We start from the raw sequence: 53,065 nt of genomic DNA on the forward strand, positions 1-53,065 counted from the left end.
CACTGAATACATAATAAATAAATAAATAAATAAATCCTTTTTAAAAGGGAATCTTTTAGGCTAGGCAGAGGTGGCACACACCTTTAATCCTAGCCCTTGGAGGCAGAGGCATCTCTGTGAGTTTGAGAATAACCTGGTCTACAGAGCGAGTTCCAGGATAGTCCAGGCTACACAGGAAAACCCTATCTTAAGCAACCAAAAAAAAAAAAAAAGAATTCTTTATGCCTAAATCTAATGGATTAACTTAATTCCTTTTTAGTTTTGTGTCATAAAGTTTTAACTTAAAGGTCTTAACATTCAAAACTATAAAACAAAGTTTGGTTTTTAAAAGGTCTGACAGGAGACTAGAGAACACAACTTTTGAGAATGCTGCCTGCAAGTATATTGAACAGATTCGGAGAGAGTGGGCAGCCTTGTCTTATTCCTGATTTTAGTGAAATTGCTGTGAGTTTCTCTCCATTTAATTTGATGTCAGCTGTTGGCTTGCTATATATTGCCTTTATTATGTTTAGGAATGTTCCTTGTATCCCTGCTCTCTCCAAGACTTTTATCATGAAGGGGTGTTGGATTTTTGATAAAGGCTTTGAGATGTGGGGATCATATGGTTCAGTTTGTTTTTATGGTGGGATTATATTGATGGATTTTTATGTGTTGACCCTTCCCTGTATCTCTGGGGTGTTCATGATCATGGCAGATGATTTTTTTTTTGATGTGTTCTTTAGATTCGTTTTACAAGTATTTTATTGATTATTTTTTCATTAATATTCATGAGGGAGATTGGTCTGTAATTCTCTTTCTTTGTTGCACCTTCGTGTGGTTGGACATCAGGGTATCTGTAGCCTCAAAAGGAGTTTGGCAGTGTTCCTTCTGTTTCTATTGTGTGGAACAGTTTGAGGAGTTTTTGGTATTTGAAAATCTGGTAGAATTCCGCACTGAAACCATCTGCTTCTGTTTTTGTTTGGGAGGCTTTTAATGACTGCTTCTATTTCCGTAGAGGTTATAGGTCTATTTAAATTGTTTATCTGGTCTTGACTTAATTTTGATATATGGTACCTATGTAGAAAATTGTATATTTCTTTTAGATTTTCCAGTTTTATGGAATATAAGGTTTTGAAGTATGACTTCATGATTCTCTAGATTTCTTCAGTGTCTGTTGTTATGCCCCCCTTTTCATTTTTGATTTTGTTAATTTATATAGTCTTTCTCTGTTGTTTGGTTAGTTTCGATAAGGATCTGTTTATCTTGTTTTTTCTCAAATAACCAGCTCTTTGCCTCATTGATTCTTTGTATTCTCTTTGTTTCTATTTTACTGATTTCAGTCCTCAATTTTATTATTTCCTGTTGTCTACTCCTAGGTGAGTTTGCTTTTTGTTCTAGAGCTTTCAGGTGTTCTGTTAATTAGCTAGTGTTTCTTCCACTTTCTTATGTAGGCACTTAGTGCTATGAACTTTCCTCTTAGCACTGCTTTCATAGTGTCCAAATAGGTTTGGGTATGTTGTGCCTTCATTTTTATTGAATTCTAGGAAATCTTTACTTTCTTCCTTCAGTTTTTGCTTGACCCAGGGGGTGATTCAGTTGAACATTTGTCAGTTTCCATGAGTCTGTAGGCTTTCTGCAATTAGTGTTGTTAAATTCTAACTTTAAACCGTGGTGATCTGATAAGATACAGGGGGATATTTTATTGTTTTTGTATCACTTGAGGTTTGCTTTGTGACCGGGTATGTGGTCAGTTTTTGAGAAGGTTCCTTGAAGTGCTGAGAAGAAGGTACGTTCTTTTGTGCTGTAGATGTCTGTTAATAAGTCCATTAGATTCATGACATCTGCTAGTTTCCTGTTTCTCTGTTAGGTTTCTGTCTGGATGACCTGTCCAGTGGTGAGAGTGGGGTGTTGAAGTCTCCCACTATGAGTGTGTGGGGTTTGATGTGTGATTTCAACTTTAGTAATGTTTCTTTTACAAATGTGGGTGCTCTTCTGTTTGCTGCATAGATGTTCAGAACTGAGACTTCATCTTGGATTTTTCCTGTGATGAATATGAAGTGTCCTTTTACATCTCTTAATTTTAGTTTGCAGTCTGTTTCGTTAGATATTAAGATAGCGACACCAGATTGTTTCTTAGGTCTGTTTGATTGGAAGGTCTTTTCCCAAACCATTATCCTGAGGTAATGTCTGTCTTTGAGGTTGAGGTGTGTTTCTTGTGGGCAGCAGAAGGGCTGCTCCTATTTTCGTATCCATTCTGTTAGTTAGCCTGAGTATTTTTACAGGTGAATTGAGTCCATTTATATTAAGGTGTATTAATGACCAGTGATTGTTTGTTCCTGTTGTTTTTGGTTTTGGTGGTGATGTTGGTAGTTGTGTGTGTGTGTGTGTGTGTGTGTGTGTGTGTGTTTCACTTTTTTGAATTTGATGATGTGGGATTATCTATTGTCTGTCCTTTTGTGGGCGTGGCTAACTTCTTAGATTGCAATTTTCCTTCTAGTACTTTGTGTTGGGCTGGGTTTTTGGATAGGTATTGGTTACATCTGGTTTTGTCATGGAATATCTTGTTTTCTTCTGTGGTGATTGAAAGTTTTGCTGAGTCTAGTCGTCTGGGCTGGTGTTCGTGGTTTCTTAGTTTCTGTAGCACATCTGCCCAGAACATTCTGGCTTTCATTGTCTCCATTGAGAAGTTGGGTGTTATTCTTGATAGATAGGTCTGCCTTTATATGTTACTTGGCCGTTTTTCTTTGCAGCTATTAATATTCTTTCTTTATTCTGTATATTCAGTGTTTTGATTATTATGTGGTGAGGGAACTTTTTTCTTTTTTTCTATTTTTTTTGTTGTTGTTGTTCAGTATTTTTGGTGTTCTGTAAGCCTCTTGTATCTTCATACGCATGTCCTTCTTTAGGTTGGGAAAGTTTTTTTCTATGATTTTGTTGAATATATTTTCTGTGCCTTTGAGCTAGTATTTGTCTCCTTCTATCTCTATTAGTCTTAGGTTTGGTCTTTCCATGGTGTCTCAAATTTTTTTTTGTGTTAAGATTTTGTTGGATTTAATGTTTTCTTTGATGAATCTATTTCCTCTGATGTATCTTCACCGCCTAAGATTCTGTCTTCCATCTCTTGTATTCTGTTGTTTATGCTTGTATCTGTGGTTCCCAAATTTTTTCATTTTCAGATTTCCCTTGGTTTGTGTTTTCTTTATTGTCTATATTTCAATTTTCTTGAACTGTTTTCTTTATTTATTTGATTGCTTTTTCTTGGTTTTCTTGACTTTCTTTAAGGGATTTATTAATTTCTTCCAGTTTTTTGTCTTTTCCTTGATTTCTTTAAGGGAATTTTTAATTTTCTCTTTAAGGGCTTCTGTTATCTTCATAAAGTTATTTTTAAGGTCATTTTCTCCTGCTTCATCTGTGTTGGGATAGTCAGGTGTTGCTATTGTAGAACCCCTTGGTTCTGGTGGTGCCACATTGCCCTTTATGTTGTTGAATGTATTTTTATACTACTGTCTACTCATCTGGGTTTGGGATTAATTATAGGTACAAGTATTGATTCTTCCTCCAATTGGTACAGGTGGTGTCTGTGCCTTCAGGGGCTGCTGATGCTGCAGGGGGTAGTTGGCCTGGAGGGAGGGTGATGGGTTCTGTGGGCTTGGGAGGCGGAGTGGGACTTGAAGGTTCCAGCGTCTAGTAGGTGGCAGGGGTGGTGGAGAGGCCTGCCTGCAGGAGTCTTACCTGTTGACCAGCTGCTGGGGCTCTTCCTCCAATCCCTTAGCGGTTGTTGAGTCTAAAGATACCCTGTACTTCAGAAGACATTCAGGGGTTAGTGAGTCTAAAGCAGAGATATCTAACCCACAGCCTGCAGGTCACATGTGACCCAGGTTAGGTATGAGTGTAGTCCAACACAAAATCTTAAAATATAATGAGGTATTTTTGTGATATTCTTCACTGCTTTTGATAATTTGATTGCATGTTTCTCTGATATTAACTTTGTAGATGACAGTATACTGTCACAATGTTTCAAAAGATAAACATGTATATGCTCTAATAACCCTTTGGTCACAGTTTAGGCACCACTAGATTTAACATTCGGTTCCAAACAATTCTTGCTTATCAAGTATAGCCTGGACATTTTTCAGAAGAATCTGTAAAAATGTATTATCCTGAAAATAATTAAATTTTTATGTGGTTAAAATAACGAAGGGGTAGTAGTTTATGAGGCAAAATGTACCTGATGAGAAATTAGAGCTTAGTTAGAATAAATGTCTCCGATTCAGTGTCCTCTCCCTTTCCTGACATCAGCGAGAGAGGACTTTACACTTGGCGGTGTCGAGAGTGCAGTGAGTAAGATTCTGAAGCACAGGGCAAAGTCCTCTTTCTGCCTCGAGTGTATTCTGAGTTTACACCTGCTCTGACTGCCGAAAGTAGAATTATACCATCTCTTAAACATTTACTTCCTAAGGGCAGATAGTCTCCAGGACGAGTAAGCTCTGAAATACAACAGTTATCATAAATCATAATCCTGAAGCTTTGTATAGCATAGGAAATTCTATTCACTAGAATTGTTTGTTTGCTTAAGTTATGAACTTTACTCATCATGGGAAATTGAATTTTCTCTCCTGTTTTTGTATAATTAAACTGATTATCACCATATGTGTTATCGTTGATGTTTCCAGTATTTTCCATGTGAATTTCCTACATATTTTCTCCTTATAGTTGTGAAAATGAAATATGAAACTTGTAAAATATTCATGTCTAAAATTTGATGGGAAAACCATTCTTATACAACCTCTAGAGGTTTGTAAATCCCAACACATGGGGTTCCACCAAGTCAGTGTAAGAAAGCCCCAGCCATTAGACAGTCCCTGACCTCTCCTGTTTTAAGATCTGTTGGAAGGTTTGCTGGTGAACTAGCAGGAGTATATGGGAAACCAAAGAAATGGGAACATCAGACAGCTGCAGAAAACATGGTGTTGTATAGGAAAGGAACTGTTAGCATAGCATCGTATATAGTTGAACAGCAATATTGTTCATGTACACAAACATCCCTTTTATGTGCGCCTTACTTAAGCCAATTAACATTCATTGCAGGTGGGATGATTATTATGGGGATTTTTTACAAAACAAGGCAGCTTTTCTGTAGTTCTGCAGGGAAAAAAATTGAAGTTTATGTATGCAAAGAGCAGAAACACACTTGGAGAATGAGTTAAAAAACAACCCCTAAGTTATACACACAGAATACCACACCAGAACCTCTGACTGAGGGAAGTGGATCATCATTAGGACACATCCTTCTCCATTGCTCTCTCTCCCTTTCTAGGTGGGGGTGTCTGATCTCTTATTTTAGTATTTCTTTTCTCCTCTCCATATAGGCAGTTTCCATATCAATTTCACCAAACTGGATAGAAACCAAAGGAGAAATAGGCAATAACAGAAGAAATAAATTAGTATGCAGTGATGAACAAGAATGGATTATTGATACATGTCATTACACAAAATGCATTATTGCTAGTGAAATAAGCAAGATTCAAAAGGTTATCCATTGTATTATTTCACCCCCTAACATTCCAGAAAAGGCAAAACTCTGAGTGGCTGGGTAGTGGGAGGCTGTATTATATAGTATAAAGTATAGTAGCATAGAGAATTCTGGGATGACAGAGGTGTCTTCTCTCTTGGTTCTGGTCATGGTTACACAATACTACATCTATGTCCAAACTCAGAACTCTAAACTGAAAAAAGTAAGTTTGACTCTATGTTAAGTTTAAAAAAAGCAAAACCCCAAAGTTGGCAGGGGGGAAGCAAAATTAAAGATATGTTAAGTTAGGGGTCGTGAGATGCTCAGTCAAGAAGGGCATGCTGTGTAAGCAAACACAAGATTCTGAGTCTGGTCCACAGAACCTATGTGCAGAAAAAACTGGGTATGGTGGTAAATGCCAATAATTAAAAAGGGAGGACCAAGGCAATCCCTGGGGCTCGGTGGTGAGCCAGCCTAGCCATTTCGAGAGCTCCAGACGATAAAAGACCCTGTTTGCCTTTAAAAAGAAATAAAGTTGACTAGCACTGGAAGCTGTCCTCTGGCTTCCATGCCCGTGTGCATCCCAACACGTGCACACACTCGTGAAGTTACAGGGTCTGGGGGACATAAAAACACCGTAGAAATCTTGCCCGGTGTGTTTAAGTTTATATGTTTTTAAAAAAATGTAAAGTATAAGGCAAAAATCATGGGTTAATTTTATTAAATACTCTTTGTTTTAATATTTATTTGTGGGCGTGTGGGACCACCTTCATTGTCAACTTGACAGACTGGACAGAGGAGCCTTTATTGAAGAATTGCATCCATCCTATTGGCCTGTAGACATGTCTATGGGGGAATTTCTTGACTAACGGTTGATACAGGAGAGCCCAGCCCACTGTGAGTGTGCCATTCCTGGGTGGGGAAGCATGGGCTGGCTGTTTAAGAAAGGTAGCTGAATAAGAGCAAGAATACCAGTGACAAGCTGCACTCCTCCATGGGCTGTGCCAGTTTCTGCCCTGAGTTCCTGCCCCGAATTCCCTTGGGGATTGTGACACGAGAATTGTAAGATGAAATAAATCCTTTCTTTAATTTGCTTTTGATCAGAGTGTTTAATCACAGCAATATAAAAGCAAACTAGAATATCATGTGTTGAAGGAATGTGTGTGTGTGTGTGTGTGTGTGTGTGTGTGTGTGTGTGTGAATATGGAAACACATCCTACAGCTTGCTTGTGCTGCCCAATTTTAAATCAACTTGACACAAGCTAAAGTCATCAGAGAGAAGAGAGCCTCAACTGAAAAAAAAATGCCTCCATAAGATCAAGTGATAAGCAAGCCTTTAAGGCATTTTTCTAATTATTGGTTGATATGGGAGGGTCCAGCCCATTGTGGGTGGGGCCACCCCTGAGATGGTGGTTCTGTTCTCTGTAAGAGAGGAGGCTGAGCAAGCTGTGGAGCGTGAGCCAGTAAGCAGCACCCTCCATGGCCTCTGCATCAACACCCAAAACAAATGCAGGATTTAGTGCCTAATGATAAATGGACGTCTCACAATCAACAGGCAGATTAAACAAATTTCTGGTTCCTCAGAGGCCCCTCAGGTACCCCACCCAAAGGCATTGTTCTCTCCCCCACCAGTAGTAACAGCTACACCGAGTCATATCTGTTTTTATTGTCACCCAGGTATACATCCCCAGTCACTTATTCTTTTTTTTTTTTTTTAAGATTTATTATGTATGTAGTGTTCTGCTGCCTATATTCTGCCTGCAGGCCAGAAGAGGGCACCAGGTCTCATTACAGATGATGGTGAGCCATCATGTGGTTGCTGGGAATTGAACTCAGGACCTCTGGAATAACAGCCAGTGCTCTTAACCTCTGAGCCATCTCTCCAGCCCCCCAGTCACTTATTCTTAAAGGTTATTGTTTTTGATGACATAATTCCCAGAACCCACATTTTCCTTCTTGTCTCTAATTCTCCTTGACAGTTTATCTGTGGTATGGGAGAACTCTTAACTCTTTGGCATGTAGTTCTTCATGGTTTGGGTTTTCTGACTGCATGCTCATGATGAAGCCAAATATGTCTATCATGTGTCCTGAGCACTGGCAGCTGGATGTAGGCTAGGGATCACATGGCTGGTATAACTCAAGTCCATTTCCCCAACAAGGGTACAGGCTAGGTGCTCTGTTGTTTTACGAGAAGACCCTGTAACTGCAGTTGGTGAATGTATTCAAAATTCACAAGGCTAAGTATGAAATATATTTAAATATTTAAACATTTAATTGACTTGTATCATTTGTTCTTTAGCAATATTAAAGACTTACAATGTTTTTACATTTGAGGGTATTCTATATATAAAGAAGATAAAATATGTCATGTGTTCATATTGATCCTTGGAGTTCAAAGCAAGGACTTTGAATTTTAAATTCTTGGTGGTTCTCAGGGACACAAGTAATAATAGAATCTCAATATTAATATTTTTAGTTCTTAGGCATAACATGCATATAGTAGCAGAGACAATGCAAAATATAAACAATCTGTGTGCTATGTCTAATGAAATTATTGTGCTGTAAAATAATGTAAGATTGTACATGTGGAAATAAGTTAGTATACACATCAATGTCTTTGATTCATCCCTGATTAAAATCAGAATCAGCATCCATCCCTTTAAAAAAAAAAAGTCTAGGGGGCTGGAGAGATGGCTCAGTGGTTAAGAGCATTGCCTGCTCTTCCAAAGGTCCTGAGTTCAATTCCCGGCAACCACATGGTGGCTCACAACCATCTGGAATGAGGTCTGGTGCCCTCTTCTGGCCTGCAGACGTACAGACAGAATATTGTATACATAATAAATAAATAAAATAAAAAAGTCTATTAATTGGGTTTGGTGAAACAAACCAAAAAAAAAATGCTTAGTTACTTAGTCCACAACAGAACAGAAGCACAGAAATATTCAGATAGAAGCCCGGCGGTGGTGGTGCACACCTTTAATCCCAGCACTCGGGAGGCAGAGGCAGGCGGATCTCTGTGAGTTCGAGGCCAGCATGGTCTACAAGAGCTAGTTCCAGGACAGGAACCAAAAAGCTACGGAGAAACCCTGTCTCGAAAAATCAAAAAAAAAATATATTCAGATAGGAACAATATCAAAACCCAGCTGTTATTAGTCTGAAAAAATCAGTAAGGACAGAGACCACATGATCATCTTATTAGAGGCAAAAAAAGGACAACTCCACCTGGTTGATATGATGTCATGATACTGATAGCGCTACTACAAGACCTGTTTTGGGTACCAGGTGCACAAGCCAGTTCTAACTTGGTTAGCTAAAATGGTGCACATCTTTTACAATGTTCTGGCCAGACCTCCACAAAATACTCAGAGACTATTTGCAGTCTTACCAGACATTAATCTTGAAATTTAACCATTATTTTACTTTCACAGGATCCCCTAGAAAGAACGTCTCCCCCATGACAGCTGGAAGTAATTCTAGAGGATGATGTCCCCTATCCCAGAAAAGTTAGTCCTCAGGCTTAGGGACAGCATTTAGGAGTTGATTATAATTGGTATACAGTTGAAGGTTGGGGGAGGAATTTTTTAAGCTCAGGAATCTTTTTGAAAAAAAAAAAGAGGGAAAATTGGATGATGGGATAATAGATTGGTATTTGTGAGTTATTATTTATAGACAATTACATTGGTATAAATTCTTGTATATTGATACCAAGTTAAATTATATTGAATATTGTATGCATGCATGCTTCTACCTCTGTTTAAAACATTTTTTATGTATTGATTATATATTTACCATCTTGCAGTGCACATTTCTACCTCTGATCAAGATACTTATATATTATTTACATTTGGAGGTCATTGTCCTCATTTATTGCACATTTGTTTATTGTCTTAGTTTTTAAGTTATATAGGTATTAAGAATTATAGATCAATAGTCATCTATGTTTGTCATACTTATAGTTAGACTAGTCAGGTTCTTTAGATACATAGAGATTATATTCTGCATAGATAGATAATCTTCAACCACTTCAAAGAGCTGTAGAAAATGGCGTTTAAATAACTTAGAGTTCTGTTGAAGTGAGACACAATTGCTCCTGGCAGCACTGATCTATTCCTGAGAGAATGTTGAGCACCAAAGACACTCCACTTGGAGCTTGTATTTTTCTTGGCAAAAACTGGCCTGTGGGCAAAGAAATGCCCATGCCTCAACCAATGACAAAATACATAGTGTCTGGAAATGGATAAGTAGGACTGTCAACTCTTGTCAAAACAGGGTGAGACGGTTTTGAAAAGTTTCTCTCCTTTGAAAATAGTCTGTCAGTTATTCTAGGCCTTAGCCAAAGTTGGTTACTTCAACATTGCAAATGAGAATTTGGGTGACTGCCCAGGCAGCCAGTTGTCTCTGTCATGTGTTGCACGTTTTGGAAGTTTCTTGATGGCATTTCCTGCTTACTCAAGTGATATTATCTCCCTTCTCGGGTCTTCGATGGGGTTGAAGACTAGATAATTGTAGTTACTTTCCTCTTATGACTTGGACAAGTTACTTATTATGCGAGACTTAAGCTAGTTAGGATAGGTTATTTGTTCTTATCATATATAATTTTGTATAAGCACCAGGAGGTCTCAGTGTATAGATGCCAGGCTGTGACATCCACTGCCCTGGGTAGTCCAGGCACAGCCTGAATTCTCTTGAGATGCTGAAAAATGAGCAGAAGCCCATGATGTCGGACCTGCAGAAATGGCCCATGGAGGTCAGTGATGCCTTGAACGAGTTCAAGCGACTGGGAGAGGAGGACGAATCCTACAAGTAAGGGCCTGCTTTAGCTTTGGAGAGATTGTCACTTCCCTCTGTCTTTGAAGCAATATGAGGTCTCTGGTTCTGGTCTGTCTGTCTCTTAGAAGGAACCTGTCTTGTGACCCTTGGAATTGTGCCTCTTTAATTCAGTTTTGCTGAGTGTGAAAAGATACTGTGCCCCTCCCAGTGATGTCCTGCCAGCCTCAGGAACCCTTAGATAGAAAAATGGTTTGCACTGTGAAGTGGGTGTTAGGTAGCTCTAGGGGCTCTGGGACTCTGGCAGGGGCTTTACAGAGCTGATATCCATGGGATCCGTAGACAGAATATTCTATTTGGGACTTCTGTCCTCATTCAGGAGTGTCTGCCCTCCATCTGCGGATGCTTTCCCAATTCCATGACCCATTAAGCACAGGTGGGGCTGCATCCTGTTCTCAGGGTCGCAGTATAACTTTGGGTGCCCAGGTTTTCAGAAGTAGTTTGACTCTTTCTGGAATTTGTTTATTCTCTGGATTTGGTCTGCTTCTGAGTGATACTGGCTTGACTACTGTGAGCTCTAGTCTTTGATGTCTGGGGTCTTGGAACTTTTCAGGGCTGGTGGTACTTGGAGGTAGGGATGGCAGGTGCAGACTGGATGGGGCTCACCAATTTTGTATGGTGGTTCAGTTATCTCCACAGCCTGGTCCTGCAAGATTTGACTCAGCTGAAAGAAAATGTGCATGTGTTGAGGCTGAAGAACTGATTGCTGCAGAAGGAGAAGATTGAACTGCAAGAGTCCTGTGAGAAGTTAAGAGGCTCATTAAGGAGGCCATTGAGAAGATCTGTGGGCATCAGGTTGGCCGAGGCAGTGGGGGCCTGCTCACCTGTCCACCCATAAACATTGAGACACCCACATATCCATCCACCCAGCCATCCAGACTCTGACCTACATACCTTCCAATTGCTCATTTCTGTGATATCATAAGTCTCTCTGGGGACTTAGTCTCTTGCAAGAAGCTGGATGATTGTCCAGCAAACCCTCCTCCTCTGCTATAAACCGCAGTGCCTTCAGAGAGATGGGTCAATCACATTACACACCTACATGTCACTATGGATGGAGGGCTGCTCTGCAGAGAGCTACTTTAGAAATAGCACAGAGCTTTCATTGATGAGATCAGAGGCTGGGGCTCATTTGCACTGCAGGGGTCCTGTGAGATATCAGGTAGGAAGTAGCTTGCTGGGACTAGAACCCAGTGCCATTGCCAAGTGAGTGGTTCTCAGTGTCAACTTTTATGGTTTGCATATGGTCTTTCTTCTTGCATCCCAGTGTGTTCTCTTCCCCTTGCTCAACTCTTGGTTCACACTGGCGGAAGTGTGCGTATCAGCTTGTCTGCCCTGTTTTCTGTAGGTGGTGCTGGGAAGTTCTCTCATGCTGATGCTTCCAGTCTGAAGCTGACTGGATGACCCTAGATGTGGGCAGTCTTTGCTGAGGGTTGGGGTAACAGATTTGAGGTTTCAAGAGAGAACATTTTATCCAATCACCTCAGCGTCGTCCGGCTAATCTATGTGCTCCTCTAGGCATTTTTAGTCTCCATGGGATGGATTGCAGAGGTGGGGTCTCAGTTGAAACACCGTATGTGCATAGTCTTAATTCAACTGTTCATTCAACCTGGTGTGCATAGTCTAAACTCAACTGTTCATTCAACCTGGTGTGCATAGTCTTAACTCAACTGTTCATTCAACCTGGTGTGCATAGTCCAAACTCAACTGTTCATTCAACCTGGTGTGCATAGTCCAAACTCAACTGTTCATTCAACCTGGTGTGCATAGTCTTAACTCAACTGTTCATTCAACCTGGTGTGCATAGTCCAAACTCAACTGTTCATTCAACCTGGTGTGCATAGTCTTAACTCAACTGTTCATTCAACCTGGTGTGCATAGTCCAAACTCAACTGTTCATTCAACCTGGTGTGCATAGTCTTAACTCAACTGTTCATTCAACCTGGTGTGCATAGTCCAAACTCAACTGTTCATTCAACCTGGTGTGCATAGTCTTAACTCAACTGTTCATTCAACCTGGTGTGCATAGTCTTAACTCAACTGTTCATTCAACCTGGTGTGCATAGTCTTAACTCAACTGTTCATTCAACCTGGTGTGCATAGTCTAAACTCAACTGTTCATTCACCATGATGTCATCCTCTTTTTTCTGCTCACTTCTGATTTCTGTGCTTTGTGTGTATTGATGCAGGTGTGTAAAGGTGTACATTGGTGGGTGTGTTTGCAGGCTACATAATAAACTCCGGTGTTGTGCTCTGTTGTTCATTCCGTTATTCCCTTGACCCTAGGTCTCTTACTGAACCTAACATTTTCTGTTCTGGCTATTCTGGCTGGCCAGCCCTTTCCGGATCTCCTGTCTTCCAAGGTGGACCTTCTGTCTTGTTTTGTCTCATCTAATTGTTACGAGTTTCTACAGTTCAGAAAAAGGAAGGATGTAGTAGCGCTCTCTTCTTTTACACAAATTTGTTATTTTGGAATTAATGTGTTCTGTGGTAAATAAGAAAAAATCAAACAAGACAGCTATTTTAAAAATGAAAAGTAGAGAGCCGGGCGGTGGTGGCGCACGCCTTTAATCCCAGCACTTGGGAGGCAGAGGCAGGTGGATCTCTGTGAGTTCGAGGCCAGCCTGGTCTACAAGAGCTAGTTCCAGGACAGGCTCCAAAACCACAGAGAAACCCTGTCTCGAAAAACCAAAAAAAAAAAAAAAATTAAAAGTAGACTTCTTTCCTTTCATTGCACACAGCTTACAGCAAAGGAAATGTCTCAGTGGCTTCACAACAAGGAATCCCACAGTGCATCCCCTTGCTGACATTGAGTTGTTGGCTCTATCCTGTGCATGGCTGTGTCTTAGAACAGATCCCTCTCATAGCTGTGCAGAATGCTGTTTTCCTGAAAAGGATACAGGTGATGTTACTAGCCTCCTTCTGATTGATATTGGGGCTGAGTTGTAGTAATAAGGGCGGCGGGGCTGCGTCCCCAGAACCCCGGCTGCCTGGCTAGCTTATGCCCGAAATAACACACAAACTGTATTCATTTAATCACTGCTTGGCCCATTTCTATCTAGCCTCTTCTAGGCTAATTCTCACATATTAATTTAGCCCATTTCTAATCATCTGTGTAGCGCCCCTAGGTGCGCTTACCGGGAAGATTCTAGCCTATGTCCATCCTGGGTCGGAGCTTCATCGCGTGCGTCTGCCTGGGAGCTGGGAGCATGGCGTCTCTCTGAGGCGTCTGCTCCCGAGAGGAGAGCTGTGAAGTCTGAGCTCACTTCCTCTTCCTCCCAGCGTTCTGTTCTTTTTACTCCTCCCACCTATCTTCTAACCAATGAGGGCCAAGCAGTTTCTTTTTATTTAACCAATGACCTTCCTCCATCACGGAGTTCATATTATACACCCTGTAATCTATTGAAAACTCCCTGGTGTTGACCACGGGTCACTTTCCTTCGCTTGAGCTCTCCAGGCCTTCTGTGGAGGAGCCAGGGCAGGTTGAGTGAGGGATGTGAAGGATCAACCCGGAACCTGTGGGATCGGTGAGTCTCGGGATGGATAAAGTTCATGGAAGAAAAGCAAGTGCAGGACAGAGTGGCAGAACCTGGCTGAGTCTGAGAGCCTTGTAGACAGCAGGGAGGACCCACTACCTCCCCCTGCAGCAGAAAAGGTTATGAAAAGCAGTAATCTTCTCAAGTTTCCTGCTGGTGTCCTCTTCCAGGAGTCTTCACAGCATTGTCTACAAGACCCTTCCAACCTGCCATTGTGTGGTAGAAGAACTCAGTAGGCATTAAGCAAGAATAAAACCTATTGACCACAAAGTCTCTGATAGCAGGGAGCTAAAGGGAGATAGGAAAAAAGAATAGCAATCAAGGTCCAAGATCCAAAATTCTAAAATCCATCCACATAAGAATATGTCCCCAGGAGACTACACACATACCCAGTCAGTGACTCAAGAACTGGCAGGTACCCTGTGCTTGCCTAGAGGAGAAATAATTTAGACACACCATCTTTGCTAGAGTGCTGGTGCAGGTTAGAGGCTAGGAAGAGGAGAACGTTGAGTTGGAGCTGCTATTCCAGAAGTGCCAAGGACCTCAGAGGGCACCCAACCCATTCCCTGGGAAGCCATTGTCTTCAAGACTTCCTTATTGTGGGCAGGCCCCACCCACCTCCAAACCAGAACCTCCTGTAGCTAGAGGTGCTTAAAATGTAAAAAAAAAAAAAAAAAAAGAATTCTTGAAATAGAAGAAACATGCTGCTATGAAAAATCTAATAGCAATCTGGAACTAAACTAATAAAAAAATTAGAAAATCCTAAAAAAAAAAAAATGTAAAATAGACCACAGCGAGGGCAGTGCAGCTCTGACGCCAGCAGTCAGTGGGGCCAGGCTGACGTGCAGTGCAACTCAATGCCACAGCAACCCGTTCTATGTAAACACCAAGTGAAAATAATCAGAGGCTTTAGATCCTGATGAGTCTCTGTTCCTCAGAGGACGACCCAGACAAAGAGTCTGTCAAATTTCTCAAAGTGTAGCAAAGGTCTGTTTTGTTTTTTTTTTTTTTTTTTTTTTTTTTTTTAAAGATTTATTTGTTTATTATGTATACAATGTTCTGTCTGTGTATATGCCTGCAGGCCAGAAGAGGGCACCAAATCTTGTTACAGATGGTTGTGAGCCACCATGTGGTTGCTGGGAATTGAACTCAGGACCTTTGGAAGAGCAAGCAGTGCTCTTAACCACTGAGCCATCTCTCCAGCCCGCAAAGGTCTGTTTTGAAAGTCATCTAGAACCCAGAGACAATGAAGGCTTGCTGTCCCACACATGCGATCATCTGTGATATGTTAATGAAGGAACCTGGGAACGGGTCAGAAATGGAAAACTGTACTGGAAACAATAACAGAAGCCAAGCAGAACAGGGGCATAAACTAGAACGTGACACAGCAGGCCTGTCCAAGGTTACTGAAGGACAGAATGACGGTAACAGCTGGAACAAGGACAGGGCTCAGGGGCGTGCGCGTGTGTGGGGTGGAGGCAAGGTCCACTGGAGTCACTCAGATGCTGTCAGATTGGCCTCTGGACATGGGGTTTGCACACAGAGGAGGAAGGGGAGAAGGAGAAGGAGTGTGGATGTGAGTGAGAGAGACGCGAAGATAGAGGAGGGGGACCCTAGCTGAATGCCAGGAGCAGGAAGCAGAGCAATGGGCAAAGCGCATTCACGTTAGAGATCTGGAATTTTATTTCATGGTGAATAAAAACCCACAGCAATAGAAGCCCTGAGGTTCTGAGTTTGAGCAGAGTGGAGAGCACCACACTCAGCCTGCGGCCCCCCCCCCCCCCCGCTCCCCGGGGATTCCCTAGTTCAGTTTTCTCTGCTAATGGATCATCACACTTTTGCTAGCATCCTCATGTGGACATTCCTTACGTGTTAAGGAATCCCAGGGCAATTTTCTAAAGCTAAGCACATGGCTTCCATGACTGTACCCTTAACCTAAATCCCACACGGTAACCAGCTCTGCAGGTTCTTCATGAATGTGCTTTCTAACATTTGTTCTTGAGGAAGGTGACCTTTCCTTGGTTATGTTCATAGTAACATAGACTCTCAGTAAGAGTTGATTGCTCATATTGATGAACAGAGTGATTTTGAGGAAGGAATGAGACATTTTCAGCATCTTTTGAAGGAAAAGCTCAGTTCTCAACTATGGCCTCCAATCAAGCTAAGGGAACTCTGGGTTTGGAAGGAAGGGGTGCTGAGTGGTTTACTCTGTGTTCCCAGAGAGGCTCCTGAATGGGGAAGCTGGGTTTCTGGTCAGTTCAGGACAGCTAGTTAGCAGGAGGACAAATGCAGGTCCCCATGACATCAGCAGTCCCTTCCCCCAGACAATTCTACTGTATCCCGGAGAGCTCTTGGCATTCCATGTGATGTCACCAGTGTTGTAGCAACACCAACTGCCCTTAGGACATTCCTCAGTGCCCACAGGGTAGAGCAGGAGTCATGTTCTCAAGACTGAGGGGTCTTATTAGGAGAGCGGATGGAGAAGGTCCAAAGAACAGAGAGAGGCGGGAGGAAGCTGACGCTCAGTTTGGGCACAAAGCAGGAAGGAACAAATGGTTCTGGCGAAGACGCAGTGAGTCATGGGCAGGAGGTGGGCAGCTTGCTGGAAGAGGGGGATTTGAGGTGGGCCTTCCAGTAATGGGACAGAGGACCAGGAGCCTCTCAGTAGCTAATGGACATCCCTGCTTATCATAATTCATCAAGGTCAAGGGTTCCAGAGTTTGTCCATCTCCTAAGCCAGAGGCTGACCAGGCCAAGGATGTTGTGCTGGGATGACCGCTTAGCTGTGACCTTCACTGTGGTTTGGGTTAATATGTGGGGACAGAAGGAGACCACAGAAGGAAGGGAGGGGCTGATGTGTCCCCGTCTTAGGGAGGCATCACTGCCTCTCACCCTCTGTAGTTCCTGTGGGTCCAGTCTCTCTCTGACACTAGCCACAAGGGAAGAAAAGTTCTCTGGACAAGACATTGTGTCCTCAGACTGTACTGCAGAATTCCTCTGAGCACCTCTCCCTGACAGTGGCCCCCTGTTCTATGTCAGCAGTTGAGGATGGCAGGCAGTTCTCTAGTGTAGCCAAACAACTGCCTGAGGTATGGGAGCAGAGCAGAGACTGGCTGCCTCCTGCCAGCTTCAGTGATCTGGATAGTCAGTGGGTGACTTGGGGAGCCCGTTGACCATGTTGTGCCCCCGCATGGCTTTTCAGTTGACAGCCGTGGGCCTGGATTGGCCAGGAAGGAGAGCTGAGCTCCTCACAGCAGCCGAGTGCTCATGCACTGTGCCGTTATTTTCTGGCTTCTGAAACCCACGCAGGCTTCAGGGCTCCGGACCACGCTGCATTCTGTGCTGCTGTGAATACAGTGTCTGAAGAGGTTGTGTCTGTTCCCCTGAGCATGTGTAGGAGACAGAGGAAAGCCCCGGCTGCTTATGTAGCCACATCTCTAGAGCGATGGGAGAGCTGAGGTCCGCAGAGGGAGCATCTCAGCCTGGGTTGTCACCAGGTTCCAGACATGGTATTTCTGTTTGGGCCACAGAATGACCTGTCCATTGTCTATGCCTTGTTGCTATGCAGTCTCACTTGTGTTCCATCTACCCACAGATGATGCTACGGTGCCATCATCCAAACCAAGGCCCCGTACCCAGAAACAGATGCAGAAGGAAATGGAGAGGCTGACCAGGGAGCTGCAGCTGATGACCAGCCAAAGAAATGAGCTGCGAGATCACGTGATCTTTATCACGGAAGGAAAGGTGGATGATAGGTATCCATTGTTCCAGACTTCATGGCACTGTCAGCAATGTCCCCCTCACCTGCTTTTTTTAAAGGTCTTGGGCTCCACAGTGCCATCTCACCTGAGCTTGTGGGAGCTCATGGACTCTGGACCAACAGATGGGAGCCTCCATGGGATGACCTAGGCCCTCTGCTTGTGTGTGACAGTGTGTAGCTTGATCTCTTAGTAGGGCTCCGATCAGTGAAATCAGGACCCTTCCCTGGAGCTTATCTGCCTTTTGGGAACCTCTTCCCAGGCTGGATTTCCTTGCCTACACTAGATATGACATGAGGCAGGGAGCTCAGCCTGTATTGCCATGTTTTCCTCAAGTCCACAGGAGGCCTGCCTGTTTCTGATGGAGACAGAGGAGGAGTGGAACGGGAGGGAGGTATAGATGGGAAAGGGGGCAACAACGAGGAGAGGAGGGAGGGGCATATGTGATCAGTATGTAAAAGAAGTGTCAATAATTCTATTTAAATAAAAAATAAAAAAAATCTGATAAAAAAAAAAGCTGTTGGGTTCTAGGAGGCTGCACTTCCTGAGTGACTAACCTCAAGTCCTAAGTTCCTCTCAGAGGAGAGGCGGCCCCGAAGCTGAGATGGGGACTGTGACAATTCTGCTTCCTGCAAATGAAAACCAGAGCCTGTGGTCTGAGTCACACAGTTCAGGGATTGGGGCAGTAATGTGTATTTCCCAGCATGCATTATCAAGATAAGACAGATGGTGGCTGTGTGAGATACGAGCTGCTGTTAGCTTGTGGTGAGTCTTCGGACTTGCTTGGCAGGAGATTGGGTGCAGAAAAGTGCTGGTAGCAGCTGGAGGGGCCTCTTCCCACTTGGTCCATCTCAGCGGAACTGGAAGTTCTGGTGCTCATCACTGTTTCCCTCTAGTTTTGTGCATTGTACTCATTGACAATACTGCTCCACACATTTCTTTGGCATCTGATTGTGGGTGTTCTTCCTCTCTGTGTCTCTATATCCCTCCTTCTCTCTCTATTGCGTGTGAGTCTGCATATACACATTTGCATGTTTTTCTGTCCCTGCAGACGACAGCAGCCAGGGATCTGTGGTAGAAGCTAAGGATTTGCCTGACCCAGTTTCTAGGAGATGCCACTGCTGAGGGTGGGATCCCCACTTTAAGCATTACTAATGTTGTCGTATGTGCTCACTTTGATGGCACCTAGGAATCCCTTATGGAGTTTGTTTATATTGCTGTCCTGCTGTAGGGTCTCAAACCCAGAGTTGTGTTCTCTGTCTTACTGCTCAATGACAGTCATCCCGGGTCTAGAATCGCTTTCTGAAACAGAAGAGATTTTATTGCAATATCTGGTGTGGCAAGACCTGTGGTATAGACTCCTGGTAACACAGAGAGCTAGACTGACCATCTAGGCCTACTGCGTGAGCTCATGCAGGCCTCTGCTGACCTAGGGTCAGGATAACAAGAAATAAGCACCACGAGGTTCCAGAACATAGTATCCAGAATGTGGCAACCCCTGGGCTGTGGTAGACCAGGATACAACTTGAGTTTCCATGATCCTTGAGGCCTGTGTTCATGGGAGTCTTTCCTCCTGTTTTAGGCCCTACCACCCGCCAAATCCCCTGAATGAGAAAGTGAAGCTACAGCACAAACAGGCCTTGTCAGCACTAAAGCGCCTGGAGGACGAGAACACCGAGGCCTCAGAAAAGTTGAGTGAGCTGACCATGGAGACAGTCTTGTATCGGTAAGGGCACATCTTGACGTGGGCCCTGAAAGTTGTGGAACGGCCATCTCTGCCTTTCTTTTTCTGCACGGAGAGCTCCTACCTCTGCTTCTAGACTTTCTGCTTCTTAGCAAGCAGCTCTGGGACTTGTGTCTCTCGGACTCATTATTGGGAGTGTGAAAGAGACTATTAGCCCTACCACCATTGTCCTAGAGCCTCTGGAGCCTCTAGATAGAAAAGGGCTTTGCACCATGAGGGAAATGCCAGACAGCCCTGGGTGTCTGGAGCACAGGCCCAGGCTTTAGATCTGGGGGCTGTGGAACTTGTAGGTAGAATACGCTCACCTTTGGTCACCTGTCCCCTCTTGGAGGGTATTCGCCCTCTACTTGTGATGTTTTTCCATTACTGTGGACAGTTAAGGACAATTGGGGGGGGGCTCCTCTTCCTGTTGAAGGGCCGTGGATCCTCTTTCGTGTTGGGTTTCCCACAGTAGTTTGATACTTTCTGGTATTAGCTGTCTCACTTTGGCATTCTGAGTGTAGCTGTCAAGGCTGTGTCAGACTGTTAGCTACATCTTCCAGGAAACATAAAGCCTTTTGGGGTGAGGCAGAGGAGGCAGGAGGAGGCTGGCGGGGCCTTACTATGCAGATTGTGTTTCCAGAGGTCTGCACAGCAGGCTCCTGATGCAGCATACTCACCTGGAGCAGAAGGTGGACCTGCTGAGACAGGAGAAGAAGAAATTGCGGGATGATTGGGCCCTACTGATGCACCACGTAGAGGACTTGAAAGTGCTCTGTAAGAACCAAGAAGAGAACGGTGACGTCAAAACCCAGCAACAACAGGTGGGGCAGGCAAATCAGTCAGGCTACGGTCTGGCCCCATTTGCGCTTCTGACTGCTCTCTGCCCACCCCCCCCACCTGTGCTATCGCCCCCACCTGACTCATTCATGCTCCCATTCAGTCACCCACCTCATGCTACCAGGTGTTCATTTCAGGGTCCATGCACAAGTACTTCTGGGAAGTTAGCCTCTTAGGAGAGACTGAGTTATTGCTCTGTCTAAGTGCACAGCACTGGCCACCCAGGACCTGGAATTGCTGTCTGAAACAGGAGAACCATTCCTGCTGCTCTGTTTGAAGCTGCAGTCCAGTGAAGGGAAGGGTCAATAACACACCACACACCTACATGGATCTATGATAGGTAGCATTCTATGCACAGAGCTTTGAGTGTGTGAGCTCTGGCTCCTGGGCCTCATTTGCTTGGCAGGGCTCATGTGAGATCACAGGTGGGAAGGAGTTTGCAAGGAGGAGATCCCCATGCAAGGGCCCCTTGAGTGCCCCTCACTGTCATGGGTTAGGGTGGCATGGGGCCTTGTCCTTTCTTCCTGTGTCCCAGTGTGTTCTCTTCCCTTTGCCCAGCTCTCAGTTCTCAGTGACAGAGCCTGAGTAGCAGCAGCTCCTCAGCCCTGTTGTCTGGGATTAGTGCTGGACAGTTCTCCCATCCAGCAGACTTCAGTCTGGGTTTGATCGGATGATCTGCTGGGGGTTTTAACAAGCTGGTGGTGGAAAGTGGGAGGTTTGGGCCTGCAGGGGAAGAATTTCTCTATCAGCTCGACATAGTCTGGCCAAGCAAATTCCAACCGTAGTAATCCTCAAGAAATGATGGCTGAGTTGTGGGACTGTTCTGAAAGAGCTGGTATGGTTCATCTAAACTGCTCATCTGCCATGATGTTTCTACAAATTCCATTTCTCCCTCTCTGTTCCGTTTTCTTTAACTCTCAGTTCTTGTGTGTGTGTGTGCCTATATGTGTGTAGTGTAAGCATATGGGGGTTGTGGTCCATGACACACGTGTGCATTGGCTAGCAGAGACCACTGTGTTTCTATTCAGTCTCTGCCTTGAATCAGGCTTCCTTACTTCCCTGGATGTTTACTGTTTTTCCTGCCTGGATGACCAGCAAGCTACTGGGATCCTTTATGTGTGCTTAGATTTGTGTGAGATTGTGTAATCCTCCACTAAGAACACAATCTTCTAATGAACAGGAGCTCAAGGGATTGGTGGAAAGACTTCAGTTCCTGCTGAAGCAGAAGGAAACAGACACCCAGAAAAAGGACTTAGCAGAAAAGCTGCAGCATCACTTTGAGTTCTCCCATGTGAGGTAGGAGCCCAGACTGGGAGGACATGGTACAGACAAGCGGATCCCCTGTTCCTTGGACCTCTGTCTTTTATAAGTTTCTGCTCCTCTGGTTGGCTCCAAAATAGAACCATGAAAAGAAACCAAAAGATATTTGTGCTGATTCAGTCAACAAGAAATTCTATCCAGAAAATAATACATTGGTATTCATGTTTTATTAGAATTGAGTCTCACTTTCTCCCTCCTGACCTTTCTCTGCTCTCAGCAGACTTTCCTTGAACTCACAGATACCTGCCTGCTTCAGCCTCCCCAGAGATGGGATTTAAAGGTGTGCACCACCATACCTTGCTGAAACAGCATTTTTATTTAGGAACATTCTGGGTAGAGGAGAGATTCCCACCTTTGAACAATGCTCTCTGTAACATTAGCCTATTTCCTGTGTGAAGCGTTCTCTGGATAGAATATATTAAGGACTGTCCAGGATGAACCCAGGCAGATACTTCAGCTACAGGCTGTATCAGAACCTTCTCGGAGTGTGCTGTAGCAGACTCCCAAAGAGAGCCAGGATGCAGATTCCCAGCTCTAGTCCTAAGGAAATGCAAGTCTCTGTTTGGTCCCAGAGCCCAGGCAGGGCCTGTTTCTCAGCACACATCACAGGAAATGCTGCTCTAGCATGACAGGCTCTATCTTGCATGGTGCTCATGTTTTGGTCCCTCTGGGCATGAGGACTGAGCTAACCTCATGACCTTGTTCAGGTGACCTGATGGCAAGGCTGTATTACTGCTATCAATAAGATGATGTGTTGGTCAGTAACTCCTCATCAATACCAAGTGTATTGCTCATACACTCTTGGCTATGGTATTTATATCCTGCTGTTATGTACAAAATGATGTCCCTGATCTGTAGGAGAATGTTCTATTTTTCTAGTAGAAAGGACAACATACAAGCTCAGTTTAAGTTATGACATGTTTCTAGGGCTGAGAAAAGTTCTAGGCCCAGCTACTCTGTGATCCATTTTCTTTGGGGCTATAAACAAAGATATCAGTCCAAAGATCAATGTTTGTTCTCCAGGACACCTGAGGTGTTGGGAGGTAGGAGCCAGACAGTTGACATGGCATGTCCCCTCCTGACTTGTGCCTTAACTGCTATCCTCTCCCAGGTCCAAAACACTCCAGCCTGAGGTGGAAGAGGCCACAGCCCAGGATGAGAGCCACTTGCAGAAGGAGCTGCTACAGGAAGAACCACCTGCTGAGCCCCATCCCCAGCAACTACTGAAGTCCGGGGATCAATTTTATTCTTCAAATTTGGATTCCATCATGGAATAGGCCTTGAGTATGTCTAGCCAGTGACTCAGCATGGCTGCGTCTGGGTCTTGATTCCCTTTCCTTCTTGATAACACCCCCTGAGAGAACTGAGGAAGCCAAAGGGAGCCACAAACACCTTGAAACCATCACATTCTTCACATTAGAATCAAGACTTCCAGACAAAAAGACACCCCTTGTAACTGTGAACCCACCAGTGAAGGAAATACCAGCTGCCCTCCAGGTGGTCATGCCCAGTCTGAGCCACGTGTCTGTTGACTCAGTTCTCGTGAAGAAAAAGCATCAAAACCATGCTTGGGGTAGAGAAAACCAGAGACAAAAATTACTCTAATCCCTACATCTACCAGCAATGGCCTCAGCCTTGGGAGGGGGGGGAGGACATGACATATAAACTCCCAAAGAGGATTGACTACAGGCATCTTGAAAAAGCTGTAGGAAGCTGACAGCCTTGCTACCATGTCTCTGAGGCGAGCCACAGCCTGTAGTATTCTGTGCTATTCAATCTGCCATTAGAGAATTCTAATTAGCTTAATTTTTTTGTTTGGTTTTGTTTTAGGTTTTTATTTTTGGTTGTTTCAGTTTTGGCTTTGTTATTTTGATGTTATCTATTCTTGTTATTGATTTTCATAATTTGTTAAGGTTATTATTCAGTGTTTATCTTGAAACCCTGTTAAAACCCCCTTTGAGCAAAATGTATTTTTTTAAATTTATTTATTTATTAAGGATTTCTGCCTCCTCCCCACCACCGCCTCCCATTTCCCTCCCCCTCCCCCGATCAAGTCCCTCTCCCTCATCAGCTCGAAGAGCAATCAGGGTTCCCTGACCTGTGGGAAGTCCAAGGACCGCCCACCTCCATCCAGGTTTAGTAAGGTGAGCATCCAAACTGCCTAGGCTCCCCCAAAGCCAGTACGTGCAGTAGGATCAAAAACCCATTACCATTGTTCTTGAGTTCTCAGTAGTCCTCATTGTCCGCTATGTTCAACAAGTCCGGATTTATCCCATGCTTTTTCAGACCCAGGCCAGCTGGCCTTGGTGAATTCCCGATAGAACATCTCCATTGTCTCAGTGTGTGGGTGCACCCCTCACGGTCCTGAGTTCCTTGCTCGTGCTCCGTCTCCTTCTGCTCCTGATTTGGACCTTGAGATTTCTGTCCGGTGCTCCAATGTGGGTCTCTGTCTCTGTCTCCTTTCATCGCCTGATGAAGGTTAATATTCAGGAAGATGCCTATATGTTTGTCTTTGGATTCACCTTCTTATTTAGCTTCTCTAGGATCGCGAATTATAAGCTCAATGTCCTTTATTTATGGCTAGAAACCAAATATGAGTGAGTACATCCCATGTTCCTCTTTTTGGGTCTGGCTTACCTCACTCAGGATAGTGTTTTCTATTTCCATCCATTTGTATGCAAAATTCAAGAAGTCCTTGTTTTTTACTGCCGAGTAATACTCTAATATGTATATATTCCATACTTTCTTCATCCATTCTTCCATTGAAGGGCATCTAGGTTGTTTCCAGGTTCTGGCTATTACAAACAATGCTGCTATGAACATAGTTGAGCATATACTTTTGTTGTATGATAGGGCCTCTTTTGGGTATATTCCCAAGAGTGGTATTGCTGGGTCCAGGGGTAGGTTGATCCCGAATTTCCTGAGAAACCGCCACACTGCTTTCCAGAGTGGTTGCACAAGTTTGCATTCCCACCAGCAATGGATGAGTGTACCCCTTTCTCCACAACCTCTCCAGCAAAGGCTATCATTGGTGTTTTTTATTTTAGTCATTCTGACAGGTGTAAGATGGTATCTTAAAGTTGTCTTGATTTGCATTTCCCTGATCGCTAAGGAAGTTGAGCATGACCTTAAGTGTCTTTTGGCCATTTGAAGTTCTTCTGTTGAGAATTCTCTGTTCAGCTCAGTGCCCCATTTTATAATTGGGTTGATTAGCCTTTTACGGTCTGGTTTCTTGAGTTCTTTATATATTTTGGAGATCAGACCTTTGTCATTTGCGGGGTTGGTGAAGATCTTCTCCCAGTCAGTGGGTTGCCTTTTTGTCTTAGTGACAGTGTCCTTTGCTTTACAGAAGCTTCTCAGTCTCAGGAGGTCCCATTTATTCAATGAGGCCCTTAATGTCTGTGCTGCTGGGGTTATACGTAGGAAGTGGTCTCCTGTGCCCACGTGTTGTAGGGTACTTCCCACTTTCTCTTCTATCAGGTTCAGTGTGTTTGGACTGATATTGAGGTCTTTAATCCATTTGGACTTGAGTTTTGTGCATGGTGATAGATATGGATCTAATTTCATTCTTCTACAGATTGACATCCAGTTTTGCCAGCACAATTTGTTGAAGATGCTCTCCTTTTTCCATTATATACTTTAGCTCCTTTATTGAAAATCAGGTGTTCATAGGTTTGTGGGTTAAAGTCAGGGTCTTCTATTCGATTCCATTGGTCGATTTCTCTGTTTTTATGCTAATACCAAGCTGTTTTCAATACTGTAGCTCTGTAATAGAGTTTGAAGTCAGGGATGGTAATGCCTCCAGACAATCCTTTATTGTATAAGATTGTTTTGGCTATCCTGGGTTTTTTGTTTTTCCATATAAAGTTGATTATTGTCTTCTCCAGATCTGTGAAGAATTTTGATGGGATTTTGATGGGGATTGCATTGAATCTATAGATTGCTTTTGGTAGAATTGCCATTTTTACTATGTTGATCCTCCCAATCCAAAAGCAAGGGAAGTCCTTCCATTTTCTGGTGTCCTCTTCAATTTCTTTCTTCAAAGACTTAAAGTTCTTGTCAAATAGATCTTTCACTTCCTTGGTCAGAGTTACCCCAAGATATTTTATGCTATTTGTGGCTATCGTGAAAGGTGATGCTTCTCTGATTTCCCTCTCTGCTTCCTTATCCTTAGTGTATAGGAAGGCAACTGATTTTTTGGAGTTGATCTTGTATCCTGCCACATTACTAAAGGTGTTTATCAGCTGTAGGAGTTCTTTGGTAGAGTTTTTGGGGTCGCTTATGTATACTATCATATCATCTGCAAATAACGAAAGCTTAACTTCTTCCTTTCCAATTCAAATCCCCTTGATCCCCTTATGTTGTCTTATTGCTATTGCTAGAACTTCAAGCACTATATTGAAGAGGTATGAAGAGAGTGGACATCCTTGTCGTGTTCCTGATTTTAGTGGGATGGCTTTGAGTTTTTCTCCGTTTAATTTAATGTTAGCTGTCGGCTTGCTGTAAATAGCTTTTATTATATTTAGGTATGACCCTTGTATCCCTAATCTCTCCAAGACCTTTATCATAAAGGGGTGTTGAATTTTGTCGAATGCTTTTTCAGCATCTAATGAAATGATCATATGGTTTTTTCTTTCAGTTTATTTATATGGTGGATCACACTGATAGATTTGCGTATGTTGAACCAGCCCTGCATCTCTGGGATGAAGCCTACTTGATCATAATGGATAATTTTTCTAATGTGTTCTTGGATTAGGTTTGCCAGTATTTTATTGAGAATTTTTGCGTCGATATTCATGAGTGAGATAGGCCTGTAATTCTCTTTCTTGGTTGGGTCTTTGTGTGGTTTTGGTATCAGGGTAACTGTAGCTTCATAAAAGGAAATTGGCAATGACTCTTCTGTTTCTATATTGTGAAATACATTAAGGAGTATAGGTATTAGTTCTTCTTGGAAGTTCTGGTAGAATTCTGCATTGAAACCATCTGGTCCTGGGCTTTTTTTTGAAGGGAGATTTTTGATAACCGTTTCTAATTCTTCGCGACTAACAGGTCTATTTAGATCATTCACCTGGTCTTGGTTTAGCTTTGGTATATGGTACTTATTTAAAAAAATGTCCATTTCTTTTGTATTTTCCAGTTTTGTGGCATACAGGCCTTTGTAGTAAGATCTAATGATTCTCTGAATCTCCTCTGTGTCTGTGATTATGTCCCCCTTTTCATTTCTAATCTTATTTATTTGTGTGTTCTCTCTCTGTGGTTTAATTAGTTTGGATAGGGGTTTGTCGATCTTGTTGATTTTCTCCAAGAACCAACTTTTTGTTTCATTGATTCTTTGGACTGTTTTCTGTGTTTCTATTTTGTTGATTTCCGCCCTCAGTTTTATTATTTCCAGTCTTCTACTTCTCCTGGGCACGTCTGCTTCTTTTTTTTCTAGAGCTTTCAGGTATGTTGTTAAGTCCCCAATGTATGCATTCTCCGTTTTCTTTAAGTGGGCACTTAGTGCTATGAACTTTCCTCCTAGTACTACTTTCATCATGTCCCATAGGTTTGAGTATGTTGTCTCTTTATTTTCATTAAATTCAAGGAAGACTTTAATTTCTTTCTTAATTTCTTCCTTGACCCAGGTGTGGCTCAGTAGGTGACTGTTCAGTTTCCATGAGTTTGTCGGCTTTCTGTGGGTAGTATTGTTGTTGCCTTCTAACTTTAATCCATGGTGATCAGATAAGACACAGGTGGACACTGATATTTTTTTGTATCTGTGGAGGTTTCCTTTGTTTCCAAGTATGTGGAGTCTCAGGCAATAACAACATTCATTACAGGAATACAAAAGAAATCAGGAAACCAAGACCTATCTGCCTCCGTTTTTCTTGCAACCCAGCATCCATGATAAGCAGACAGCACAGGTCACTTTGGGAAGGAGCTTTTTAAAGAGGCTGTTGGTCTTGAGCTTGCATTTGCCCCACACATATGCAGTTCCCACAGAGACCAGAAGAGGGCACTGGATCCCCATTCATAGATGGTTCTAAGGTGCCTTGTGAGAGTAACAAAAGCTTTTGAACTATGAGACATTTCTCCAGCTTCTGCTGTTGGCTTTTGTTGTTCAAACCCTAGGTGCTGTATAAGTTATGGGGATCACCCCCAACCACAGAGAGAAGTCACTGGGAATGCATAGGGACAGGTACACGAGGTAGGCATGCTAATTGTCTTAGGCTGCCAGGCATCTATGGTAGGCTCAGGTGTCTCCACTGATCTATGTGGGTTCAGGATCACGGTGCAGCATCACTTACTGTCAGGGTTGGAGTAGATCTGCCACCTCTCATCTAGGACGACGGTGTAGACTAATCACATCTATGAAATGTCGAGGTGACCCTCTTTGAGCCTGAATGTGGGGCAAAGATGCCTTGATAGCAAAAAATCTCCAGTTAAAGCAGTGCTGGGAAGGAGATCAGAGCAGGCACAGTGCACGGAGCCTGCAGCAGAAGAGAAATGCCTCTGGTGGAGAGCGTCCCGTGCAAGTTCGGAACATGAGAGGGACAACGGAAGTGGCCTTTGCCGTGACAGATCTTAGTGTATTGAGGCACTTGACTGCTTTGCTGTCTCCCCAGCCCCATGGAGGCAGGGCTTCTTCTAGGTGATTGTTTTAAAATTGGAGAGGTGCCAGGAGTGAATCCAACTTCTGAGACCGGAGAAGAGCCAGAGAATTCAGGTGTGGAGGGAGTTTCTCAGACAGGTGCTGAGAAACCCAGGAATCTTCAAGCTCAGCAGCCAGAGAACCGGGATAGGGGATTTGGTTACTCACTGACATGGGTCTCCTTCTCTTTGTGAGCTGACCCTGACACAGAAAGGGCCATCTATAGACACAGTGAAAAGTGTGTGAGGCTTGGTTTAGGCCACACTACCAAGTTCCTACCATATTATTGAGTGGGCCTCCTTCTCCATCTTCTCAGTATCTGGAAGTAGTCTGGGGCCAGCTATAACCTTTTCACACCTGAGTCCTCAGCTGAGTGTTTGGCTGGTTTGCTAAATGCTGCCAGATGGATAGATTAACCTGGCTGCTTTTACTATCATTTCTGAAGGTAGATAATAGTTTCATTTTAGGTTTTTACAGACTTCTGGGGTACTTTTCTGTAGTTGGAAATGCAGGCTTTGTCTGAGGCCTGACAGCCATACATTTTCCTTCTTGCTTCCTTCTCCTATTGGAGCCTCACAAGATAGAGGTGGCAATGGCGCCAAAGAGCTAGGGAAGCCTCGAACCCCCAGCCCATCCCCAGTGTGTGTGTGTGTGTGTGTGTGTGTGTGTGTATGTGTGTGTGTGTGTGTGTGTATTCCATAGGCATGCTATGTCTGAGAGAAAAAATTTTTGTTGTTTTTCTTTTTGATTTTTTTGAGACAGGATCTGTCTACATAGCCCAGGCTGACCTGGAACTCACAGAGACTTGCCTGCCTCTGCCTCCCAAGTGCTGAGATTAAAGGCATGCACCATTACTGCCCAGCTAAAAATTTTTTAGCTTTTGAAGTTATTTTTAACTATGTGTCTGTGTGTGGGTATATGCACATGACTGCAGTTTCCTCCAGAGGGAGGCCTGTCAGATCCGCTGGAGCTGGGGTTGCAGGCAGTGGTGAGTTGCCTGATGTGGTGCAGGGATTTGTACGTGCAGTGCCCATGCAGGACAGAAGAGGGTATCAGATGCCCTGGAACTAGATATGGATGCTAGGAACTGATCCTAGGTCCTCGCAAGAGCAGCAAGTTCTTCCTTCCTTCCTTCCCTCCTTCTTTCCTTCCTTCCTTCCTTCCTTCCTTCCTTCCTTCCTTCCTTCCTTCCTTCCTTCCTTCCTTCCTCCCTCCCTCCCTCCCTCCCTCCCTCCCTTTCTTTTCTTTCTTTCTTTTTTTTTTAAAGATTTACTTATTACATATATAGTGTTCTACCTGCATGTATGCCTGCATGCCAGAAGAGGGCAGCAGAGCTCATTCCAAACTGTTATGAGCCACCATGTGGTTGCTAAGAATTGAACTCAGGACCTCTAGAAGAGCAGCCAGTGCTTTTAATCACGGAGCCGCCTCCCCAGCTCCCCAAGAAGAGGTGAAAGACAACTATTGCTAGTGGTAGAAGGTTTGCTTGTTTCCCTACAAAATCCACCAGAACGAGAAGGACATGAATCACCCCATACATTGGCAGAACTGCAGCGTTTGGAAAGAAATTTATGTGCTCACCTACAGAAGCCAGCCGAGACACACGAACAAACACTAACAGGATGGCAGTACACACCTATTCTCCAAGGTCCACCTTCAGCATTCTCCAGAAATGAGCACTGGCATTGAAAATGGAGGTGGGCGTCAACGGATAGAGCTAGTGGGATATGCCAGGCCGCTGCCAGGCAGTGGAGCACATGGGCAAGCTGGCTGGGTGGTGGCAGTAAGTGCCATTGTTCGCTGTTACTCTGTTTTCTCACAGTCTTCTTTGAGCACGGAGTTCAGCTGAGGCTGCACTGCTCTTAGCACCAGTGAGGCAATCAGTGATTATGTTTCAGATACAAAAGGGATTAAGTGATCACATGTTGGAGGCAGAGCATATCTGTGCAGCCTGCTTTGTCCTCTGAACTCTCAGGCCCTAGGAAAATCAGCAGCCAGGGATGCGTAGGAGGCGACAAGCAAGTGGGGTTATTTGGTGTCTGGCAGTGGTGGGCCTTGTGCAGTCTGGGTCTCAAGGCCACCCACAGAGGGAAGTGCTCTTTTTAGAAGAGCTACCCCATCCCGAAAAGTTCCTATTTCCTGTCAGGTAGCACAGAAGCCCGCATAGAGTAGAATATAAGGCTCAGAGGACCTAGAAGGTGGCCAAGGTATGCCATTCTAGGGACCCAAGCAGTTTGCTTCAGTGTTGCTTCAGGCCATGCATGCATGCTACAATCTATTTTGGGAATTCCTCAGCCTGGGCTGCTGGGGGACACACGTCAGGGAATCTGGCAGGGACTTGTTCTCCTTGCTCGAGGCCAAAGGCACGGAGCCAAGGGAAGCAGGAAATAGAGGCTAGCTAGACTTCTGGGCATAGAGATTGGACAAGAGGGTCTGTCCAACTGGAAGAGCCTCAGTGGCTGGGGGGGGCGGTGTTGGAATGCACAACGCCTTCTTGTCCTCTGTTTTTGGCACCAAACAAAGATTTCCAAAGCCACAGGGAAGACTGAACTAGGAAGCCTTCCTTGATGCATTGAAAAAGGCCAGCTTTTCTGTGCACAAAAGGAGGGCAGTTGATGGTCCAAGGCTCACAGAATCAACAGTCAGTGTCAAGAGTTTGGAATGGGCACCTCCATTGGGTTAAGAAAAGGAGGTAGAAGACTTGGAATATTGAAATTCAGTGCTTTAAAAAATATTTATACCAGAGATCTTAGTGGGGTCAGGCATGAGTCTGGGACCTCAGAGAGAGTGGGCCTAAGCCAGGACCTCTGTGGGTCTGGGCATTGGTCTGGGACGTCAAAGGGAATAAGCAGGAACCTGGAACCTCTGCCTGTCTGAGCATGAGCCTGGGACCTCCAAGGCAGTAGACCAGAATCAGAAACCTTTTCAGGTCCAACTCCAACCTAGGGACTTCTGCAGGAGGGCATCCAGACCAGGATTTACAGATACAGGTCAAAGCTGTAGCCTAAGCCAAAATTGCCCTGAGGCAAGGAACTCTACCTTGGGCAACAAATTCCACAGGAGTGGGACTGAATGAGCCACCTAGGACAGAGAGGGCCTGAGGAAACAAACTCCAATGGGAGCAGAAGCCAGGAGCAAATCCAGTCCTGGGAGCCAACCTAGTCCTGGAACACTGGTGGATGAGGACTGAGCCAGTGACCAGATCCAGAGTCAGCAATCACCACCAGAACAGATCCAACTCCAAGCCAGGGACTTCTGCAGGAAGAGATCCAGACCAGGGTTTACAGAAACAGAACAAAGCCAGCAGCCTTGGCCAAAGTAGGCCTGAGACAGCAAACTCTTAATGGAGCAGACCAAAGCACAGGAGCACTGAGCTATCTCTAGGGACAAAAGTAACCAACGGGGTAACTAGAACTGTGACACTGACTGTATCATGAGGAACAACCATCTGAGTTTTGGATTCACTGGCACCTAGAAGATTATTCAACAGAATCTCAGACAGCCCCAATGACACCTATTAGAGGAAAAGATGAGTAGAAAAGGTAAGATCACACGCTACACCACAAAAAGCAACACAATACCAGTAAAACCTAAAGACCCTACAACAGCAAGACCTGAACAGCCAAATATGGATGAACCAGAAAAAAATGATCTAAAAAATAATCTCAAGAGAATGTTTGAAATTCTTAAAGATGAAATGAGAAATTCCCTTAAAGAAATGGAGGAAGAAACAAACAAAATATTGGAAGATATCAGCAAATTGCTTAAAGAAAATCAAGAAAAAGAAATCAAACATATAAAAGCAACTATTCAGGACATGAAAATTGAGATAGAAACAATAAAGAAGGCACGAGCTGAAAGAATTATAGAAACAGAAATCATGAGAAAAAGACCAGGAACCACAAATGCAAGCATGAACAGCAGAATACAAGAAATGGAAGAGAGAATCTCAAGCGGTGAAGATACAATAGAGGAAATAGACTCATCAGTTAAAGAAAGCATTAAATCTAACAAAAGCTTAACCCAAAATATCCAAGAAATATGGGACATCATAAAAAGGCTAAATCTTAGAATAATACATATAGAAGAAGGAGAAGTTCAACTCAAATTTATTTAACAAAATCATAGAAGAAAACTTTCCCTACCTAAGGAAAGATATGCCTATGAAGATACAAGAAGCTTACAGAACACCAAATAGACTGGATCCCCAAAAAAGTCCTCTCACCACATAATAATCAAAACACTAAATATACAGAATAAAGAAAGAATATTAAAAGCTGCAAAGAAAAAAGACCAAGTAACATATAAAGGCAGACCTATCAGAATTACACCTGACTTCTCATTGGAGACAATGAAAGCCAGAAGGTCATGGTCAAATATTATGCAGACATTAAGAGACCACAGATGCCAGCCCAGACAACTACACCCAGCAAAACTGTCAATCACCATAGAAGGACAAAACAAGATATTCCATGACAAATCTAGATTTCACCAATACCTAGCCATAAACCCAGCCCTACACAAAATACTAGAAGGAAAAGTCCAACTCAGGAAAGATTGCTACACCAACAAAAACACAATTGATCTCATTACAGCAAATTCTGAAGAAGAAAAAATGCACAAATTAACATCACCAATGATGAAAACTAAATTAACAGGAGATAGCAACCACTGGTTATTAATATCCCTTAATGTAAATGAACTCAACTCACCTATAAAAAGGCATAGGCTAACAGACTGAACATGAAAACAGAATCTATCCTTATTCTGCATACAAGAAACACATCTCAACCTCAAAGACATATCATCTCAGAGTAAAGGGAACAAGCAGATGTAGCTATCCTAATATCTAACAAAAATAGACTTCAAGCTAAAATCAGTCAAAAGAGACAGAGAAGGCCATTTCATATTAGTCACAGGAAAAATCTATCAAGAGGAAATTTCAATACTAAACATCTATGCCCCAAATATAAGGGTGCCCTCATATGCAAAAGGAACAGTTCAAAAGCTTAAATCATATATTAAACACTACACACTAATAGTGGAATACTTCAACACTCCCCTCTTACTACTGGACAGGTCAATCAGGCAAAAAATGGACAGAGAAATAAGAGAACTATCAGATGTTATGACTCAAGTGGACTTAACAGACATCTATAGAATATTCTATCCAAACAGAAAAGAATATACTTTCATCTCAGCACCTCATGGAACCATCTCAAAAAATGACCACATACTCGGTAACAACATAAATCTCAACAAATACAAAAAAAAGTGGAATAACCCAATGTACCTTATCAGACCACCATGGTCTAAAACTAGAAGTCAACAGCAATACTAATTCCAGAAAACACACAAACACATGTGATGTGGGAGTGTCATATATCAATCTGTTGATTTCATTGGTTAATTAATAAAGAAACTGCTTGGCCTGATAGGTTAGAAAATTAGGTAGGTGGAGTAAACAGAACAGACTGCTGGGAGGAAGTGAGGCAGATGCCATGCCTCTCCTCTCCAGAGCAGACACAATGAAGCTCCGACCCAGGATGGATATAGGCTAGAATCTTCCTGGTAAGCGCACCTCGTGGTGCTACACAGATTATTAGAAATGGGTTAGTCAAGATGTGAGAATTAGCCAGTAAGAAGCTAGAGCTAATGGGCCAGGCAGTGTTTAAAAGAGTACAATTTGTGTGTTATTATTTCGGGTATAAAGCTAGCTGGTGGCCAGGAGCCGGGCGGCGGGAAGTGGCCCACAGCTCCTTCTACACACATGGAAATTAAACAATGCTTACCTGAATCATCAATGGATAAAGGAAGAAATAAAGGGAAGAATTAAAGACTTCCTAAAATTCAATGAAAATGACCATACAACATACCCAAATTTATGGGACACAATGAAAACAATGTTAAGAGGAAAGTTCATAGCACTAAACGCCTACATAAAGAAGCGGGCAAAAATTCCACAATAGCGAATTAACAGAACATTTGAAAACTTTAGAACAAAAAGAAGCAAACTCACCTAAGAGAACTAGACGGCAGGAAATAATCAAATTGAGAGCTGAAATCAACAAAATAGAAACAAAAAAAAAAAACAATACAAAGAATCAATGCGACAGAGAGTTGGTTCTTCGATAAAAATCAGCAAAATAGACACATCTTATCCAAACTAACCAAAAGGCAGAGAGAGAATATCCAAATTAACAAAATCAGAAATGAAAAGGGGGATATAACAACAGACACAGAGGATATACAGAGGATCATCAGGTCATATTTTGAAAACCTGTACTTCACAAAATTGGAAAACTTAAAGGAAATGGACAACTTTCTGGATAACTATCACTTACCAAAATTAAATCAAGACCAGATAAGCAAATTAAACAGACTGCTGAAGAAATAGAAACAGTCATCAAAAGTCTCCCTACCAAAAAAAGCCTAGAACCAAATGGTTTCAGCTCAGAATTCTACAAGACTTTCAAAGAAGAACTAATACCAATACTCCTCAAATTATTCCACACAATAGAAACATTGCTAAACTCTTTTTATGAGGTTACAATTACCCTGATACCCAAACCACAGAAAGACATTACTAAGAAAGAGAATTACAGACCAATCTCACTCATGAACATTGATGCAAAAATACTAAATAAAATACTAACAAATTGAATCCAAGAACACATCAGAACCATCATCCACCATGATCAAGTCGGCTTCATCCCACAGATGCAGGGATGGCTCAACACATAAAAATCTGTCAACGTAATCCCCCATATAAACAAGCTGAAAAATAAAAACAACATGATCGTCTCATTAGATGCCAAAAAAGCATTTGACAAAATACAACATCCCTTCGTGATAAAGGTCTTGGAGAGAGCAGGGATACAAGGAACATACCTAAACATAATTAAGGCAATATACAGCAAGCCAACAGCCAACACCAAACTAAATGGAGAGAAACTCCCAGCGAGCCCACTGAAATCAGGAACAAGACAAGGTTGTCCATTCTCTCCATATCTATCAATATAGTTCTTGAGGTCCTTGCTAGAGCAATAAGAAAACAAAGGGAGATCAAGGGGATACACATTGGAAAAGAAGAAGTCAAACTCTCACTATTCGCTGATAATATGATAGTTTACATAAGTAATCCCAAAAATTCTACATACAACATACCCAACGTCTATAACTCATAAACACTTTCAGCAACGTAGCAGGATACAAGATTAACTAAAAAAAATCAGTAGTAGATGATAAAATGGCTGGGGAAGAAATCAGAGAATCAACACCTTTCACAATAGCTACAAATAGCATAAAATATCCCGGAGTAACTCTAACCAAACAAGTGGAAGACTTGTATGATAAGAACTTTAAATCTTTGAAGAAAGAAATTGAAGAAGACACCAGAAAGTTGAAAGATCTTCCATGCTCTTGTATTGGTAGGATCAACTCTACTACAGAGCTACAGTACTGAAAACAGTCTGGTATTGGCATAAGAACAGACAGGAGGACCAATGGAACTGAATAGAAGACCCAGATATCAATCCACATACCTTCGAACACCTGATTTTTGACAATGAAGCAAAAAATATCAAATGGAAAAAAGAAAGCACATTTAACAAGTTGTGCTGGCGTAACTAGATATCAACATGTACAAGAATGAAAATAGACCCGTATCTATCACCATGCACAAAACTTAAGTCCAAATGGATTAAATACCTCAACATAAAGCCAGCCACACTGAACCTTATAGAAGAGAAATTTGGAAGTACACTTGAACTCATTGGCACAGGGAACCACTTCCTAAATAGAACTCCAGCAGCACAGACACTGAGAGAAACAATTAATAAATGGGACCTCCTGAAACTGAAAAGCTTCTGTAAAGCAAAGGACATGGTCAATAAGACAAAACGATAGCCTACAGAATGGGAAAAGATCTTCACTAACCCCATATCAGACAGAGGTTTGATCTCCAAAATATACAAAGAACTCAAGAAATTGGACACCAAAAGAATACATAATCCAATAAAAAAATGGAGTACAGACCTAAACAGAGAACTCTCAACAGAGGAATCTAAAATGGCTGAAAGACACTTAAGGGAACATTCAACATCCTTAGTCATCAGAGACATACAAATCAAAACAACTCTGAGATTCCACCTTACACCTGAAAGAATGGCCAAGATCAAGAACACTGATAACAACTTATGCTGGAGAGGTTGTGGGGGAAAAGGAACACTTCTGCATTGCTGGTGGGAATGCAAGCTGGTACAACCCCTTTGGATGTCAGTGTGGTGATTTCTCAGAAAATTAGGAAACACCCTTCCTCAAGACGCAGTAATTTCACTTTTCAGTATATATCCAAAGGATGCTCAATTGTGCCACAAGGACATGTGCTCAACTATGTTCACAGCAGCTTTGTTTGTCATAGCCAGAACCTGGAAACAACCTAAAAGTCCCTCGACCAAAGAATGGATAAGGACAATGTGGTACATTTACACAATGGAGTACTACACAGCAGAAAAAAATAATGACATCTTGAATCTTGCAGGAAAATGGATGGAGCTAGAAAATGTTATTTTGAGTATGGACCATAATCTGTTTTAATAACATTAGGTAAGCCCACAGAAGCAAAAGCCAGCAGGCAATGAGCTATCACATCCTTAATTTTTCTCCCCACTATGCAACAAAGCATAAAATGCTGACATATTAATAGCATTTTAGTAAAACAAAACAAAACAAGAACAAAAGACCAAACACTTTATCTTGGTGCCTCAGAGGCACACAGCCACGTTAAAGGGTTGTGTAGCTACTTTGGTGCTTTTTTTTTTGAGGGATTTTGTTTATGTGGGGCTAAGATGAAGTGTCCACAGGTGTGTTATGTAAGTGACAGCTATAGATTGATTCCGTTTCTGTTGAAGTAGACAGTGCCCTCAAGTGGAGTTAAGGACACATTACAAAAGGAAGCAGAAAGAGGGCTATGGCCTTCATCCATCTTCACCAAATATCGCACAGATGCTTTAAGTGATGGTGGACTGGAGGAGTGCTGACTTTAGCCTGTCTCGGGTGATTTGTGTCTCTCATTTGGGCTTACAGAGGGACAGACTTGTGAAAATGTTACCGTGATGGGACACTTCATCACCTAAAAGTGTTTTCTAAGAGAACTGTTACTGTGTGTTGAATTGCCAGGTCGCTTAATCATTGAGTCAAATAATGCAGTTTGATGCTTTAGTTTTAAGTTTATTTGATTTGAATTACAAGAATAAAATGCTTACATAGTATAATGTTATTAATTCCTGCCTATAAGCACAGGGCTGGAGAAGGATATCTCTGTCTCAAAGAAGGATGAAACAAACATGATCTGTATTTGGGAATCAAGTAGCTATATTCTTATGGCAGAGATACATGGAAACCATTCTTTTCATGGAGATAATTAAATAAGTCCTTAATTTTAAGGAATGAAAATTGAGTTTTTAAAATTTTTCTTTGGCAGTTAGCCTATATGCCTTGGGTTTCTGAACTGGTTTATAATACCTGGCATGGATTCCCTCTACCAGAGCAGGCCTCACATTCAATAGAGCATGGTTGACTGAGTCCATCACAGTCTTGCCTGCTTGGTTAGTATTGTAGTCCATAGGATTCCCAGCTGGCCAAGACCACTGATGTCCCACTCTGCCTACCCAGCCTGCGTAGCACCTTTCAGCACTGTGAAAGCTAGTCAGAGGAGGACGTGTCCATCCCAGCTCTAGCCTCGTTTCTTGGTTTCTCTGTATCTTACAGCTAAGGAATGTGGTGTCTTAAGTAACAGAATCTCATCATCTAGTTCTGGTGGGCAACCAAGAGGACTGGCAAGAGTCTGGACTGTCTTGGGGGCATTTGGAAGCTCCCTGCCTAACAATTCTTAAGGAGGTATTCCTATATCTGGCACTGGGTGGGATTTTCGTTTAATAACCATGACTTCCAGGGGTAGCATTATTTAGTCAAGCAGGATATCTCCCTTTAAAGCTAATTTTCTTTTAACTTATATTTCTAAATTGGCTTATGAAATAGTATATATTTGGCTGGAAAAATGGCTTAGCAGGTAAAGGTGCTTGCTGCCAAGCCTGATGACCTGAATTCGATTCCTGGAGCTTACACGGTGGACAGAGAGAACCAATTCCTGTGTTGTCCTTGTACCTTTACATGTGAACTGTGGTATTTGTGTGTAACAAGAGTGGACAACTTTGCCTTGCTCCTGATTTAGTGGGATAGCTTCAAACTTTTCTCCATTTAGCCTGGCGTTGACAATGGGCATGTCATTTACAGCACTTGAAGTTATGTTGTTTTAAGTCATTAGTTAAAGTTATCTTTAAAAATGAGGCTACAAATTGTAAAATTATTTTTCTAACAATTTTAAATGCAAGTTAAAGCTGGAAAATAATCACTTTTATGTTCTTCCCTTTATACATAGTTAAAATTGTGGTATAAAGCCCACAATTTATAGATATAAGCATCTATAATTCAGTATAATTTATAGACATAAACATCAAAATCAGATTGGACTAAAAATCTTAGAGCAATGTAATATAGTCATCATTGCACTGTCCAACTTTTGATCTACAAATCATTTTCTAACATATATATGTATATATATATACTCAAGATTATATTTAATGCTTGTGATTGTAAGAGATTAAATAGTAGTTATAATTAGTATAGTTAATATCTCCTTGTCTAAGCACAAAAGGTATATGAAAATGAAATTGAGGGGCTAAAGAGATTGGTCAGCAGTTAAAAGTGTGTACTGCTCTTCCAGAGGACCTGAATTCAGTTCTCTTTACCCATGGTGGGTGGCTCACAACTGCCTATAACTCCAGCTGCAGAGCATCTAACTGCCCCCTTTTGGCCTCTGGGAGTACACACATGTGCCATACAGTCACAGAGATACAACATATATATATATATATATATATATATATATATATATATATATATCTGGAGCCCGTATATTCTATACTGATGCCAATAAATCAGGGAAGGCAGGGTACAAATCAGAAGACTTGGATAAGGTGGAACAAAGTCTTTATAATTCTGTCCAGAAGGCGGAATTATATGCCATTCTTATGGTGCTAAGGGATTTTAAAGAACCTATTAATATAATTACAGATTCACAATACGCAGAAAGAGTTATTTTACATATTGAAACTGCTGAATTTATACCTGATGATACAGAACTAACCTCATTGTTTCTCCAGGTTCAAGATTTGATCAGGAACAGGCTTTGCCCTATGTACATAACACACATCCAATCCCATATGGGTCTGCCAGGTCCTCTAGCACAAGGTAATGCAGAAATTGATCAATTATTGATTGATAGTGTGCTACAAGCCTCTGAATTTCATAAAAAACATCATGTTAATAGCAAAGGTTTGAAGAAAGAGTTTTCAATTACATGGCAACAAGCTAAAGAGATTGTAAAGTAATGCCCTACTTGCTCTTTCTATAATCAAACGCCACTGCCTGCAGGGGCTAATCCAAAGGGCACCCAAAGGAATGAAATCTGGCAGATGGATGTGTTCCACTTTGCAGAATTTGGCAAATTAAAATATGTTCATCACACCATTGACACTTATTCAGGCTTTCAGTGGGCAACTGCTTTAAGTTCAGAAAAAGCTGATTCAGTAATCACTCATTTATTAGAAGTCATGGCTATCATGGGTATACCTACACAAATAAAGACGGATAATGGTCCTGCTTATGTCTCTAGGAAAATGAAACGGTTTTTTGATTATTACAATATCAACCATGTTACAGGTATACCATACAATCCTACAGGTCAAGCAGTCATAGAAAGATCAAATCGAACTATAAAGGATATGTTGAATAAACAGAAAGGGGTGGAAAACACCCCCAGAAATTGGTTACATAATGCTTTGTTAACCTTGAATTTTCTCAACGCTAATGAGAAGGGAACAACGGCTGCAGAAAGACATTGGATAATGGAAAAGTCTACTGAACTAAATCAACCAGTTTATTTCAAGGATGTGCTGACCTCACAATGGAAGCCAGGAGATGTGCTGCGTCGGGGAAGGGGTTTTGCTCTTATCTCCACAGGTGAGGAAAAATTGTGGATACCGTCAAAATTAACAAAGGTTCGGTTTGAAGAAGAGAAGCCACTTGGAAAAGATAAATAACAATTCTTTCACAAGGATGGCGAGCATACTGATGGTAAGAAATACAGATAGGTTGGAGGCAGGGTTCTTTTCTTATCTCCACAGGAAAATACTCATCTTCAAAGAAATTAAGGGACCCTGAATATTTAATTACTGATGGATGGACACATTTTGTAAGTATTAATTTTTTTATGTATATGTCTTATTAAACATTTCTTTATAAATATGTAGAGCTGGTTTTGAAGTTGGACTCTGGCTCAGTGCCTCTCCAATTTCAAGCCTGTTAGTAAGAGAAAAACCCAAAGTTTCTGGAGTTTCTGTCTCATGTCAAGAGCCATGATATGGGACAGAAAGAAATATGAGTTTAGAAAACATCTTTGCTTTTCTTCATATCTATCATACTTTTCACTGAATATATCTATCATGCCTTTCATTGAATATATATATATATGTATGTCTATATATATGTCTATATGATTAATGTTTAAGTTTTTCACAATGAACAAGGAGTTTTTCCTGAAGTGACATTTGAAGTTTCCAGGAAGAAGATGGGGCCCCATAACAACAACTCCACCTGGTTGATATGACGTCATGATACTGATAGCGCTACTACAAGACCTGTTTTGGGTACCAGCTGCACAAGGCAATCCCAACTTGGTTAGCTGAAATGGTGCACAGCTTGTACAACATTCTGGCCAGACCTCCACAAAATACTCAGAGACTATTTGCAATTTCAAAAGACATTGATCCTGAAATTTAACCATCATTTTACTTTCACAGGATCCCCAAGAAAGAACGTCGCCCCCATGACAGCTGGAAGTAATTCTAGAGGACGACGTCCCCTCTCCCAGTAAAGTTTGCTTCTGGGTTAAGGGACATCATTTAGGGGTTGGGAGGTTGGGGGAGGAATTTTATAAGCTCAGGGATCATTTTGGAAAAAAAAAGGAGGGAATGATGGGATAATAGATTTATAATTGTGAGTTACTGCTTTTAGACAAATATATTGGTATCGATTCTTGTATATTGATACAAAGTTAAATTATATTGACTATTGTATGCATGCATGTTTCTATCTCTGTTTAAAACATTTTTTATGTATTGACATATATTGTATTGATATATATATATATATATTGTATATATTTACCATATTGCAGTGTACATTTCTACCTCTGATTAAGATACTTATATAATGTTTGTGTATTGACATATATTTACCATATTGCAATGTATATTTGTACAGTGTTTATATTTGGAGGTCATTATCCTCATTTGTTACACAGTTGTTTATTATCTTAGTCTTTAAGTTAGATAGATATTGAGAATTATATAGATAAATAGTCATCTAAGTTTGTCATTTATAATTAGACTAATCAGGTTCTTTAGATATATTAGATTATACTCAGTATAGATAGATAATCTTCAACCTCTTCAAAGAGCTGTAGAAAATGGCCTTTAATCTAACTCAGAGTTTCGTGATAGATACAATTGCTCCTGGCAACACCGCTCTATTCCCGAGAGAATGTTGAGCACCAAAGACACTCCACCTGGAGCCTTTCTATTTGGCAGAACTGGCCTTTGGGAAAAGAAATGCCCATACCTCAACCACTGACAGAGATACAGAGCGTGCATCAATGGATAAAACAGGACTGTCATATTCTGCCAAGACAGGGTAAGATAGTTTTGAAAAGTTCTTTGCCTTTAATAATGGTATGTCAGTTATGTTAGGCCTTAGCCAAAGTTGGTTGACTCAACATTGCAAACGAGACTTTGGGTGATTGCCCAGGTAGTCAGTTGTCTCTGTCAATTGTTGCACATTTTGGATACATCTCGTTTGTTAAGTAATATTTATTCCCTTCTCAGATCTTTGACGGAATTGAAGATTATATAATTGTAGTTACTCTCTACATTAGACTCCTTGAGATAGAATGTTTAGCAAAACTTTTGATTCTCAACATTATTTGTTATATTATTTGTTATTATTGTATATAGATGTATTTGGTTTAGTTCTGTCTTATTTAGACAAAAAGGGGAGATGTAGGGATAAGTCTCTCCCCTTAGGGGGCGTGTTCGCCTTGGGCTAATGTTTGCCTATAAATCTGGCGAGCGTGCTCCCAGCCTCTGCTTCTGCTTTTCTGGTCTCTGCAGGAACGGTGGTTCTGTAAGTCTATTTCTCCATTAAAGATATATATATTTTACAATCTGTCTGCATTCGTTTACGCCGTTACAGATAACACTGATACACCGCTCCAGAATCCAAAATACCCTCAGAAGTTTTCCCTTCTATATTTATTTTGAGCTAGGGTCGCTCACTTAACTGAGCAATCCAAAAGGCAGCTGGCCCTGAGGATCCAAATCCCAGGTTGCTGTGACTCTGTCTGCTAATTGCAATCTTAGAATTCAGATAAGAAATTAGTACTCATTGAGCTATACGCTCACCTTGAGGAATGACCACAACCCCTTGTCAGACAGATGTCATAATCTTGATTTTCCCCTGATAGTCAGAATCCATAATACCTGGGTGTATCTGAATTCTTCTTAAGATAGTACTGCTCCTTCCCAGAATCAGTCCCATAGACCCCGATGGTAGAGTCCCAAGAAGAAGCCCAAGGAAGAGGAAATGCTAGGGACCCAATGAATTTCCCAAAGAGCAGGGCAGCTATCCTCAACCTGGTGTCCATTAGCTATGTCTCTATCCTCAACCGTAATGGTGAGGCATGGGCCTCACTCCCTAATGCAGTTTGTTGGACCTGGAAGGCATAAGCTAGCTTGGCTATGTAGATTTGGAGAATAGTGTCATCTCATACTTGATGTAACGCAGATAAGTCCTTTTGTCCCTAAAGCTTAGCAGCATGAAGTCCTAATCACCTGTGCCAGGACAATAACATCTGAATATCTGAGACTTCGGTGCATGGCCAGGGGCGTTTCCATCCCTTCTCATTAGCATCAGATTCCCATGGAAACCGAGGGAATCCACTAAGATGAAGAGCAGCAACACCCTACCCAGAGAGGGAGACCTAATTGGTCACTCCTTTGTTCCTGCTGGCCTTCCTTTCAGAATGAGCTTTAGGAGCTCCCAGAAAAGCAGCTGCAGGTTTGACAGTTTATGGCTCTCCAAAACTAACCATCAGATACTGTTTACTCAGGGCAAGCATTATGAAACTCAGAGAAGTAGGGTAAGCCCATTGCTTCCCAGAAGTCAAACCCTACCACTAAAAGGCCTAGCTCAAGCACTGCCTCCTCCAGGCACTTCCCCACCCCTTCCCAGGACTCACTGTGCCTTCCCTAGAACCATTTACTTCTCCATGTTTTATACGAAGACAGAAGGTTAGCTTCCTTCTACCTCTCTATGGTCTCCCCGAGTTCTCCATTCTCTCTCCCAAGCAGCCTGCTCAGTCTTGCCAACGTGTCTATGATTACCGAAAGAATACCCCACAGTAACTTGGTTTTCTCCGAACACTGGTGACATTACAGGGAATATGAAGGGCTCCTCAGAATACAATAGAAGGTCCAGAGAATGGAATAATGGCACCACCAGCAGCAGGTCCTCACTTGTTAATCAGATTCTGTAATTCAGTCCAAGCTATACTGTGCTTCCCAGGAGCCTTCCCAGAAACACAAGGGAATACCTTAATCACCTCCTCGTTACAAAGCCAGAGACTCATCTCTACTTCACTAGAATATAGTCACTACTTCATGGATTGGAAGTTGAAGTCTCACTTCCAAACACATCTCAGGAAGGTGGCTCATCCCTTCTTGAGATCTCTGATCAACAACATGAGAAATAAAGACTTCTAGTTAATTAAGTCAGGATTCTGGGGAGCAAAGTTTATTCCCCCGAAGGCAACAAGCACATTACTGATGACCCCATAATGCTGTTACAATGTGTTGGTGTGATGGGAGATTGTGGGTGTCCTGTCAGAACAAAGATAAATCCCATAGCTGATAAAAATTACCACAAAATTTCAGAAGAATGCATTCCAGTTATCATAAATTATTTCTCCATGGTTTCCAATGAGACCTAGGGCCTGCTTTCTTCTGCCCTTCTCTGGTCTCTCCACGCTGTCCATTCTCTCTCCCAAGTAGACTCCTCAGCCTTGACAACATGTCTAGAGGTGAACTGTAGAGGCAATGTTCTAAGGGCAGTTGCTGTTGCTATAACACTAGTGACATCACAGGGATTCCTAGAGCTCTCCAGGATACAATAGGATTTCTAGAGAAGGCACTGCTGATGTCACGGGGAACAGCCTTTACCACCCTGCTAATTACTTCTCCCTGAACTGGCCAGAAGCCCAAGTTCCCTTTCCAGGTGCCTCTCTTGGAACATAGAGGAAGCCATTCAGCACCTCCTCCTTCCAAAGCCAGATTTCCCTTAGCTTGATTGGAAGGCCCATAGTACTTCCCATGTTGGGAATTGAATTGTATTTTCCAAACAAAAGCGCAGAAATGTCTCATTCCTTCTTCAAAATCCCTCTATTCATCAATATGAACAATTAAATATTTCTGAGAAGCCATGTTAGGATGAAGGTAGATGAGGAAAGATCACCTTCCTCAAGTACAAGAGTTAGAAAGCACATTCAGGAATAACCTGCAAGGATGGTTACAGTTTAGGATTTGGGTTAAGTGTACAGTCAAGGAAGCCATGTGATTAGCTTTAGAAAATATCCCCAGGATTCCTTAGCCGATAGAGATGGCACCTATCAGGGTGCTGGCAAAAGTGTGATGATCAATTGGCAGAGGAAATGGAAATAATGGACCCATCAAGAGAACAAGCTCTCAGGCTGAGTGTGGTGCTCTTCATTCTGGACCAAAGACACCAAAGAAGGATATGTTACAGGCCTCTGTGAGTTATAGGGAGATTCTGCCTTTTGGGTGAAAAAGAAACAGTAGTGGGAAAATAAACACAACAGCTGTAGACATGTTTCAGTTGGCGGAGTGCTTGCTTAGCATGTAGAAGGTCCTGGGTTCAATGACTAGTGCTGTCTTCATTGTCCTTGGGGGCCCTCCTTAAAATCCTAGCCCCTGTGAAGCGAAAACAGGATGATCTAAGCTAAGGGCGCACCTGCAAAGCTAGTGTGGGGACAGCTTGGGAGACATGAGACCCTGTCACAACAAACAAAACAGAAACATACCCAATCTCCAAAGCCTCCCTACCAACCCTTTCGATTGAAAAGAACTTACCATTCTCTCTACCACTCTTTTATTTTAGGGAGACGGGGGGGAAAGGTGAAGTGATCTTTCTAATATAAGGCTCTTATTCTTGCCTTTCCTTAGGTCCACATAGAGACCAAATGGAAGAGGGTATGGCCATCTGAACTGCTGAGGAATATCCACTGCTGCCAGCATAGTACTGTGCCCATGACAAACTCTGCCTTTCCCTGAGTGATGCTGTCACACAGGAAGTGTCAGGGATTGAGGGCCAACCCCCTGCCCCGACCCCTTCAAGGGACTAGACAGAAGCCATCAGAGACACCCCACCTCCTTCACCAGAGATTAAATCAAACTGATCTACTCCAAACCTGGGTGGGAATTAAACCACAGATGATACCCCACTCCCTTCACTCAGAGTTCAGCTTAGGATGTAGTTCAGGCACTTACATTCCGGTTTAGTATCTTGGTGTACTGCCCAAGGCTCAGCTTTGATATAGAACTGGGTGCAGCTAAGGAACCTGCTGCTATCAGTAAGAGGTGACTCTGCCCAGGACCCCTGTCTATAAGAAACTTTAGGGGAATCACCCCTCTTCTTCTTCACAATGTTAATGATGTTGGACAATCTTTACTTAGTAGCCACAGGCTACGGAGTCCTTCAAATGACTTACATTACTAGGAAACTAGAAGTTTATATTTCATTTGCTTTTAAGGCAGGAAAATTCATATATACAGTGCAGAGCCAGGGACTACCCATTCCACCCCGGACCTTACATCCTAGCTGATTTTCCAGGAATGCTTTGAAGCTTGTTTTCTTAGTGCTACAGCTTCCGGTTTCAAAGTAAAATAACAAGAAACACTGCATATCTCTCAGACAGAACAAACAACTGGAATGTATTTACATGAGTACATTAAAAAAAATAAGAACAGAAGGAGATACTTCCAGACATCCTCTGCTTCAGGACCGCCACAGCAACACATTGTGTTGAAAGACCCTCTGTTTCAAGGGCTCTTGGAGACACCCCCAGACTCAATAAACCAGGCCAGTGGATGCAATCAGCAAGAGGCTTCTTTATTAATCACAAGCGCTTGAGGGTGACTCAGCAGCAGCTCTGACCAAAGCAGCTCTGGCTACCTGAGCACCCCGAACAAACTTTTCAGCAGCTTTTATAAGATTTTACAGGTTACACAATGGGGGTGCATACCAACAGCAATTTCATTGGTTCTTCAAATGGCTCAAGCTGGGGACAGCCCCGTGTCTGTTCTTAAAATTTCCACGAAAAACCACAAGGCTAGATCAAACATACTTCAGCAAGTTGACAGTTTTGATAAAGTGGCCCAGGGGGCTGATTGTTCCCTCTCCTTTGTCCAGACAGCAAGTCTGCAACCCGTAGATATCCTGTTTTAGCATCAGCTGAGCCTGGGGGCTTTCCATTTATAGCTCAGCTCAGTTTAGCAGAATTTAACAGGGTACTTGGGGACGGGGGTCTTTCGGGGGTCTTTCAGTGTAGTTTATTTTTTGGTGCTAGGGACGAGCCCAGGAACTCTGAGATAGTTACCATGATTTGCTCTACAACTCTGGTTCCATAAAGTCCTCTACTGCATTAGAGGCTTATCAGGAAAGGGTCATGAAAACACAGTGCAGTACTGTGTGGGGAGGAAGCAAACACCCACAGCAGCTTCTCCTCACACTCCTACCTAAGAGCAGGTAACTTACTGTGTGTGTTTGTATGTATGCAGGAGTGTGCTAATGGAGATAAAATCCAGGGCCCACGCATGCTAGGCAAGCACTCTATAACTGAGCTACATCCCCAGTCCTACTCTCTGGAAATGGCTCCAGAAACGGCACTGGAATGGGTTAGGGAACCAACACTGCAAGTCACCATGGGCATCCTGGTTTGGCAAAGACCATTTTTTTTTTTTTTTGTAGAATAAGACTCAGGACATGGATAAAAACCATGTTCAAGTTTTTCTCTTCCAGTGACAGGCTGAGAAATTACCAAAACATCTGGTCCCATCAGCACACATGAATTTTTTTTTTAATTTTTTTGAGACAGGGTTTCTCCGTAGCTTTTTGGTTCCTGTCCTGGAACTAGCTCTTGTAGACCAGGCTGGCCTTGAACTCCCAGAGATCTGCCTGCCTCTGCCTCCCGAGTGCTGGGATTAAAGGCATGCGCCACCACCGCCTGGCTCACATGAATCTTTTTGTGGTGACACCTTACTTCCTGTCCAGGTCAGTCCTCACACAAGTGTGGTTTATACGCCATACATGTTCTCTGACTCTGAAGACAGTGGGTTTTAACAACTCTGACAATCTGGAGCCTCTGTTCTCTCACACCTTGTAGGTCATCAGGTGGGAAAGCAGCATCACGTGCCTCCGGTCGATGCTCATGTTGTGGTTAACCCCCATGTACTGGATCTCGTTGATGATGGTTGTTCAGGCAGCCTCAATGCCCAGAGTCTTCTCCACCTAAGGAGAGCTTGGAGTGAGTAGACTGGTGTAGGAGGCCCTTCTGTTTGTGTGTTGCTTTCATTGGATAATGAATAAAGAAACTGCCTTGGCCTAGTTGATAGGGCAAAACTTAGGTAGGTGGAGAAGACAGAACTGAATTCTGGGAGACAGGAAGCAGAGAGAGAAACACCATGGAGCTGCCAGGTCAGACATGCTGAATCTTTCCTGGTAAGCCACAACCTCATGGTGATAGGCTGATTAATAGAAATGGGTTAAATTAAGATGTAAGAATTAGCCAATAAGAAACTAGAGCTGATGGGCCAGGCAGTGTTTTAATTAATACAGTTTCTGTATGATTATTTCAGGGCTAAGCGGCCGGGTGGCTGGGACAGAACAAGGGCCCGCTCCATGCAACAGTTTGGCACCAATGTGATGGACTAAATTCACTGAAAAACCTGAGAGAGCTTAATTCTAGACACACAGAAAAAACAGAGTTTTTGCTGTTTGCTGGGGCGTGCCACAGAGAGATTTTTTTTTGACGCAGCAATAGCAGAAAAAAAAGCTGCTCCATTTTAAAACAAGGCTTCCTGGGCCCTGCTGCTAATGTAAACTCCGGCTATAGAGCATTTGTGGCCCTGGGTGTTCACTCTAACACACTTGCAAACATTGTACGGATTTATAGTCGTTTCATAATAATTATTTTTAAGAATCGTAAGTGAGCAGAAAGCAGCAAGGACATCACACTAGATGAGCAGGTGAGTTTAGAGTCTGACCCCAGGAGCAAAGAACTCATGAACACAGGCATCAAGGATCTCATGACTTTAGGCTGTGTCCTAGGCTATCCCAGCCCAGTGGAGGCCAGGTTCTGGTTCCTGTGCATGAGACCTCCTGATGCTTACTAAAATTGCAATTCTGGCTTCAGGCAACAGAGTCCCGGCCTGCACATGGAGGAAGCCCTGGCTTCATGAGCTCCCTCTGTAGGCATGAAGGAGCAGACCAGCTCTCTAAGAATTTCCTAGGAGTCCATGCCAGAGGGCTGGGCCCACCAGAAACTGTGATAATATTTTTCCTCTCTTCAGAACAGGCATTCTCAATCCTGGGTGCCTATTACTACATTAATTCCCAGAGCACATAGTCAGTATTTCCAGGCAGGAGATCCAACATCAAGAATGACTTTATAAACTCCAAGGTGATGTCTAGGTAAGCATACCAGCCAGGAGCAGCGCTGCTCAAAGTGGGGCTCCAAGGCCTCAGCACTGGTATCACATGAAAACTGAGAGAAAGTCAAATTCTCAGGTCCCACCACAGAAACTGTCTCCCAGGATCTGGAGGGAGAGATGGGAACCCTGCATCTTGAACTTCAACAGGCTCTCTTGGGAATGCTGGTGAATGGCTCCCTACAGTGGGATGAGCAAACCTTTTTGCGAAGGGGACAGATACTAAAACTCCTCCTAAATTTCTTCAAAACAAAATATGCCAGGTAAAATGTACCTTTATAAGGTGCCTCTATGGCTAGAACATCCAATGAGTTTACAAACCATAGAAAGTTTCAGCCAGCAAAGGTTGGGTTCTTTTTTTTTTTTTTTGGTTTTTTTTGAGACAGGGTTTCTCTGTGGTTTTGGAGCCTTTCCTGGAACTAGCTCTTGTAGACCAGGCTGGTCTCGAACTCACAGAGATCCGCCTGCCTCTGCCTCCGGAGTGCTGGGATTAAAGGCATGCACCACCACCGCCCGGCCGCAGGTTGGGTTCTTCAGGGAGACCGTGTATATATATATATGCATGTTCGTAAGCACATAGCACATACACAGGAAAACATAGACCATCAGTGGGATGCAACAGAATGAGAATACAGGATACAAGGGAAATCTTGTTGTCTCAGCACTTATGGTACAGGACCAGGCAGCATTTAAGAGCCCAGGTCTTCCATATCCCACTAACAAGCATCCAGTGACCAGGCCCCTCCAACTGCTACCAGACGCACCTATCACACAATCACCTGTCAGGCAAGTACCTATGCCAAGGGGGCTGGCCTAGCTACTCTACCCCAAACTCACATAGCTGGCCTATCATAGAAGCTATTCATTCTCACGGTTTCCTCAAATGTATGATGGGAACATGCAGATACCTACGTCAATCCCTAATTGGTGTGATTTAGGCTATAGGCTCTTATTTTCACTTGAAGAAATCATAAGACCCACAGAGAAAGAGAGACCGAGACAAAGAGACAGAACCCTGCTCCCACCTTGGCTTAAGGTTCTGCAACTGGCTAGCATCCTGAGGGCACCAGGTTTAGATAAGGGTACACCTTAGAGCTGATGCTTCCAGAAACCGTGGGGCTAAGGGAAAGTGGCTCGAGGAGACAAAATGGTGTCAGCTCAGGAATTGGGGAAATGACTACCTCTTGTCAAAGTTGGATACATGGGTGTGGAAAGCCAGGAGCTTGCATAGCTCATTCTTGGTCATCAGCCATAACTGAATGGACAGGTTCTCCACCTTGTCATTGACCTGCTGGTCAGTGAGGAGCAGTGGTGAAACAGCGCCTTTCCAGAGTCCCTGTGGGTAGGTAAACACAAGAGAATATGCTCTATAGCACACTCCCAAGGTGCCAGCACTGTTCTGACATCATGGCTTGCTCAGTTATTCATGAAGCAGTGATGATCCCTGGGCCTTTCCATCACCCACTGCAAGGCACCATGTGGGACCAGGCCCTGCCAGCTGCTTCAGGAACACCCACTCCTTCAAAGCAGGTCCTGTCTCAGTCTCCTTCCACAAATGAAGTTGACGCCAGGGACTAGACCATGAGATCTTGCACAAGGACTCTGAGCATAATCACTCTCTTCCAAAATTGGATTTCACATTTCTAGGCTAGAATTCTTTGGGCGCACTAACCCTTGCCTGCCCTGGTCATCTGGAAAGGCTCCGTCTGCATTCATCACCCAGATGCAGAGGATGCAAGATGAGAATGCCTCACAGATACAAGGTACCAAGTCACGTGGATAACACAGACAAGAATTATGGGTTAATGTAAGATGTAAGAGTTAATTAATAAGAAGCCTGAGCTAATAGGCCAAAGAGTTTATAATTAATATAAGTCTCTGTGTGTTTCTTTGGTACTGAATCACTGCAGGACCAGGTGGGATAGAAAACTGTCAACAATTGGTGCCAACATGGCCAATTAAATCCACTTAAAACCTAACAGAGTTTGGGAAGAAATTCTAGACACAAAAAAACAGAGTTTAACACAACTTCATTCTCTGTTTGCTGGTGGCAAGCAGAGCTATGGCTCCTTTAAGAGGTTTTCTCACTCAGCTTTAGTGGCAAGAACTACGTAGTTTCTTTAAGGGAAGGCTTAACCCAAACATTCCAGACTCTTTGGGTGTATGAATGCAAGGGGTTTGGGTGACACTTTAAACCAAACATTTCAGACTTTTGGGGTATAGGGGAACCGACTTAAGTTTGGCTACTTCCTGTGGGTATGGGGTGACGTGGGGGAGGAGAAAGGTGGGAGTTGGTGGGCTCACAATCAGCAGGATGTGCTCCTGGAGAGGCATCCAGTTAACTGTGCCATCCTGGAGACCTTAGACATCTATTCCTTGAGGAAAATGAGAAGGTAGGTGGCTAAGAGAAAAAAAAAAGATTGTTATTATTGGCCCTGTGAATGGGGCTAGCCATGGGAAGGGTCGTTAACTTTCAGAAAGAATGGGACAGAGAAGTGCCCTGGTTGTAGAGGAGGGGCACGGGTGAATAAGTGAGACAAGAGAGTGCATATGCTGTTTAAAACCAGATTTTAGTTGTTAGGTAGGTGTCCATTTGAGCCAGGAGAGGTGGTACCAATGGTAAAGTCCCAGGAGCTGGTGCAGGTGCTGGCATTGTCTGGAGAGCTCTCTATAAGTTGGTCTTGGCCCAGACAGCAGAAGTGACCTGTCAAATATGTTTGAAAATGGGTGGGGTTAAAATAGGCTGTGGAGACTGTTAGTTTTCACTGGACCAGATAAAGAAAATTAGAAACTCTGAGCCTCTAAAGATACATTTAAAACCTGTTAATCCTGGGCTATGAAGCCCGTGAAAGAGGCACACCTGTCTGTATTTTTAACAGGAAACTTAACAAATGAAGTAATGAACTACCAGTACCTTAAGTCATCAAATGCCATCAGACAGATCTGAGTGGGAGAAGTAAGTAAGCAGAAATAAGACAGCTTTTTTTTTTCAGTTATGCAGGCAATCCCACGTATCTCCATAATTTCTGGCGAATACCAGTCTTAGAAGCAGTGCTTGCCTTTAGCTCCTGAGTCCAGGAGGCCCAAAGTTTTTCCTGTGGGGGTAGGGTTTAGTCGACCTGTCTTGGCAAGATAAGATAATAGATACCCCATTGTGGTGTCCAGGAAGTTGATGAGGTGGAAAGGGCTTTTTGCTGTGTGGGTTGTTTTGCCACATCCAAAGGCAAGCTTCCAGGTGGAAGGTCTTCTGTAACTGTGTATTTTCTTGGAGGAGCTGGAGGATGCTGCTGGAGCTGGCACGTCTCTGTTATAAGAAGTTCTTTTGTTAAAATCCATACTCTGAGATTTGTAAAGGCACTTGAGAATCAGGGTACCCTTACCTGTTTGGTATATCCAAATTAGACTTAAGTTCAATTTAGACATATAGTTTACCCAGTTAAGTTTACTGGTGCTAGTAGAGGAAAGAAGATTAGAAGGAGTATTTTAGTAAGTTAAAGTATATGAGAATCAGAATGTCTCCTTGGTAGGGCCAGCACACATGCATACTCTTAACAAAGATGGCGTGGAGGATTTTGCCTTAACCAAAATGGTTGTTATTCACATGTTTGTATTTTTCCAGAGCTGTTGTAATCTGGAGTTACAAGTTTTTACAGATTTTAAAACAAGCACACATACACACACAGACATAAAACAAGCATACTGTGGTCACATTATTTACACATACGTTAACAGACAGACAAAGGTTTTTTTTTTTTTTTTGAAACCGTTGTCAGCTGACCAACTTCAAATCCTGGTGTAGGCTGCAGAAGCCAGGCAAGCACACAGGTGTTCCCATTAAAGACCAGATTAACAGATGCTGTAAGGGAGAACAAAACCATAAGGATGGAAAGCCTATGCAGTTTTAGTGTGGAAGGACCAGGGGAATGGGTCCATTGTGGAGAATCCCAGCATGATACAAACAGCTAGAGAAGCAGGGAGG

The 53,065-nt window shown here is 42.8% G+C and overlaps 1 protein-coding gene across 1 annotated transcript; it reads left to right on the forward strand.

The window, feature by feature from the left end:
• Positions 1 to 15,100: 15,100 nt before the first annotated feature.
• On the forward strand, positions 15,101 to 21,475 carry LOC142858158 (disks large homolog 5-like). The gene is made up of 5 exons (XM_075987354.1): positions 15,101 to 15,278; positions 17,450 to 17,609; positions 19,195 to 19,338; positions 19,979 to 20,159; positions 21,356 to 21,475. The coding sequence occupies exons 1-5, from the start codon at positions 15,101 to 15,103 to the stop codon at positions 21,473 to 21,475; spliced, it is 783 nt and encodes a 260-aa protein (XP_075843469.1).
• Positions 21,476 to 53,065: the final 31,590 nt, after the last annotated feature.

This window comes from Microtus pennsylvanicus, chromosome 10 (assembly GCF_037038515.1).
Source record: "Microtus pennsylvanicus isolate mMicPen1 chromosome 10, mMicPen1.hap1, whole genome shotgun sequence".
Taxonomy (NCBI): Eukaryota; Metazoa; Chordata; class Mammalia; order Rodentia; family Cricetidae; genus Microtus; species Microtus pennsylvanicus.

Excerpts from the sequence above, each read along its gene's own strand:
- LOC142858158 (XM_075987354.1), top strand. The coding sequence starts at position 15,101 with ATGAAGGCTTGCTGTCCCACACATGCGATCATCTGTGATATGTTAATG. Across the intron at positions 15,279-17,449 it reads TACTGAAGGACAGAATGACG|ATGATGCTACGGTGCCATCA; the intron begins GTAACAGCTGGA and ends ATCTACCCACAG. Across the intron at positions 20,160-21,355 it reads TCAAAACCCAGCAACAACAG|GAGCTCAAGGGATTGGTGGA; the intron begins GTGGGGCAGGCA and ends TCTAATGAACAG.